We start from the raw sequence: 72,089 nt of genomic DNA on the forward strand, positions 1-72,089 counted from the left end.
TGGACTAAGCATAGAAGACTTAAAATAGCCATTGGAAAAAACCCAATGAGGTACTGCAGAGACTTACAAATAGGGGGAAAGATTGGAGATTTCAATTCTTACTTGTTAAAACAGAGGAAAAAAGTTTTAACCAGAACAATATTATGGAAGAATGAGACATATTTCTTGTGGAAAAAATCAAGTAGTTTAGAAGTTTATGTTTCTAGGTATATTGTTTGATAATAAACTAACTTGGAAAGGTCACACAAAAAGCATAAAAGTAGCATACAATTACTTAAAAGTGTTGCTGGAAACAAAGGAAATGCAGATAGAAGAGTATTGAAGATGACATATAGAGCATTGATAAGACCAGGGACAGACTGCAGAGGCCAAGTTTTTTATTTGGCTTCAAAAACAGCTACTGGAAACATGGAACTGCTATGGTCCTGAGCTTTACTATTGTCATGTGTGCAGTGATACCACCACCAGCGTGTGTGTGTGCTGCAAAAAGCTACTTGAGAAGCACCTGTACATCTAAGAAATAAAGTATTAGATCCAATCTTTTGCACAATGGGAAAAGGGAATCATGAGAACAGAACAGGGCCAATTTATGAGGATTTCTAGGAGCTTAGTAGACAAAATGATATGTCTTACCACATAGTTCCTCATGCTATCAGAATAAAAATATGGGCAAAGGAGTTATGAAAAAGAAAAATTGAGAAACCTAAAAAATGTTAATTATGACAAACTGAATAGCAGCCACACAGATATTTTCTCATTTTGTGGTTTTGGAATTGTTGAAAAAAAATGAGGGAAGGAGAAATAACCACACATACATAGATTGTTGTGGGAATAGCCTTTTGCATTCCTAGTCTTGCAATGCAGAAATCTTAAAGGTTATCGAATTATGTGACTTTTCTGATGGGCTGAGCTATTGGGGATAATAATGGTATTAACCTAGACAAGAGAGATGCAACTAGCAGCAGCTGTAATTTTATCCAATTCTTTGTCACTCATAAACACAATCAGAACAAGGATTTCCAGAAGCAGAAATGGGCATTAATGAAAAAATGTTTCTAACTACAGAAATAATGCAAACCAATATCTATGTAACAATAGCATGAATTTTGGAGCATATCAGATTACCTAGAAATTAGATGGCTGAAAAAGAGACAAAAATGTTCTAAAAATGAGGTAGTGAATTTTAATATATTCTAAAGTGGAGAAGAATTTAAAAGTGCAGGCACAAAAGAGCTTGCAAAGGAATGGAAAGAACTAAGCATGAAGGAAAAAAAGACAAGGATCCAAAAATTGAAGCTAATACTATACTCCACAGTCATGACAGGAAACAGTTAAGTAGTTGTTTTTAGCGTTAACAGGTCATTGTGCCTTCAATTGTAAGTTAACTTGTCCAAAAGTCATAAAGATGGGCTGTGTAATGTGTGCAAAACCAACAAAACTGCTGATCATGTTCTATGGTGTATAGGCAACATTTCATGTAAAGAAAGTTTTGTTGGGAAAAATTGAGTCGGCATGGAATTAAACATTTTTTTCCATAAAGGAACCAGTTAGAATATCGAGGAAATGGAGAAGCGCAAAAAAAATATTTCCATATTTCCTTAAAAATACTAAACGGAGTGAAAGGAAATTAAACCCCCAAGACAGTGGTATTCATAGCCTCATATGATAAGGCTGCTGTGCCAGAAAACAAAGACAAAGTAGGTTAGAGGATGAGAAGCCAGCTGCAGAAAGGCTGTATGCAAAAGGGGGAAAGGCTTCACTTAGGAAAACCCTATTTTGCACTATAGTGAAATATTATATTTATTTCTGTTTGGGGAGGAGAGCCTTTATTCCCAGCCTACCTAGGCTTATAATGGATTAGAGTGTGGAAGACAATTGATAGTCACCATCAGAAGATGCAGTACTCCAGTGGGAGTTAGAAAATTACTTTTGTTTAAAGAAACCTCTTGGACCAAACCTATAAATATTGTAAATAATCCAAGGTTAAGAATTAAATCTCCAGACTAGGACTGATTGCCTCCAGACTCTCACAATGCTAAAGAAAGAAGCTCTGAATGTTGATGTAATGAAAGAGGTTGCCCTCAGCCTCTCCTCAGCAGTCATGAGACTCAGCCTCCTAATCATTTTTGTTTCCCTCTGCTGGACTCTTTCCATCAATTTCCTCTTTCTGTCAATTTCTATGATAAGGAGCCTAAAACTGGATGCAATATTCCAGTGCTGAATAGAAGGGAATAATCACTTCCCCTAATATACGGGCAATGCTCCTACTAATGAAGCCCATTATGCCATTAGCCTTCTGGGCAACAAGGGCACACTGTTGACTTATATCCAGCTGCTCGCCAGGGTCCTTTTCTATAGAACTTCCACTTAGCCAGTTGGTCCCCAGCCAGTTGTAGTGCATGGGATTCTTCCATCCTAAGTACAGAACTGTGCAATTGTCTTTGTTAAACCTCATCAGATTTCTTTTGGCCCAATCTTCCTATTTGTTTAGGTCACTCTGTACCCTATCCCTACTCTCCAGAGTATCAGCCTCTCCCTCCATCTTAGTATCATCTGCAAGCTTGCTGATATTGCCTCCCATCATCAAGATCATTAATGAAAATGAAAACTGGCCCCAGAACCAACCCCTGTGGCACGCTGCCAACCTCTGTGATACCAGCTGCCAACTAGACACTGAGACATTAATTGTTCCCTTTGAATCCAACAATCTAGACAGCTTTGTATTCATCTGTAGTGAGGTGGTCTGGCCACCCACAGATCCAGAGGGTGAGGAGCATGTCTCTACACCCTGTTGAGCAGACCCACACCATTCTCACTCCACCCTCTGGAAACTAAGGGGTGGGGCCAGAAGTATAGAGGGCAGGGCTGAGGGCTCAGTTAAGGCCCAGACCACAGGCTGACCTGACCCAAGTGGATGCCGACAACTGGCCCAGACTGCTGTTTGACCCAGCCCTGGAGGATGCTGACAACTTGCTTGGATCTTCTAACGATGGCTGACCCAACACAGGAAGAGCAGCTTCTAGTGAGGAAGTCCAGAACCTCCCCCCTCCACACACACACACACACACACACACACTAGCTTAGCTGTGGGGATTCACGGGGACACTGGAAGAGGAATGTGTTAGTGGCCCAGGGATGGTAGACCCCTGTTAAGAGTCAATGCTGACAGAGAGTGAGTCAGCATGTTGTGGGCTGGATCCCTGCTGATTCTGTAGTAGACCACTCTGGCATTGTTAGGGCCCCTCGGCCAGGATGCAGTGAAGAAGGTGGATCTTAATCCCCTTCTCCCAACCAACCTGTGAGTGGCAGTGTCTCCCTCCCTCAGGCAGTCTGAGGAAGGCCTCAGCCAATTGACTTTATTTCTTGCCCCATTCTGAACCACAGCCTGGGATCTTCACTGCCTACAGCTTAGCCTGAGTGCAGGCTTGAGACCTAGACTCTGCGCTACGGCCTGGACTTATTGACTATTTATTGCTAAGCCTGAGTGCAGGCCTGAGCCTCTAAACTCTCTTTGCTGTCCTGCCGTGATCAGGGACTCGGACTCCATGACTCTGTTGATTGTGTAGCCCTGACCAGAGACCTATGCTCTCGTCTCCGGCTGCCCTACTGATTCCCCACTCCCGGCCACTGGTAGCAACTACACCACCTTACAGTCCATTATCCAGTCAATACTTTTTTTATTTGCTGACAAGAATACTGAGGAAGAGTGTATCAAAAGCTTTGCTAAAGTCAAGATATCCACTGCTTTCCCCATATCCACAGAGCCAATTATGTCATCATTGAAGACAATAAGGTTGGTCAGGCATGACTTCTCCTTGTTTAGTCCATTTTGACTGTTCCTGATCACCTTTCTCTCTTCCTATTGTTTCAAAACAGATTCCTTGACAACCTACTCCATGATTTTTCCAGGGACCGAGATGAGGCTGACCAATGTATTCAAGAATTCCCCAGATTCTCCTTCCCTTTATAAAGATCTATATTAAATTAATCTTTTTTTTCCAGTCGTCCAGGAACTCCCCTGATCAAAATGAGTTTTCAAATGTCTCTGCAATCACATCACCAAACTCTCTCATCATTATCAGATGTGTTAGATCTGGTCCCACAGACGTGCATGTCCAGCTATTCTAAATAGCCCTTAATCTGTTCTTTCACTACTAAGGGATGCTCACCTTCTCCCCATACTAACTGCCCAGCACAGCAGTCTGGGAGCTGACCTTGTTTGTGAAGACTAAGGCCAAAAAAAAAGTACGTCATCTTTTTCCATATGTGTCACTAGGTTACCTTCCCTATTCACTAAGGCTGTATCTAGACTACACCTCTCTGTCGACAGAGAGATGTAGACTAGGCACGTCAAACTTGCTAATGAAGCAGGGATTTAAATATCCCGCACTTTATTAGCATAAACATGGCCGCCGCTTTTTTCAAAAGATCCTGTAAACCTCATTTTTGAGGAATACAGAATCTTTCGAAAAAGGGTTTATTTTTTGACAGATCTGCGTCTAGACTGCCGGGGGAGGGGGGTGTCCAAAAAGCTCTGTTTCGAAAAAAGCAGTTGCCATGTTTATGCTAATGAAGCACGGGATATTTAAATCCCTGTTTCATTAGCAATTTTGATGTGCATAGTCTACATCTCTCTGTTGACAGAGAGGTGTAGGCTAGACATAGCCTTAGTGTATGTCTACACTACTGGACAAAGTCAAATTAAGATATACAACTTCTGCTACTTTAATCATATAGCTGATGTTGAAGTAGCTTAACTGGATTTTTGGCACTATCTACAGTGCAGGAAGTTGAAGGAGGAACACTCTTCCTTCAACTTCCCTTTCTCCTCATGAAAGCAGGGTTACCGGCATCAAACAGAGTGCCCCTCTCACTTCAAATTGGCTGCCTTAACTAGAATGCTAATTTGAGCTGGGGAGCAGCAGCTTTGATATTCCTCTGTAGTGTAGATGTACTCTAAGGCTCTCATGCGTTCCCTGTCTACCTTCCTGTTGCTAACTTTCCTCTAGAATCCCTTATTGTTATCCTTCACATCCCTCACTAGCTGCAACGAGTTATGCTTTGGCCTTCCTGATTACACCCCCGGCAGGCTCAAGCAATATTTTGATGCTTCTCCCAAGTCATCTATCCAAGTTTTCACTTCTTGTAAGCTTCCTATTTGTGTTTAAGCTCACCAAAGATTTTGCTGTTAAACCAAGACGATTGCTTGCCATATTTGCTATTCTTTCTGCCCATTGCGATGGTTTATTCCTGTGCTCTCAATAAGGCTTCTTTGAAATACTGTGAGTTCTCCTGGACTCCTTTCCCCATCATATTAGCCTCCTATAAGATCCTGCCCATCAGTTCTCTGAGGGAGTCAAAGTCTGCTTTTCTGAAGTCCTGGTCTGTATTCTACTGCTCATTTTTTGCTTTTGTATGTACACACACAGACATTCGCATACACCATGATTCAAAAGAATGATTGCATATGTTACTGGTATTCTGGACAACATTAGTGACACTTGAACAAATGAAGATGACTGCCACAGAAAAATAGGTTATCATGACATGGTAGGTAATGATGGTCTCTTGCTTTGCATGCCAGTTTAATGGCCTTGTTATTTCACAGATTGGAATAAAGGCGGTCTAGCATCACAGCAAATGGGATACACAGTAATATCACTAGCAACCTATGAAAGAAGAGAAGGGAATTTCTGAAGTGCTTCAGAAAATAATGCAAGTCCCTGCAACAGAAATGTATGCAGGAAGAATTCAATATTCTGTGGAATTTAGTCTCTTCTCCACCTACACACTGAGCAGCTATTAATATTAATGGGAGCCATTCATGCAAGTGGAGAAAAGAACAGAAATCTGTATATTAGGGACTCTGATGGAGGAAAGTCACCCTTCATATGAATATAAAATTGTTAGATCATATTGCACTCCATATTGAAAGAAAACATCTGAATGTGCAATGGTCATATGACTAGATTCCTGCAGAAATAAGTGCAAGAATAGTAAATGTGCACCAAGTTGGATTAGTAATTCCTAATTTGCTGCAACAGATTCAAGTAATGAACAGACATCAAATACATTTCCATTGCTGAAAAGATACATAATCAAGAATTTTTAAGTAAATTTTATCCCATCTTGTGGAATTCAGATACATAATTTGGTCATTGGCTAAAAACAAATGAAGAATGAAGACTGCCAGACCAAAAAAGCCAACTTGCCCAAAATGCAATTAAAAGGACTGTGTGATAACTTTTCTTTCCCCTCTCCCCACATTCACGAGGAGTATTATATCCATTTCATGCAGTTTTATAACAAAATTTAAATATAGGTAAGTGTATATTATTACTCACTGAATCCTAAATAAATTACCATTCTCATTTTCTGGGGAATTATTTAAAATCCAAATAAACTATCTGATGAGTGCTCATGCATTTGCCTATTAGGCAATTTGGATGTCTTCCCATTAATATGCAGTTAGAAATATTATTTAATACAGAAAGAGATTAACTATCACCATACAGGTCATGTCTAACCCGAGTCAGTCAGTGGAACAGCTTGTCTTTTTCAAAGCCAATCTACTTATAATTGATTTTCAGCATCAACATTTGTTGAAGAAAAAAAATTGCTTCTTTGAATGATCTCAGTGTCACATTTCACACATAACTTTGGGCAGTGTCCACCTACCACTGCTGCAGTTTTAATTAAAAGCTTTAAATTCCAGTACTTACAGTAAATGTTCTACCTACTGTTGTATTTGAGCTAAAGTCCAAAGGCAAGTTAGAAAATAATTATAACTGATTAAAATCTCAGTTCAAGTTACAAATAGTAGAGAGTACAAATTCCATGTTAAACCGTTATCAAATGCTATTCACACAGTATTTCTAAAAGGATACTGACTGACAATACAGTCCTCTAATGAAACATAAGTTAGAAATATTACATCAGAACACCCTCTCAATATTATTTCATGTCTGAAGGACATAAAATATAATGTTTATCAAACTTTCTAGTCCTCAAACTTACTGCAAGTTAATTTCAGAACCCTAAGGTTTTTTCACTTCAGCTGCGAAAGAATAAAACATTTTTGGGAAAGTATTTTAAGGCAGAACAAAAAGCAAACAATAGAAGATAGCCATTTCAATGCTTGATTTGGTGGCACGTTAGAAGTAGTCCTGGAGAAGATGTATTATTTGAAGAATGTAGGTGAGAAAACAGATGGAGTTTACTCTTGTTCTGCTACATAGTTTATGCTTTCAAACACATAGGGTATGTCTATACTACCACCCTAGTTCAAACTAGGGTGGTTAATGTAGGCAACCAAAGTTGCAAATGAAGCCCGGGATTTGAATTTCCCGGGCTTCATTTGCATATTGCCAGGCGCCGCCATTTTTAAATGTCCGCTAGTTTGGACTCCGTGCCCGCGGCTACACGCAGCAAGGACTAGATAGTTCGGATTAGGCTTCCTATTCGGAACTACCGGTACACCTCATTCCACGAGGAGTAACGGTAGTTCGGAATAGGAAGCCTAATCCGAACTACCTAGTCCGTGCTGCGTGTAGCCGCAGGCACGGAGTCCGAACTAGCGGACATTTAAAAATGGTGGCGCCCGGCAATATGCAAATGAAGCCCGGGAAATTCAAATCCCGGGCTTCATTTGCAACTTCGGTTGCCTACATTAACCACCCTAGTTCGAACTATGGTGGTAGTGTAGACATACCCATAGAAATGAATATTCTGCCCTAACGTGTTGTATAAAATGCCTAACCTGATTCAATAGGCATAATAGTAAACATTATAAGATATAGAATCAATCCACAGAAGCATATCTGAATCTCATGATTTCAGTGTGGGATGTTGAAATCTACACCCAGATCTCTTAGACCTCCATGGGCAGCAAAAGTCCAAATACCCACAAACACTTGTGGCATCTGAAATTTCTATCAGCATGTGAATTATATTTCCCAACACATAGGCTGTGTCTAGACTGGCAAGTTTTTCTGCAGAAGCGCCTGCTTTTGCAGAAAAGCTTGCCAGATGTCTACACTGGCCGCTTTGAATTTGCGCAAGAGCACTGAAGATCTAATGTAAGATTGTCAGTGTTCTTCCGCAAATACAATGACTCTCCCATTCGGGAAAAAGCCCTCTTGCACAAATGCTTTTGCACAAGAGAGCCAGTGTAGACAACTGAGAACCGTTTTGCGCAAAAAAGCCCCAATGTCGAAAATGGCGATTGGGGCTTTCTTGTACAAAACTGCGTCTAGATTGGCACGGATGCTTTTCCGCAAAAAGTGCTTTTGCACAAAAGTGTCCATGCCAATCTAAATACTCTTTTCCACAAATGCTCTTAACAGAAAAACTTTTCCGTTAAAAGCATTTGCAGAAAATCATGCCAGTCTAGACGCAGCCATATTGTATTTGGAAAGCAGATTGCAAACTGAAGCCAACATGATTCTGGTGGTCTCTTTAGATACACTGATAACAACAATTATTGTCCGTAGGAGGTATGCATGCATGTGGAGATTCCAGACCCACCTACAGATAACTCTTTTACTCTTAAAGATCTGAAATCATCTCCAAATGACGTAAATTACATTCTTATCATTACCTTCAGTGTCATTTGGATAACGCCTGTAATGCATTTCATCCAAGAAGCTGACAGTGCTACAACAATTTATTATTAGTTTATATGTGTATTATGTTCATTTAGTTATGAAGGCTCTGCATGTGTGGGAATGGAAGGCAGCATGGGAGACAAAAGTAAATGTCAGAATTCCTAAGCCATAGAAGCAGAAACCCACAGAAACATAATGTTAGCACTAAATTAGCAAGACAGAGAGAGACTAAAATTGTTCACTTTCACTGAACATGTTATCCAGCTTTACTATACAACAGGAACAATCAGCGAGGATTATTTTTAATTCTTTTGAGATAATTATTATTTTTCCCAAAGAATCTGTGAGTCATTTGTAAGGAGGCACTAGGAGAGAGGAGCAAGTTTTATTCTGTAAAATGCATTTCTATTAATGAATGTACAATCTGTGTTTCAAATCTAAAGAAAGTTAAAATACTAAACTTCAGGAATGCCAAACAAACTATGAAGATGTAGCAAATAATTAAATGTAACATGAATGACTATAGAAAGTATTTGGGGTATATATTGTCTATGAATGAGGCTTGAAAGGAAAAGGGAAATGTTTAAAAAAATTAAAATGGGATATGATGATTCCCATCGGTCCTTTTAGTGACATAGCAGAAGGAGTGCTGCAGTTCATATTCCTTTTGACCCCTCTTCCTCCTTTTGTAACACAGGTTAATGTGCCACAGGCTTATTTCACTAAAAATTATTTCAATTGTCCCCTAAAAAATAACATTTCTGGAACACAGGTAGCAATCTCACTCTGAGCATTAGTTTGTCTTTCAGGCAGTGTCTCTACCAGGGAATTAAAAACACCGGATACACAATAAATAACATTTTGAATAGGACTACTCACGTATTCAAAGTTAAGGGTGTGCTTAAAATGCTTTGCAACATCAGGGCCAGAGAACTCAGCAACTTCCAGGACTGGCCCCAGAGTTTCATGTTCCCTACACAGGAATTGCATGTTAATATAGTTGCTAATTTGCTAATCAACCAATCTCTTACATACATTGCATCTCTTAAATCAAGTCAGAGAGCTACATATAGAACCATAATAAAGAGTGAAACAATATTGGCACTCCCTAGCAAATCAAGAGTCAGGTCACAAAAAATCATGGCTTCAAACCTTATTTCATTTTTTAAAAAATGGGGTGGGATGTCTGCTTTTTCATCTTGTAGCATGCAATATTTTCATGCTTTCTCCATCTTGTAAAGAAAATATGAGCTGAGAGACTTGCATCACCACTACCCGGAGGCAGGATTTTAAGATAAAACACAAGATATGTAACCCGTGATACAAATATTGAAAGTTGGCAACTCCCCATTTCAACTGGTTATTGCATATTTTCAAAATGACCATGTGTTTTCCTCCTCCAAATCCCAGTTTTTTACACTCTGGCTCAGCTGTTTTTCTAAGCTCCACTGACTAAGCTGCCCATGTCAGCACATGCTGAATTGCAGGCTTTGTTGTAGCTTTCTCTCTCCTGCATCAAGGAGGTGGTTGTTCTCTTTCTGATCCTTCTCTAAAGTGCACAGCTTTTAATTCCATCTGTCCAGTCTGCAGCTTATAAAATAAGAATTCTTTCTAGTTTCTGCCAAATAACGTCTTTTTGGATTTCACTTCTTTATGCTGAATTCCCAGTTATAACTCTTTCATGCGCACAGGATGTGTTTGGTAGTTTAGATGGCAATTGAATACCTAGCATGAGACCAAGGAGTCAGATCTTAAGTATGTTTTTGAGGATAATTTATCTACATGATTTCTATTATGTGAATGGAAGTTAATTGGCTAAATCCCCACATAGCCATTGAAAATGTATAACTAGATGTCTTCCCCCTTCCCATGAAGACCTGCTTGCATCACTAATTGAATAGCCCAACATTCAAAACTCAAAATTGATTCTTTTTAAGTTTTGAAAAACATATTTAAAATGCAGTCAGACATTTTGAGGCTTTTATTACAAATGCAATATATTAGCAGCTCTTCAACATTTCCAGTTGTTGACAGAAATAAATGTATCCCAATAGCTTTAATATTATCTCAGATGGTCTAAGACAAAAAAAGGTGTCATGATATCTTCAGTAATCTCTCCTGTTTCCTCAGACTTATTGTAGGAAATACCCTGAAAATTGCAAATATTTAACCAGTATCTGGTGGTTCCCCTTGCTATCCTTGCCATTCTCAGCTTGAGACAGACTACTGATCCATCTCTCCAAACATCTTGTTTCCAATAATGGCCAGTATTGGGTGCTTCAAAAGATAAAAATCCATGCAGAAATTTGACAGCGGTTAGGCAGCTAATGAGTGAGATCACTGCCTGTCATGCTGACTAATACTCATTCATTGATTCCTTGTGCTATTAGGGGCAGAGACTGCCTTTTGTTCAGTATAATAGGGTCCCAGGCACTACTGCAACCCAATTAATAATCAATAATATAATTGTCATTTATGAGACAAACTTGATTCCCAGGGGAAGTTTCCTCCTAATCCCCAATAGCTAGAGGTTGACTTCTGCCCTGAAGCATAACAATTTAACAGCCCTGCCAATGTTCTTCTTTAGTAATTTCTATTATAATCTTGGATATTCTAGTTCTCCATATAAAGACTAATCCTTCTTTGAATCCTGCTTTGCACATTTCCACAAGGTAACAGAGACTATGAGCATCATAGTCTATGCTGTGTCTAAACGCATTTCCTTTTGTCATTTGTGATCTCCAGCAATAAACAGACTTGCTTTGCTTCTAAAGAATTTGAATCAAAACTACATGCCCAAAGGTGGGGGAAGCTACAGAGATACTTTGGAGGGTGGAACACTCTTGGGGATAAGGGTGTTCTAGGATGTATTAAGGCCACTACTTGCTATGAGAATTATTTATGTACAGGCAGTCCCCGGGTTACGTACAAGATAGGGACTGCAGGTTTGTTCTTAAGTTGAATTTGTATGTAAGTCGGAACTGGTACATATTGTAGGGGAAACTCTAGCCAAACATTTTTTTTAGTTTTGGATAGCATAGGGAAAGGTTAACTCCCCTCTAATGTTTGTTTTGCTGTCTGTTCCCCTGTTCAGAAGATTTCACATCTATTTCTGTCCCTGTGACAAACTCAGGACTAAAGGAGTAACTCATCAAATACCAAACAGCTCTGCACCATGCTTTGAGCTAATAGCTTTATTTCCACACACCACCCAGGGTTCTAGGAGGAGGGTCCTTTTTTTGCTAACACAATGAGGCCAGCACTTTGTTTTGGTGGAGTCTTTGTTTGCCCAGGGAGCCCAGCATGTATAGGGGGAGGAGGGGCGGAGAGGCTGCTTTTGTCTGCTGTTCGGCAGCCTGTTGCTCAGGGGAGGGGGCAGCCTGTTGCTGGCAGGGGGGGAGGGGGGAGGCGTGCAGGATGCTAGGCCGCGGGGGGGGGGCAGAGGGCATGGGGAGGCACTTTTCCTCTGCCGGCAGCTCTGCGGGATCCCTGTCCCTGTGGCCAGCTGCTGCAGGCAGAGGCCAGTTGGAGCCGGCCGAAGAGGAGGAGGAGGTGGATTCTAGGACCCAGGTGAGCGAGCCCCGGGGACGCTGCTGCGCTCCGGGAGCCTGGCATGTATAGAGGGGAGGAGGGGCAGAGAGGCTGCTTTTGTCTGTTCGGCAGCCTGTTGCTCAGGGGAGGGGGCAGCCTGTTGCTGGCAGGGGGGCAGCGGGCGTGGGGAGGCACTTTTCCTCTGCCCGGCAGCTCTGCGGGACCCCAGTCGGAGCCGGCCCGAGGAGAAGGAGGATCCTAGGACCCAGGTGAGCGAGCCCGGGAATGCTGCTGCGCATGTGCGGGAGTTGCCTCACCCCGTTCGTATCTAGGGATCCGACGTAAGTCGGATCCACGTAAGTCGGGGACTGCCTGTATAACTAAATAGTTAATGGATAAGGTGCTAGGCGATTATAGTCAAAATATATGGAGTTCCTGGGTTTTGTAGGATAAATAGAATGTAGTGTTCTCAGACTTTATATATACCTTCTTGTGTATAGTGCTTTACAGTGAACTCTAAACATGATGCCAGCGTGTTTATTGTTTATTGTGACGCTGAGTATGGCACTGAGTCACTTCAACAGTGGCTATGAGCAACATACTGCTTCCTGCTGTGACTCAAATACATGAGGAGGTCTATGAAACAAAAGAGATTTTTTTTCCTTGTCTTTATGCATAAACTATGATATGGCTGCAAGACAGAAACATACCAATAAAAAAAATTGGCAGCAGCCCATAAGAGCCTCTTATGTCACTTCACACATGGAATGACACCTACAGCAAAATTAACTTTGAAGCCAAGAGTTGCAAAAGAGGGGATAGAACAAGTTAAATAGTGGTGATTGGAAGACAAATACTTCTATCACAGAGATACAAATCTGCTCCCTGAACTCCAGATAGGACAGCGGGTTAGAGTAATAAGCCAGCAACAGAGACAAGAGACTTGCCCATCTGGCAAAATCCCTGGTCTGGGACAGCTCAGATCCCCAGGTTGCTGGACCAGGGAAGTTCTACCTGTAGAATCAAGGTCAGAAATAGTACAAGTATGAGGACAATTGTAATGTCTTAAGGACAACAAAAGAACAATTGTCCTCAAGGGATAATCTAAATGTCTACCCCCACATTAATGTGGATGCAAGAAAGACGTGATAACTGTGAAAGAAGTGGAGTTACTGAAAAAAAATTATTGCCAAAAAGGATGCCAGAAAATCTAACAGTGCAGAAATCTTGTGGGCTGAATGGCAAGAGAAGGAAGAGATTCAAAATAAAACAGCACTAAGTGAACAAGTTATGCAGTTGACTAGTACAGGCTGGACCTCCCTTGTCCAACACCCTTGGGATCTGACTAGGGGTACGTCTAGACTACATGCCTCATCCCAGGAGGCATACCTGGATGGTTGACAAATGCCTTTGATGTCGACACCCGCACGTCCAGACTACCGCGCTGAGCCGACAAACAGCTGATCGGCTCAGCGCGGCAGCCATATAAATTTAAATGAAGCGGCGATTATTTAAATCACTGCTTCATTTTCCTATGCCTGGTAGCCTAATCTACATGCCTCTGGCAACAGTCTAGATGTACCCTAGTTCTGAAGGAGGACGTTTGCCAGACCAGGGGAGGTCAGCCCCTCTGCTGACAGACTCTGGGTTCTCCGAGGGTCTGTCAGCAGATTTCCAGGCAGCCAGCCCCAGGATTGTTGGGACTCTGCTGCCCTAGGGTCCTGGACTCTAGCATTTTGGGTTTCTTGGGATCAGCTGTCCCAGGGCTGCCATATTCCATAGCCCTTGGGCCAGACCTGCCGGGACTCCACTGCCCTGAGCCAGGACTCTATGGTCCAGGGGTTCTCTGGATCATGGATGTTGCCAGACCAGAGAGGTTCAACCTGTGCTTTTAAAGACTATGTAATTAATTGAAATTGTTCAGTTTCTGTTACAGGAAGAGAACTATTATAAACATGTTTTATATATGTAAGTAGTTAATAGATAAAGTGCCAATAGATGGCACCCAGAATATTTTACATAGTTCCTGCTTTTTGTAAGACTAACAGATTCTGTTGTTGTGCACTGGAAATGGCTTGCACGCCATTCTTAACACTACTATCTATGTGTTCTTATTGTTTACTTACACCGTGAAGCACAGATTTTTTCTTCTGTTCAGAGAGTCTTGTCACATATATGCAGACACTATAAGATAAAGTGATAGCTTTCCTCGCTGTTTCTATTATAAGAACTTCAACATCAGCCCAAATTACCTGTCATCAGCTGTTCAAGTCTTCTTTCCATTACTGACAAAACAAATGAACAGCTGTTTGCTTCTTGAACCTGATACACTGAAAAGGAGACAAAGTAATAAAAAAGGCAGTAAACAGTAACCAAAATACATTTTATAAAGGTTCTATAGATAATGCCATGTGAGCTAAGGCCTACTTCACTCTCAACTAACTAAATAGAATAACTTCCTTTATAAAATATTGAATTGAAAAGTGTTCCTTTTTATAAAACTGCCATAACTTTCTGCAACTGCTGTTGAATAATCCAAGACAAAAAAGTGATTCTTTGTGTTTACAATTCTCTGATAAAGTATATTTCTGAGCACTGAAAAATGGCACACACAAGCAGGTACTATTAGAGACTTATTGCATTTAATCATTTAAAAGACATGAGTTTAAATAAATATAGAGTTGAGCCCAATTTTTTCACTGATGAGAGTATGCTTTTACTTTTGAAAAAAGATTTTAAATATTTTCTTTTGAAAAATTTCAATTTTTTTCAGAGAATAACAGCTTATTTTACAGTTAAATGAAACAAAAAGAGAATGTACGTGTGATGTCATTTCCAATCAAATATATTTTATTTTGGTTTAGTTTCCAAAACTGAAAAAATGTGGAAGATACTTTTTTACTGCTCATTTTATCATCTTCAAACACTATTTTTTCCAGTGGCAAGAGGGATTGCAATAGTGGATGAAAGGAGAGGGGAACAATGAAATGAAACATGGCTTCAAACTCTGAAACAAAACTTTGTGAATAGAAGCAAAACTAAATTGAAAGTTTTCATTTAATTTTTATTTTATTCCATTTTGTTGAAAAATTGAAAAATAATAATGGAAATAATAACATTTTCCTTTTTTTCACTTCTTTAACCATTGTTTGAACTGCCCTAATAATTTCTTCCAGCCATGTTCAGATCAAGTCTGATGAATGTACACAATATATTTATTCTTGTATGAAAAATATATTTATAGAGTCAAAGATTTTAAGGTCAGAGTAGACCATTATGAACAAATCACAAGCCACAGAATCCTGCTAGTAATTTCATCATGCCCACAACTTATAGTTTAGCTATACCCAAAGAAAAATATCTGTATCCTCCTACTAATTGCTTAAGCCATGTCAGATTTTAAATCTAAACTCTTATTTCAAAGTTGAAAATCAAGGGGCAGATTTTCATTAGGGAAGCAAGTGCCCTTCTCTCACGGAAAGTCAACATGAAATGAATTTTTTGGTCCAGAAGATAAGTGTCCATGTCAGAAACCCTACCAATTACATTGGCACTATTTAGGGTGACCAGATAGCAAGTGTGAAAAATTACAATGGGGTGTTCGAGTATTTAGTGTCTAAATAAGACAAAGTCCTGAATATTGAAACTGTTCCTATAAATCATGATATCTGGTCACACCTTACCAGAAAGGTCAATGATGAAGAAGGCATAGAACTTTAACAACCATATTATATATTATTTTTAAATTTTAACAAGAACAAGCCACCTAAGGAATATCAGTTATCCTTCATGCTTGCTCATATTCTTAGACAATTATTATTTATTATTTTACATAACCCAGATGTAAAGTGTGCTTGCAGTATCATGGTAAAAATATAAAGATTAGAGTAGATGGAATAGTACTACCAACATTTTAAAATATCTTTTCTTCAAAATTTGAAAATGTAAAATTTGGACTTTAAAAAATAATATTATTTTTGCTAAACTCTATAGTTGGCCGTTGAGGAAGAAGGGTGATTTTACAGAATGTTTGTCAAGTTCTTTTCCATTTGTTTTTAAATTTTGCAATTCCAGAGTTGTTACCAGTTCTAAACTGAAAAATATAGCCCTTGTCCAAAAGGAGTTGCAAAGCAATTTAGTCATGATAGTGTAACAATGAGACTATTAATGAAAAGGCGGAGACTTGCGAGCACAGAAGGTAGAATTTTCATAGGAACTTTATCCAGGCTATGGAACCTATGACTAGAGGAAGTAATGTCAACTAAACTAATCATGATTAAATCTAAATACAATATTTTTTTCTTTCACTTATAATTTTCCACAATATACTTAAAAGAAAAATATGACTGACGAGCTCCATGCACAACTCAGCCAAAGCTGGGGCAGCAAAACAGTTTGTGATAAAATATGAAGTCCTTGAATCTTTCTGCATCAATCAGGCCTCTCTGTCATTAGGACCTACCAAATAACGAGCGGAGGACAGGAAAAGAAAAACATAAGTTTACAGCAATATTAGAGTTGCTCTGAGGAGCCATCAGTCCATTGGCAGAATGGAGTGGGCCTTATTAATATTATATAAAGTTTAATAATAAAAATGCATCAGGAGGCTTTTAGACTCATCTCCTTTTCCCCCACGGGGCAGATAGCTCTTCGGGTTATGATATAAATGTAGGGAGTACATTTCACGATTCCTATCCTGATCATGTTACTAATATTAATGAAATACACCTCCACCAGAATCTTCAACAGAGTCGAATGCCCACATTTGGAGGTCAGATTTGCAGCACAGCACCTTGGATGATGCTTTCCATGGAAAATCTGGCTGTATCCCCGAGGGAGCAGAGGAGTCCTTGCATCTTTTGAAACTATGGCCACAATTTTTGGAGCTGAGTGCCTGGGTTCCAGCACTGAAGCTCTTTTGAAGAATTGGCCCTAACATGTTTGTTATTAAGGTGGTGTTTTTACTCTGACTGTACACAAGTCCTCACTTCAGATTGTACTGAAGGAGGTTGCCTGTAGTACTTGGGCTGTTTGGCAAGAGGTGCTTGTTTTCCAACTGAGTTAGTTTGGTTTAAAAAAAAATCAAAGATTTCCCTCATGGCTGCCACATGGAATGTACTAGACTGAGGGATAGGGATAAAAGCAAGGAGGCTAGTAGAGTTTGAGGCACTGTTTATTACCTTTGAACATTACCGAATAAAGGGAGGCTGAACTTTTCTGTCAGGAGAATGTGACAGTCTCACTCAACTGTACTGATTTGTAACGGTGTCTCTCCCCTTAATCTCATCCTTTTCTCCTTAATCTGTATACTTTATAAACCTTATCTTCTTTTGTGACTCTACCTTTTGAGCTAATCCCTGGTGGCCTATGGCTCTTTGCCTCTTTAGCTCTAGTCACTCTCAAAAAGATGCTCATCGTTTCTAGTGGTACTACAGAGATCAGTAATATATAATGTCCATCCAAAGAGCTTGTCAGCAGCCATTTAAAAGACCTATGTGATATACCTATTGGAGCACCCTTCTCATTAGTCAGAGGGCACATACAATTTCAAACTGAATTTTATTGATGGGAGAACATGGCTAAGAGTCCAATACAAGTGCAAATGGTGTCCCAGGCATCCAGCACCTCTGAAATCAAGGCACCCAGGAGACTATGGGCCAGATCATCAGACGAGCTCAGCTTTTGCTTAGGCATCTAAATAAAGTGGCCAGGTGTTCAAAATAGCAGAACATGTGCTGAGGTGCTGAGCGCTTTGGAAATCAGGAATTATGTGAGCAATAGGCATGCCAGTGAGATCTTTGAGAGAGACAGTGATGTTAGCAGCCTTCACAATTATATCACAAATCTAGCAATAGTTGTGAGAATCTCCATTATCTTTGAAAAAATAATTGCTAATTCCTAAAAAAAACTTGAAAATATGAACATTAATGATCCAAAAAGAACAGACAGACTAAACCAAATCAATATTTTTTTAAAAAAGAATTGTACAGTTGTTAAGCCAAATTTAAACATATTTTGTTGCTCGATGATTGATTTTTAAATGTTGGGGTTGGTGATACTGGTGTGACTAGTGTACCACCAAATGTGGTGCCATTTCAAAAATAATTACTCATATTTGTCTAAGGGCAACTAAATGATGACTAGCGTGATTGCATTGTGGCACAAATAATATGCATATACAGCTAGAACTGAGCAAAAAAATTCATCAAATTCATCAAATTCATCAATGCCAGTTCTTCATTGGTTAGGTGCCATCAACAACACCCAAGCTCTTTGATTTTGCTTTTAAAATGAAATGAGAACAAAATATTTTGTTCGACACCAAAAAAAATAAACCCTTTCCTGAGTGTTTTTATTCACCAAAAACTGAAAAAAAGATCTTCTTAACCCTTATCAAAGCAATTAAGAACAGCTCTGAGTTCAGCATCATTGCTAGGCTGGTTGGTTTGTATGATACTACAGATAGATTCTGCATCAGTAGAATAGTACTTTCTGATTGTCCTTCACAGTATTTTGATGTCTTTGTTATCATTTTAATCATCATTGTGGAAAGGCTCCAGAATTAAGATAATATGTGGCAATCAACTCACTTCCTTCAGATGCCCAATTTCAGAGACCTGCTGGAATACTCAGCGGCTGCGTCTAGACTGGCAAGTTTTTCTGCAAAAGCAGTTGCTTTTGCAGAAAAACTTGCCAGCTGTCTACACTGGCCGCTTGAATTTGCGCAAGAACACTGATGATCTAATGTAAGATTGTCAGTGTTCTTGCGCAAATACTATGCTGCTCCCATTCGGGAAAAAGCCCTCTTGCGCAAATGTATTTGTACAATAGGGCCAGTGTAGACAGCTATAAACTGTTTTGCGCAAAAAAGCCCCAATGGCGAAAATGGCTATCAGGGCTTTCTTGCGCAAAACCGCGTCTAGATTGGCACGGACGCTTTTCCACAAAAATTGCTTTTGCACAAAAGCGTCCATGCCAATCTAGACGCTCTTTTCTACAAATGCTTTTAACGGAAAAACTTTTCCATTAAAAGCATTTGTGAAAAATCATGACAGTCTAGATGTAGCCAGCGGGTTGTTGGGCCATTTCAGACATTGCAGTTGTTCTCCGTTTTGGTCTGTAAAGTTTCATGCTCTCATTAGCTATAATATTCATAGCATGCAGCATTGCATCAGATTGTTTTTGCAATGACCTCAAGTGGTCATCAGATTTTAATATAGCCTGATAGAACTGAGTGCATTCCCAGACTCTCTTCATTAATGCATTGTATTATAATAGTATTAAAGACCGATGAGTACAGAAGGCAGAGATTCAGAAAAAATGAATTTAACAGAGAAAAATAATAACCAGTTCTTTCTTACCAGACTAAGAATCTAATCCTTATGATAGCAGTTCATTTTTCTCCCACATCTTGATTTTTTATTATAATTTCTTTTTCCTCCTTATATTCAGTTTATATATGGGGCTCAAGAAAAAATTCTTGAGATCAATTACATGAAGGCAGCTAGTAAGACAGAAAATAGAGCAGAAACACAACGGGATGCACTTTTTCTAATACTTTAGACCATTCTTCCTTTAGTTATAAAAAAAGTTCTGCTTTTGTATATTCTGTGGAAGGTATCCATGGTGAATGGCACAACTTTGCCTAACATATTACAGGAATATGACTTCCCAGCATGAAAGACATCGAAGTTTGCTGTATTGGGCTGAAGTAGCACGTGTAAATATGTTGGGCAAAAATAACTTCTCATTTTTACATATCACAAAGACACTCAGTAAAATACAGAGCAGCTGCAGAAGCTACGGATAAAAGCTTTGTAGGAAAAAAAAAGGCATTTGCATGGTTTATTATGTTCTTGGACCAAAGCATCAGCAAGGTGCACGTACTTCTGCACATACAAGCAAGGCCATGAGAACTAACAAGCTTCCAAAAATTCATGATTTTTTTTTAAATCAGTGGAGAATAAGTCATTTCAATTGGGAATCTCCAATGTATTCAGTCAGAAAATAAATCCTATACAGGCAGTCCCCGGGTTACGTACAAGATAGGGACTGTAGGTTGGTTCTTAGGTTGAATCTGTATGAAAGTCGGAACTGGCGTCAGCCGCTGCTGAAACTGATCAGTTTCAACAGCGGCTGAATCTGGACGCCACTTCTGACTTACATACAGATTCAACTTAAGAAACCCAGGTGTCCCCAAGTCAGCTGCTGCTGAAACTGATCAGCGGCTGATTCCAGGAAGCCCGGGGCAGAGCAACTCTGCCTCGGGCTTCCTGTAGTCAGCCCCTGGTCAGTTTCAGCAGCGGCTGACTTGGGGACGCCTGGGGCAGAGCAGCTGGGGTGCTGCTGCGTTGCTCCAGTAGCGCCACTCCTCGGCGCTACTGGAGCAACCCAGCAGCACCCCAGCTACTCTGCCCCAGGCGTCCTGATTCAGCCACTGCTGAAACTGACCAGCAGCGGCTGAATCAGGACGCCTGGGGCAGAGCAGCTGGGGTGCTGCCAGGTTGGTACAGTAGCGCCGAGGAGCGGCGCTGCGGGACCAACCCGGCAGCACCCCAGCTGCTCTACCCCAGGCGTAGGCAAGAAAAGCCTGGTCTGCTGGGGAGGGTGGAGGGGGGGCACTAGCTGCACCCACCCCCCCAGCAGACCAGGGAGACGCGGGTGGCGGGACCGCCCGCGTCCTCCACGGCTTTGCTACGTCTCCCTGGTCTGCTGACCAGGGAGACGGGGAGCAAAGTCGCGGAGCACGCCCGCAGCGGGACAGCCCGGGCGTGCCCGGGCTGTCCCGCTGTGGGCGTGCTCCGCGGCTTTGCTCTGCGTCTCCCTGGTCTGCTGGGGGGGAGCTCCCCCCCCAGCAGACCAGGGAGACGTGGAGCAGATTTTCTCGCCCCGGAGGACGGGGGCGGCGGGACTGCAGCGCATCTGGGCGTCCTGCCGCTCCAGTCCTCTGGGGTGAGAAAAGCCCCGTTCATAACTGCGGATCCGACATAAGTCGGATCCGCGTAACTCGGGGACTGCCTGTACTAGTGAATACGAACCACAGTGTAACATGTGGAGCAGGTGGTGTTCCAAAAATTTTTAAATGTTTATTGTGTTTGCCATTTTTAAGGTCAAGTCATTTCAATTAGGCTTCTGTGCCATGTCTTATTCATTCTCACTCATGTTAATATTGGATATCTATTGCTTCCTTTTAGATATGAACTCCCCCTCCTCCGCCCCTGACACACACACAAACACTCAATCCTGAAGGAATCCAATGCCATATTTTTGAAAGGAAAACCACAAACAATATTGAGGCATTGCACAATATGGCTAATTCCACACACATATTGAATAATATATCATATTTTGTATTCATGCTCCCTTCATTGTGAACAAAAAGCTGTCAAACTGGACCTGTGTCCAGGACCTAGGAGACATTAGATAAAATGGTTTGCTTGAAATCTCTACAGCAACATATTGAAGCTTTAAAAAAAAAAGAGTCAGATAATCATTTTGCAAAGTTATGGGTTTGTATTACTCTGAACGTACACAGGACGTATTTGTGGTATTGCTCTATTTTTTATATTATTAAATTTATTTAGGAAAAATTCGTGCAGTCCATGCAATTGACACATGGGGTTGCTAACTTTCACACACTGTAAATAAGTACCCAAATTTCACAATAAGCCAAAAATCAAGTTAATCCCATTTCAAAACAAAGTCCAAACAAGCCAATCCTAAAAGAATCCCAACACTCTATATGACTGCAACATGCAGACTGGGTTCTGGGACTTTGGTGGGCCTGCTGAGTAACCCTAAACTCTCCCCTCTCTTGCCCCTTGCCCCTGCTTGCCCCAATTGCCCTATTTGCCCTTCACTTTCTGGAAACCAATAAAAAAAAGCAGCAACAAGCCAAAATAAAGTAACAAACAAGTCCAAAACTTGGTAACCCTCTCCATAACCGTGTTCAAGAAAATGGGAATCTTTCTGTGAATCAAAATGAGACAAGGATTGGCTCCACAGAGAATTACTATGCCAAATGAATGCTAGAAAGTTATGCTAGGGAACCAAAATCCATCTGCTGAAGGAAATCCACATTTCCGTAAATAATTGTGGGTGATAACAAAGTTACATAGGTCTGCTGTCAGATTGGCAGTGGTGTTCTCTGGGATAGTGTTTGTAATTGCTTGTAATCCATCTTCATGTGGGATGTTGGTGTATAGAGCTTCTACACCCATGGTAGCGAGGATGGTATTATCAGGGAGGTTATCGATGTTTTGTAGTTTTCTTAGGAAGTCAGTAGTATCTCGGAGATAGCTAGGAGTGTTGGTTGCGTGGGGTTTGAGAAAAGAGTTTACATAGCTGGATAAACCAGTAGTGACTGTGCCGATACCCGAGATGAGACGTCCGGGGTGTCCAGGTTTATGGATTTTGGGAAGCAGATAGAACAATCCTGGTCGGGGTTCAGAAGGTGTTTCTATGTGGATTTAGTCCCGAGAAGATGTAGGGAGGTCTTTAAGGAGACATTGCAGTTTCTTTTGGTATTCCAAGGTGGGATCAGAGGAGAGAGGTTTCTAAAATGTGATGTTGGAGAGATGTGCCCTGGGAGGCTCAGGTGATTCAAACCTGAGTCTCCCGAGGCATAGCTGTACAACAGGGCTAAAGCCAAAATAAGCTACACAACCAGAGTTATGTCAATTGTGTATCTTAAGTTAAAATAGCTTATTTCAGCTTTTGGTGCTGTCTACACAGCAGGAAGTCCAAGGTAGAGCACTCTTCCTCCAACTTCCCTTAAAATGAGGGTTACAGTAGTCAGAGTAAGAAGTCCTCAATCTCAACATAATTTTGACATTATGTCAAAATAAGTGCTTGTAGTGTAGATATGGACTATGTTATTCTGAAATAACACTGCTGTGTAGACATACCCCTACAATCTAGGCAAGTCCCCTACCTACTGAGAGAGATGAACAAGAACACACACATGTACTGCTTATCTTGAAAAACTTTTCCCTTGTCATCAAATTGTATCATATTTGAGAATAATTTCAGATCAACTGAAACTGTTTTTTTCAGGAAATAAAATAGGTCTCCAAAAAGGCAAACAAATGAATTACTTACTAATCACCAGATTGGAAAGGGAAAAAAAATTAATCAAATTCTCACATAAATGTTTGATCTCAGATCTATGAAAGACTCAGGATTTGGCCCATTACTATTAAATCAATATATAGTGCTATAAATACATTCAAGACTTTTCAAAATAGAGGATGCATGAGTAGCATTATTTAAACAGTAGAAGAAAGAACATACTCCAAAAACCAGGGTGGATAACAGATATAATAACAAATGACATTCAGTGTTGATTAGCACAAAGTAATGCACACTGGAAAATATAGTCCCCACTGTACATACAACATGGTGTCTAACTTAGTATGTCTTTCTTGAGGGGTAAAAGCTAAGAGTCTTCGTCGATTGTTCTCTGAAACATCCAAGGCAATGAGCATGGGTATTCAGAAAGGTTAACAGAATGTTAGGAACCATTAGGAAAGAAATAGATACCCTGAAAATATCACAGTGTCACTGTATATATCTATGGTTTGCCTACACACTGAATACATGCATGAAGTTCTGGTCAGTCCATCTCAACAAAAATACATTAGAATCGCAAGAAATACAGAGAATGGCGATAACAATTACTAGAGGCATGGAACAACTTTCATATGAGGAGACATTTAGAAAACATGGACTGTTCATCTTAGAAAAGAGTTGAATAAGGGGCAATATGGTAGAGATCTATAAAATAATGAATGATGTGGAGGAAGTGAATAAGGAAGTGTTATTTACTCCTTCAGGTAACAAAAGAACCAGGAGTCATCCAATGAAATGAATAATGCATCAAATAGAAATCAAACAAAAGGAAAAACTTCTTCACATAATTCACAAGTGGGACTTGTTGCTAGGCAATGTTGTGAAGACCAGAAAAGATTCTGAAAAGAATTAGGTAAGTTCATGGAGGATAGGTCTCTCAATGGCTATTAGCTAAGATGCTTAGGGACACAACTCCATACTTGCCATATTCCGATAGAGAAACAAATGAAAGGCATTGTGTGCAATTGTATGACATAAAGAAATTTGATGCTAGTTATTTTATAAAAAATGTTATCACATGGGATAATTTAGGATTCAATCAAACACGTTGTCCCAAATTGACTGACAAAATGAAAGATCTGCTTAAATCTGTTTGAAAATGGTGTCCTCAGCTTCTTAAAATGAGAACAAATTATCTATTATATATTTGAGAGCATTTTTGTGAGTCACTGTCTGTCCATCTCTCTGTCTGTGAGTCCGTTTGCTCAAGAACTCCTATCTGGCAAGAGCTAGGAACACCACATATAGTATGCAGCTTCCTCCTAACATTACTTAAAGAAGGGTAAAGGGCTGGTTGTGCTAGGACAATTGGATGTGTCTGGAATGTGATTGTTTCTCATAAAACAGAAAGAGAGGAGTCTGCTAGCAGGCACAGTTATACTGTGTAATGACATCAGGGGTACTGTAAGCAGCCAGATGGGGACTGGGACAGCTAGCATCCCATTGGGGCAGCATGGGGCAGAGGTGGAGAAAAAGACAATTATGTACTATATATGAGAGAGAGTTTCTCTGGGTGTTTGTCTGTCCCCCAGCCATGGGACACATGCTCAGCTGTGCCTGGCCCTTTTATAGAGATGACTTGTACAAGGAGCCTATCCCTACTTCCCAGGCTGCTGCTGCCCTATCTTTCCTTCTCCATAAAAACCAGCCCTAATTATAGCAACTGAGGATATGTCCCATAATTTTGACTTGTCATAAATGTAGACATGGGATGTGTCAGTAAGTATTCAAAAGACAAGTGTAAAATATTAATAAAGATGGTGGATTTTGTTTCCCCTATTTAACATGATCTTCACCCATTTCACTATTGAAAAGTGTAGGTATAACTCCCAAAACACCCCTTGAGCAATAATCTGGAGATGTGTGAAAAGTACTCTTAAAATAATATAAGACTATCGCTCAATATAACAGTACAAGTTGATCACATATATTGTTTTGTTAATTACCACCTTGTATGAAGTTATTACCAGCCCTCAGACAGAATTAAATTATTTCAAAAAAATAATAATGAATGCATATGTTGCTGCAGTGACACATAATGAGAAAATTGGGGGTCAACATAAACAGAGAAACTAGCAGCAGTCATGTATTCGGAATGATGATTTTCAGTTAGAAAATACAGGCATTTTGTGTCTTTCCTCCTACACAGAAACACAGATTTCCCTCTTTTGGTATTCACACCTCCTCCTCAACTGCTGAGAGTCAGCCTCATCTACTCTGACTGAATTGGTCTTGTTAACACTGGTCCTACATTTGATAAGTGACTCCCTTCTTTTGATATACTAGTATTCTGGGTCTTTCAGGATAGAAGAGAATGGGCAGTGTGTGTGTGGGGGGGGGGGGCGGTGCAGGAATCAGGGCTTGGCCTTGGATATGGGGGGCAGTGCAGGAGACTGGGTGAGGGGAGATGCCTGAGTGAGGGTTGGGGGTGAAGAGGGGTTCACGGTAGGGGGAAAAGGAGTTTGGAGCAGGGGGCTACTTACCCAGCATTCTGGCAGGCAAAATGGTGTTGACCCAGCCCTGTTGGCCACTTTCTTGGTGGTACAGCTGCTCCCAGTGGACACTCTCAGTATCACGTCCCCCCAAACAGCAGCCCCACCCTTTGCATGTTATGGAAAACGGTCCTTTTCTCAGGGCTCCCAGTTGTCTTGCCATCTTACTTTAAATTAAGAGAAGAGGAAGCTGCATACCAAATTTGATAGCCTAGCTCTTAGCTGTATCCCTGAATGGCATAAATATCACCAATCCAACAAACATAGCAGACAGTGCTATGATGGCAGGAGAGCTTCTCCCATCTTCATAGTTACTGTTTCTCATGGGGTGGATTTAGTATGCCAATGAGAGAGCTTTCTCCCAACATCATGGAGCATCTTCAGCAGCTGTACTGCATCAATGCAGCTGCACCCTTGCAGTGCTTCTAATGTAGACTCACCCTGAATCACTATCAGCTCCTCTTATTGTGGAAGAATTTCAGTGATTGTTCAGTCCACAGACACACACACAGGGGTAGTTTTACCTTTGTAAGCTTTCCTCAACAAAACCTGACACCCTATGAATCTAACAGGGTTAAATGAAACTTGGTCTCAAAAAACAGATGCCTCTCCAGAAACCGTTTTGCAGCTTCATTCTGATTTTATAACAAAACTTGTGTCAGCTGGCCATATGTCCGATCTCCTCTTCCCAACAAAAAGCTCTAAATGTCCTTATCTGCCAATAAGCTGATGCCAGCCAGCTTTGCACAGCTTTCCTTTTGATTGTTTCTCACCCCCATCACCAGCACTACCGTCCACTCAGTGCTGCCATTTTTTACATAGATTGTCTGAACTATTGGACATTCTCAGATATCACAGAGCATTCACAGGACTGGCTTCTTAGTCCAATGGAAATCTTTACTTAATCTGGACTCACAAAATATTAGTGCCTCTCACAACCAAACACATCCGGAAACTAGTTCAATCCATTTCTATTCAAAGGAGAGGAAAAGTGTCCTCAATGAGCAGATTATAGGCTTGGTTAATATTACACTTTATCATGTGCAAAGACATGCAAATATTTAAATTCATAAGTCTCCACAATACAGCTGCACAAGTTGCCAGAGAGATACATCAATTGGTGAGATGAGATAAGCAGAAACATATGAATAAGTATTGTGCAAACTCAGACTGGTGAGAGAAGAAAGAAGAAAGAGAGCAAAAGCAATACAAAGACACTTCTCAACATTATCAAGAAACTCACCCAACCCCCCTGTTTCTTATTACAATGGCATCAGGGGAGGAGATGACAAAGTGCTAATGGAATGAGGAGACATATCACAAACCTCGGAAAGCTAGGGCAGGGATATACATTATAGTCAGGTTATTGTGACAGTTTATATGAGACACCAAGGTATGTGCCAGACTTTATCAAGAGAACAGCAATCATTCAAATTGGCATAGATGGAGAACCTCTTCTTTCTCGCTCTCTTTTTTTTTCAGGCACCTATTACAAGCACACATTGTCTCACACACAAGTCACATTAAATAAAGGCAATAGTAAAGCTGAAGTTTACCTGATTGGTGGCTCTGAAATGTAAAATATGTTGGTAAGAGAGAAAGAGAGAGAGAGAAAGAGAGATACAGTTCATGATGCTATGCAAAAAGTAGACCTGAAGAGACCACAAACAATGTTATCCACTTTACAGATGAATAAAGTGTCACTATAGGCCTTGACCCATACACAATGCAATTGATTTTCTTTGGTATATTAATAAAATCAATGCATGCAAGTGATTCATAAGTCTATACTTAACAATACAAGCAAACAATACAGGAGGTGAGTAACATCTGTTGAAAGGGAGGTAGAGGATGTAATACCAATGAGGACAAATAAGCACCAGGAAACAGTGAAGATGAAGGAATAAGATTTGATTGTTTTAGGGTCTGGCTACATTGGGGAAATTTTCTAAGTAGTTTAAAAAGTATTTTGAGTTATACTTTAGATCAAGGCTTTAGGCATCTTGACTCAGGTTAAACAGAAAGAAGTTGATCAGGCTGCCTTAGAGCAGGGCCATGCTATGATGCTAATCATGTTTTCATTTTAAAACTGGCTAGAAAGTGTTGCTAGTGTAGATCGGGTCTTTAGAGCCACATGGTTAGGGGAGGCATGGAGGAATAGATCATGGCAGATTTTCCAATGTTTTTGCTTCCAGTTTTATAGAACACTAACAGACCATTTTGACCCATTTATTTTTCCGAGCATAAAAGGAATTCTTTAAAGACACCTGATTGAAAGGTAATACAAAAAAACTGGTGTGCTTGAGTACTGAGTACCAGAATCTGCACAAAATTATATAATTTCGGGGTGAATGAGTATATACTGAAATTCCATTTCAAAGACTTGACTGGGACCATTCAGCCTTACATTTTCTGATGCAAAAAACCCCTCAAAACTGCCAATTTAAAATTAATCATGGGTATGATATGCTTGTCACCAGATGTTAATAAAACCTTTCCAAACACAGACATGAAGTGGCCAGATTTTCAAATTTTCAGTGCATGAGTTTTAATTTAAGCATGTGGCTTTTATTTTCTCCGGTGAGTTGCAGTCTCTAAACATCTTGTTGCATTGGCATTGTTGTCATCATTGTGCATTCAGTCAGAGCCTTCTAGCAAGTTTAATTAGCCTGTAATATTTCCAGAACAGATGTAAGGATTCAAAAATCCTCAGCAAAGCATGGATTTTAGCTTTCTGAATATAAAGACTGAACTTCAAAACCCTTTATGGTGAGGGTCATAGCATGGTTATATGCTCAATAGCCTCCACAGAGCTCAAGAGCACAGATAACATGCAACATTAAGAAATCCTGCCAATGGAGAGCAAGATTCAACACTGCAGGATAGCTCAGTGTTCTATGAAGCACTCTTCCAGCAGGCAGCTGTCACTTCTGGTCACAGACGTGCCTTCAGTTGATGCTGAATGAAGCATCTCTAGCCAGATTGTGTGCTAGCACCTTTTGAAGTGCAGGTTTCCTCAAGCTGAAGTCCATGACAACAGGAGTACTCTATGAACCACAGATGTATTCTGGGTGCCTGTCAAATCCCACTGAAACACTCTTGCACTTCATTTTGTGGCTAAGTTTTAATTTTTAGGCTGCTGCCAACCTCAGGAAATCACCCTGGGCAATTGCTCATGTGTTAGTTAAGATGCCAGCCAAAATGAAAAAGGGTAGAATCTGAAAAGAGTCTTTAACATCACTGAAATGACGGTTTCAGAAACCTGTGTGTAAAAATTCAGAATTAAAGTAACGAATACTGAAAATCAGCCTGATTCCTCTCAGGTACATGAGTATTACACTGGTGTAGTTTTGTTTAGTTCAAGGAAGTTACTTCTAATTTATTCCACTGTAATTGGAAAGTCCTATTCCTGCTCAGGTTAAAAAGTAAAGAGAAAAATACTTCTTAAATATCAATGTAATCATATTATTTTTAGTGATTTTTACCTTCAAAGCCCCTCACGGACAAAGTTATCACATGGTATTCCTGGGAGGTAGTTAATTATGTATTATTTAGTAGTAGTATTTATTATTATTATTATTATTATTAGCTGGTTAGTAACATTGGTGGCACAGAAGCATGAAAATATTCCCAAGGCTGGGCAACTCCATATCAGAAGTGAAATCAGAATTCAGAAGCTTCTGGCTCGCAGAGCTTAGCATACTGGCCCACTCCACTGCAAACTATTTCTTTGTACCAGAAAAATCCCCACATGCTTAAACACATTAAATATGAAATCAGAAGCCATAAGATGACACACTAGAATGTGGGTTCTTGTGCCATGGATAAACACATTAGGTGCATTTTGAGAGCTGTCACAAAAAATCTACCATTATACAGAACAGGGAATCACAAACTTCTTCACAGGGTGTACCACTTCTCAGGAAGTGGCTTGGCTGTCCTCTCCCATCCCTGTGATTACCATAACAATTGTTTATATGAAAGGTACTATTATTGGAAACATTTTAAGGTGAGAGGGGGGTTGTTTATTTTAATATAACTTAGCAGCTAGGGGAAAGGAGACGTGCCATCAGCTATGTGACCTTCCAAGCTCCCTGCAGACCACCAGGACATGCTCTGTAGACTAGTAACAAATTATCCACAGACCTCACTGATAGAGAGTTCACATTATTTTCAGGAGATTCATGTGTGGAAAGACTATTTAGGTACCTGTTGCTTGCTATAATAAAAAATAGTCTTCTAGCAATATCTGTTCCTGGGGCAGATTTAGTTTACATACTGATAACTTTGGCATGTAAAATTGTTGTTAAATGTCTTTATTTCACTACATCCACCCTTTTTCAGGCTCTCTCTTTCAGTCCCTTCCCACCTTTTCACATGGATAAGCTTCTTGATAGGGTTTTCAAAATATGTACCATTCCGGCTAACTGAAAATGCACTGGAGTCCACAGGAGAAGAGCCATGAATATATTATGGTTGGGTACATAGGGCAAAGAATCTGCATGGCAGCAGAATAATGCACCAAATTGTTTTAATGGATTAACGTGGATACTCTTCTCAAATCAAATTGAAAGCATTTATGTATTTGATGGTGACTGCTGATATCTCAAGGCGGAGGTTGGGGGGGAGGCACTATTAGCTGTTCTTGACATGATATCATTTAACTTTCCAGGTCTCTGACCTTTCTCCAGTAGTAGACATAAAAGTGGAAATGTAATGTTGAAGGGGGAAAATCATGCAAATGATGACCTTTAAAGCTACCAACTGATTTTTTTTTATATAAAGAGAGAAATCTGATGATCCAATTATGCAATTCATTAGGAAAACAACGCTGAATTTTTGTGGTTAATGGGATTTTAAGTTATATTGACAATGGAAACCAATTATACTTTCAAAACTTTCTCTATCTGTGAATGTATTATTTTAATGAAATGGCATGCCAAACCTCAAGTAGCCAAATGAATGTTAATTATGGAACTAGTTGAAGAAGTAAGAGAACACTTCTTTTACTACCATGACCCCATAATTTTTTGAGCCTGACTAGCAGCATAAAATCATTCATTTGGTGCTTAAATTGTTTGACATTGTAACTGTAACAGCCTTCAATCCCTTTAACACTGCTGCTTTATAATAATACTGTGATTAAAATTTTAAGAGATACTGATGAGCCAGAACTCAAATCCAGGATGAAAACACATTCAAGTTTTGAGAGTATTTAGATGAGGAGTCAAATCTTGCAGGTCACAACCAGTTCTTTTTTTAATGTTAATTTTTGCTTTAATTGATTTTTCCAATATTGAGTTTATTTTGTTTTTCAAAAAGCTTCCCTAGATCTTACTTCAAAGGCAGATTTGTAAAACTAACCAACCTTGCCAGATAAGCTGGTTCAACCAGTGAATTTGGGCTGATGGGAAATTTTGCAAAGCCATTGAATAACCAAAGGGAGTTCTCAAAACTAATTAGAAGTGATGGACAGAGCAGTCACAAGGCTACTGGTGTTCTCACTCACTTCACTGTCTTTCACTTGCCATTCTACTTGTTTGGGAAATACTATTTACCCTGGGCTTTAAATTAGAGAAATGGCTACAAAATGTCTTAAAACAAACAACTGAGGACAAAGTTCTGAACCCCCCCCCCCCCTCCATAAAAGAAGAAAATAAAGCAACAACAATAGAGAGAGAAAACTATGGAAGCATGCAAAAAATCCAGAGTGGAGTTTACTCCAACTGGAACAATGTTTCTTGGATATAATGACTGGTTATTGAGAAGTACTATCAAGGGGAAGAATTTAAATTGCTACGGATAAACAACTTCAGGGAGCACAAAACATGTTCATTGGCAGACAGAACTCTGATTGTACATTAGTAGAATGTATCCAAAGACTGTTTGTGTTCTGATTAGGAAGTGCTATGTCTGGAGACCAAGAATAGTATAAAATAACGTACTGTATCTGGTATGTTTCATCAAATCTAAAAAACAACAAGTAGTCCTGTAGCACCTTAGAGATTAATGAAAATGTATTCTTGTTAGTCTTCAAAGTGCTACAGGATTACTTGGTTTTTTAAAGTTACAGATTAACATGGCTACCCTTCAGACTTTTAGATCATCAGAACTAGTTTTTGCAGCAGTTCCTGTTGCAAAGTCCAGTGAAGTCAATTGGAGTCTTAATTCACCAACCCTGTGATATATCAAAAGTTCACCCATTGTACTTATGTATGCATCTATGCCAAAAAGATTGTGAATTAATTTATTAATTAGCATTATTATTAAGGGGTGATAATCATGGATTATAAAGCTGCTGAACTGCCCCCACTGGTCAACTCTGCTCTTGGAGTGGTCTTATGGTGGTGAAATCCCCCTGATTGGTAGCAGGCAGTGTGAAGAGTTCTTAGAGGGGTCACATGACCCACTTCTGGGAGGTCAATGCGCCCTGGAACTCCCCGATTGGTCAAACGTACTCTTGGGGTGGTCTTAAGGGGGCAATAACCTGCCTGATTAGTAGCAGACAGTGTGAGGAGTTCTTAGAGGGGTCACATGACCCACTTCTGGACAGGCCAACCTGCCCCAGAACTGCCCCCATTTGTCAAATAGGCTCTCATGGCAGTCCTATGAGGGTGAAAACCTTCCTGATTGGTAGAGAGTGGTGGGAGGAGATCTTAGAAGGGTCACATGACACCTTTTACTTCTGGTCATCCCTCTTGACCTCGGATGTATTACCCACAAGGGTGGGCCTTCTGGTGACAGATGGGCGGGGCCTGAACAGTTGGGGGGCCTAAAGGGTCAGAGATGGGGCCAACGTTTGATTGATGGTAGGCCCCTTATACCACTCAAGTCTACACTAGACCTGGAAGGTCAGCTTAAGATATGTATGTAGCTGGAGTCGGCTTACCTTAAACCGAGCTTGGCGCCATCCCTTCTGCAGGATGTTGACAAGAGCAAATGCAACTCCTTGCGACTTGAGTAGAGATGCTGGTAAGAGCTGCCCTCTGCATTCAATTTATGGGTCTGTAGTAGACCCACTAAATCAAATACCAGAATATTGATCTCTGGATCCACAAGTGAAAAGACATGCCCCAAGTATGTGTGTGCACAGTGCCATATCATGTGTGGTGTCCTGATCTTGGTTGTGGCTTGAAGGTGATACTATTCTACTCCTCATCCTAATAATAATAATAATAATTAATAATAATAAAAAGGCAGCAGCAATGGAACTAACATCTAACAGTGGTGGAAAGATCCTCTATCAGTCAGGAAGTGAGAAAATAGGGGGAAATCAGTAGCAGATAAACCCATTCTTACTGGAAGTAAAAATAATTTGCTTTCTTTTGTATTCTTCCTCTGTGAGAATCTCTGAAAATGTTGAGGTACAATGCTCATGTATGCAGATTTGTTATACCTAGGGTAGAAGAGAACAGAGTCCATTTAATTAGCCCAAGTATATTTCAAATAGTTGTGCCAGAGCTAATTCAGTCTATTATTAGCCAAGTTAAGTCCTTCATTGTAGCAGGTTATACCTTCTTTTGTTGCCAGATATACTGTATCAGAGAATTATAGAACCTAGAAATTAAAAAAAAAGACCTATTAGAACATCTTACCCATTTCCCTGTCAATGCAAAGTATTCCCCACAGGATGATATAGCAGAAAGATGATCATTTATCTCTGAAATGGGAAGAGCACTTCCAATGCTCTCTTTGCCAGACATGCACTTCCTTACACCAGTAACAGAGCTGAGCTACTGGATAGGTCCCTCATCTGTTAGATATTTCTCCTCACTAATCTCCTCCCAAGACTGGCCATTACCATCTTGCTTGGACTACAGCTATGCTGTACATAAGAGAAAGCCAGGAGTGAATGTATGCAGAGCGGTCTACTTACTTGCTGAAATGGAAGCTTATATATATTCTGCTGTGTAATAAATAAATCAAACAAAACTCTGACTCTATAAAATGGACTATTATTTTTACACCAAAGAGCATTGGACATGGAATCCTTATCCTAGTTATGCCAATTTAAATTCATTGTGATTCTACTCAAACTGCGGTACTCCACATTTGCATTATTTTCAATGGGAAATAAAGCAAACCATATCAGCCAACCAGAAAAGTCAAGCTGAGCTCTTACTAGATATGTGCAGAAATGGACATGAGAGGAAGTAGTCTTTCCTCCAAGGATACAGAACTCCACCAACCCTTAGACATGACGATTTGTGACAAATCCTCCACTATTGCTTCTCTCTGCCAACTAATTCTCTTCCTTTGTTCCTTCCTTCACCGTGCCACATTTAATAAAGGATGGAGCTGGATTTGCCCAAAAGATCAGAAAGAAAATATTAATTTTACCAGCTGAAGGTACAGATTTGGATATTGTCCCTTGAGGAAGTTTATTATCTTGGTGCCCTACTGGGAGAGTGTGTGTCTAAACTACACCCTTCGGCCGACAGAGGGATGTAGATTAGACACATCACTATTGCAAATGAAGCGGGGATTTAAATATCCCGCACTTCATTTGAATAGAAATGGCCGCCGCTTTTTGCATCAGTCTGGACGGGGATCGGTCAACAAGGAAAGCCTTTTCCGATCGATTCTGTAAACCTCATTGCACGAGGTATAAGGGATCAGACACATCCTGAGAGGGCTGCTTCAGAACAGCAGTTTAAGGGGAAACTGATCTACATTGGCCCAGGATCTAGTTCTTGATTTTTATTCCTCCCGAAGGCCTCTCATGTTTCAATTTGTCATATGGTCTAAAGCCATAGAAGTATGTGTTTGCATATAAATGTATATGGGTATCTAATACTCACATACATATAGTCACTTACTATACTTGCTTTCAGATCAAGAAACACAAAAGAGGAACTTTTAATACCCTTGTAAATAAAAGAAATAAGACCCATGATTTAAACAAAAGAAAAAGAAATAATGTCTTTATCTAGTAAAAGATGTTTCTTTCTCAAAAAGAAAAGCAGCATGTTTGGTCCAGGAGCATACAACTGAAAGACACAAGAGCTGTAGAGCAAAGAGGTTTTGTTTTCAGGTTGTGAATTCCATACACCACAGCGCCATCTAGTCGGAAGAGCTAAAGTAGCACCTTGAATAATGTTTGCTGAAAATCAATGTTTAGTACTAAATGCTATGTTCATAAATAATTTGTAACCCTGGAAGAAGTTCAGCTTTTGGCTTATTGTCTGATTTTTATTCATATTTGTTTTCTACAGCATAACGTAGCTGAGCAATATTTAAGGTCCCATGGGAGCTGCTGCAGGAAGAAATAACCTAGGTATACTCTTTCCATAGCTTCTGATCTAAACTCTGAAACTTGAGGGAACATGAAACAATATATTCAGCAAAATCTCTGGGAATGTATATTTCTGGGTGTTTTGGTAGAAAATGGAGAACTTTAAATAATAAAAATAACTGCAAATAAGAAGGCTGTAAGAAAGAAAGAAAGATTGTTAGTATTAAGTGAGGTGTTTTATTTTATTAAGAAAAAAAGTTCCTATGCTGAATTATATTTTTATCCTGGTATTTCACAAACTGAGTATTCACAAAGGAATGTATTAGCAGCTCTACACAAAGTTTAATTCACCTATACCATCTTGAAGTTTATCTAAATTAAATATGTGGTGGGGTATATACAAGAATTAAAGTTCACAAAAGGAAAAAAAGACTTTCAAAATTCTAGAACACTTCATGCATTGATTTAGATGAATGTCAGTAAGGAGAAATTATCACAGGTCTCCCAATGGTAGCTTTTCTAAAGGGCACTGTTTGCTTTCTTCTTCTTCTCTCTTTTTAGGGCCCAGATCCTGCAAGTTTCTGAGTGCTTCCAGGGACTGTGAATTAACTTTACTGGGAACTGAGATCATTCAACACCAGTTAGAAGATCCACTGGCAGGAAACTAGCTTGTGTTATGGGGAGGGTAAAGTGACCATATGACTTCATTTTACTAAGACAGTCCCAGTTTTTCATGTGGCTGCCTTCTTAGTGTCCCAGGTCCACTTGATTATGTTTTCATTTAATCAAAACATTTTTAGAACTACAAAATGTTTGTTAGAAGAATATTGTTATATATCAAGCAGAATTTACTCTGAGTTTAGCAGAAACAAACAGTCCGGTCAAATGAGTGTTCAGTGTGATTAATAGTATTTGGAGTGAAGAGTTCAATGAGGCATATTGGCTGACAACAGCGATCAACCGGGAGACCTCTAAAGCTGAAATTCTGAGTCCCTACAGCTTGACACAAAGAGCCAGACTTTCTCACCAAGATCACTAACAGACTCACATGGACACAGATTGGGGGGTACAACATAAACTGACAATGGGTTACACAATCAAATATATTCTTTTGAATGATAATGACAAATATTGAGTGTTCCATGATAAATGTATTCAGACCAGTAAATTACTGGAAATTATCAGTCACACCAAGAAATGACAGTGTTGCTATTGTATCACACGTGGGAAATAGCAACACCAGCATATGTTTTTGCAAAGGGCACTTTGTGGGTTTTGTATCAGTATTTTGTGACTCTAAAACAGTCATCACAAATTGGATTTTTTTTTTCAAAAATATTGTCAAGCTTAATGAAAGGGCCACTAGATCATCAGAAACATGATGCACATGCTTCATGATTATGGTCAGAGACCAGTCTTTTGAAAAAAGCCTCCAACTTACAAAATGAAGTCTAAGCAGCACAATTAGAGTTTGATTCTGATAACACTTACACTAGCTTTACAAGAAAAAAATCCATTCAGCTTGATTTTTCACTCATCTATATTGAGGCAAGTTAGAAGTAACTCCACTGAAATCAGTAGAGTATAAAACCAATGCAAATAGATAATTGGGTCAAAAAAATGGAGAAAATGCTCCTGTTATGTATTTGACAAACTGTAATGAACAAAAATAGAGATGTAGCTGTGTTAGTTTGGTCTAGCTGAAACAAAAGACAGGATTTTGCAGCACTTTAAAGACTAGCACGATGGTTTAGTAGGTGATGAGCTTTCATGGGTCTGGCCCACAAAAGCTCATCACCTAATAAACCATCCTGTTAGTCTTTAAAGTGCTGCATAGTCCTGTCTTTTGTAATGAACAAAGATATAGATAAGGGCTCAGGATAAAATGTTTTTTTAAAGTGCAGGCCTCAGTACATCTGGTAAAAAAGCAAATATAAGATGCTCACACCTCAAGTTCTGCACCATGCAAAGGATAAGTTAATGGAAGAAAGATCTTTCTTTCCTGACATACTGAACATCATCCAAACAAAGAGAAGCAAATAATATTTTCCTAATGTAGATATCTCAGGGTAATGTGAAGAGACCACTATATTTTGCACACCAAATTGAAGCTCACCTGTTTCAACAATCTGTGCCACTGTGTCAGCTTTTTCACTGGCATAGAAAATATAATTGGATGGTGTAAGAGATCAAGAATGCTGTTTTTCAGTTGTAAATCCTATATTGTCCTCTCTCGGAGTTGTCCAAGTATTTGGAGAAAATTTATTTTCAGTGGAGTTTCCTTCCTGTTTTGAGATCCTAATCACATGAACCAAGGGATTAACAGGTTATTTCTTCTCTTTCATTATGTTATCTTTAATGAGTAGATTCAATTAATTAAAAAATAATGATTAAAGCTAACAACAAGCAACCAGTCACTATCTAATCATCATCTTCTCCCCCTTTGGAAATGGGAGAGAAGGCTGCATAGTTTTGTATTAAGTTGCAAAGCAGAATGATAGTCAAAATAACTCATGTAAATCTTTATGTATTATGTGCTACAGTACTGTGCCTTTGTTTCCATACAGAGAAAAAACCCGACTCTGATATAAATAATTCAATAAACCCGTTAAGTGGTGCTATCACTATCTCTATTTTTCAGGCTCTTCTTATTACTGATTGTAGAAAAAAATCAATTAAAAAGAAAGTATTAAAATAGGTGCACTCTAATTCTTTTTCCCCCTCTCCAAATGTTATCAATTTAAAATACTGCAGGCTACAAAGGCCTTATGCCGACATTCATCAGTCTGTGGTGTCCCATGGCACATAACCTCTCTGTCAAGTATCAGAATTACCAGTCACAAACACTTACATGATGTAAAGTCATTTCAAAGGGATCTATTTTTCATATTTTACATATGATTTACTCACTAATACTCTAGTCAGAAGGAATTTTAGTTAAGTCATCACTGTGACAGTTCGCCCCCCCTCCCCCACACACACACTTTATGAAAATTGGCTTATGAATATAAATATAAATAAGTCATAGATGCTTTGGACAAAATGCCTCATGTAACCTATCAATTTTAATGTTACAGTCTGCTGGATCTGTGTATCTTATTTTGGTGCATGTATCATTTGAGTATGTGAAGTTAGAAATATGAATCGTGAATCTGCTTATAGTTTCAAATGTACTAACGAGAGCCATTACTGGTGCCCTGGAAGCCTAATGACTGGGGGTATGTCTACACTACCCCGCTAGTTCGAACTAGCGGGGTAATGTATGCATACCGCACTTGCTAATGAAGCCCGGGATTTGAATTTCCCGGGCTTCATTAGCATAAGCGGGGAGCCGCCATTTTTAAATCCCCGCTGCTTCGAACCCCGTGTAGCGCGGCTACACGGGGCTCGAACTAGGTAGTTCGGACTAGGGTCCTATTCCGAACTACCGTTACTCCTCGTGAAACGAGGTAGTTCGGAATAGGCACCCTAGTCCGAACTACCTAGTTCGAGCCCCGTGTAGCCGCGCTACACGGGGTTCGAAGTAGCGGGGATTTAAAAATGGCGGCTCCCCGCTTATGCTAATGAAGCCCGGGAAATTCAAATCCCGGGCTTCATTAGCAAGTGCGGTATGCATACATTACCCTCCTAGTTCGAACTAGGAGGGTAGTGTAGACATACCCTGGGTGATCAACTCAAGGACCTGTAAACAGCCTTGTTTGTCCAGTAAGTTTGGAAGGTAATTGGTCTGGAGACTCAGAGGTGTAGCCCTGTTAGTCTGTAACTAAAAAAATTAAAGAATAACTATTGTCTTGTAGCACCTTTAGGGTACGTTTACACTAGCTCATTAGTTCGAGTTAGGTAGGGTAATGAGGGCAAGCGGAGTTGCAAATGAAGCCCGGGATTTAAATATCCCGGGCTTCATTTGCATGTTCCCGCGCGCTGCCATTTTTAAATCCCCCTTAGTCCGAAATCCGTGCCCGCAGCTACACGCGGCACGGAGTAGGTAGTTCGAATTAAAGATCCTAATTCGAACTACCATTACTCCTCGTGTAGCTGCAGGCATGGAGTTCAGACTAAGGGGGATTTAAACATGGCGGCACCCGGGAACATGCAAATGAAGCCCAGGATATTTAAATCCCGGGCTTCATTTGCAACTCCTCTTGCCCTCATTACCCTACCTTGCTCGAACTAACAAGCTAGTGTAGACGTACCCTTAGAGACTAACCAAAAAAATATACATAGGTAGTATCTATATATTTTCTGGTTAGTCTTAAGGTGCTATAGGACCATTGTTGTTTACATTTGTTGGTGATGGTAGTAGTGGTCAGGAGAGACATTTGGCCATACCACCTGGTGCTTGAATCCATTTTGAACCTGGTATTTTTTCATGGAGGGGAGAGGGGGCAGAGATGTAAAACAAGGGGTTCCTGCCCTGGGGTAAAAGTTATTTAAGCAATAGGAAATCATCCACTTTTGTCTTCAGTTGGCCTGGGAAACTGCCTGGTACACCCTAGGATACAAAGAACTTGAAAAAGGGCTAGAGACCTAAGTCAGGCACAAGAGTTTGTCTCTGACTTGAAAATTATGTGTGAAATAAAAACAGCTCTTTAAGGTTAGAAGCTGAATGCAATACATTTTCTATATATATTTTGAAATAAGTCAAATTTACTAAATTCCCATGTTAACACAATTGAACTAGTGTGTGAAGTCTTGAAATTAGTCCAAGGTTGTCTCCATTAATGTGGACATGCTACTTTGGACTTATAGCCCCAAGAAGCACTGAGGAGTAATTAGTTCAAATTACTCTATTTTGGAATTAACATTATTTCTGATGAAAAGCAGGAGTACAGATTTTATATTAAGAGACCCATTATTTCGAAATAACAGGCTTGGTAGTGTTGGATGCTCCACATATAAATTTGACCTTATGGGGCTTATTTTGAAATAAAGTCCTAGCATTGAACAGGGTTTAGTGAATTAGAACTAGCTATGCATTTTCTTTTCATTTTAATTTTGTAACTTACTTTGATCCGCCTGTTTCCTTTTGCAACCACTTAAATCCTACTCTCTGTACTTAACAAAAACGCTTTTGTTTACTATCCAGCCCATAGTAAATAATTGCTACCTGAGGAGAGCAATCACTATTCATATAAGTGGAGCTTAACTCGAAGTAAGCTATGAAAATTGGGTTACGTCAATTGAATAGCTTATTTTGAAATTGGGAGTGTCTACACAGCACTTATTTAGAAATAGAGCACTCTTTCTCCGACTTCCCTTACTTCTCATACAATGAAGGTTATAGGAGTTGGAGTAAGAAGTCCTTCAGCTTGAGAGTATTTTGACATTATTTCGAAGTAACTGCCTACTGTGTAAACGTGGACTAAATTATTTCGAAATAAAGCTAGTTATTTCAAAATAATGTTGCTGTGTAGACATACCAATACCTTTCACTAATAAAGGAAGCTTATCTGATAAGCTTTCCTTGTATAAAACTTTAACACAGAGAAATACAGATTTATTTGTAGGGTTTTTGTCTCATTTAGGGATTGGTTTCCTGGGTGTTGAGCTTTAGAACTGAATCTACCCAGAGCTGAAGTAGTTCAATTTCTGCATTGCTCTGCAGGGGTGTGGTAACCCCAATTCTATGCCTTGTCTAAGGGAAACCAGAATATCTGGACCAGCAGGACAGAGTGCTAGGGAACTCCACATGACAGTGAAATGATCGGCACACTGGGGAACAATCCCAAGGGGACTTCTGTGACTGCACCCTATCACAATCACCATTAACTGTCTTGGCTATTCATTCTGGGGGATAGAGTTAGAGACTTAGGGATAGATCTACATAGGGATTTAGGTGCCTAAAGTGGCAGTCTGGACACCTACGTCCAAATTTCAGATCCCCCAAATCACCACTCAGCAGTCAAAAATCCCAGCAGATACCTACATTCTCCTTGTGCCTGTATTAGTGCCAGTGAAATCCCGATGTTTCTACCAGCTGGTGTGCACATAACCCCCAAACTACTTGGTGCCCTCTCTCCAGCAGAATATTCAAATTAGGCATCACTCTGCCTCTCTCACCAACAGGACCCATGCAAAACTCAGCTGGGGACAAAGTGGTATTCCAAACCTAGAGTCCAGCTGTAAGAACATTCACTCAAGAGGCAGGAGATCCAGGTTCAAATGCCCACTCAGGCTGAGTCAAAGCAGGGTCAAGAACCCCACTTCTCCCATGAGGGCCCTAATCACTGGGCTACAGGCTATGCTGGAGTAGGTGCTCTCTGTCTCTCCTGTGAACACTGTTACACATTGTATAAAATATTTACATAGTCAAAGAGAGAGGAAGCAAGAGAATGACTATCTAGCTAAGTAGTTAAGTCAAGCTCCAATGACTTTTACCTCTTTCAGGGTATGTCTACACTGCTATCCTAGTTCGAACTAGGGTGGCTAATGTAGGCATTTGAACTTGCAAATGAAGCCCGGGATTTAAATACCTGGGCTTTATTTGCATGTTCCTGGGCGCCGCCATTTTTAAATGCCCCATAGTTCAAACTACCTGCCCGTGGCTACACGCAGCATGGACTAGATAGTTCAAATTAGGAGCTTTAATTCGAACTACCTAGTCCGTGCTGCGTGTAGCCACGGGCAAGTAGTTTGAACTACGGGGCATTTAAAAATGGTGGCGCCTGGGAACATGCAAATAAGCCCAGGATATTTAAATCCCGGGCTTCCTTTGCAAATTAGAATGCCTACATTAGCCACTCTAGTTCGAACTAGGATAGCAGTGTAGACATACCCTCAGAGTATAAACAGGAAGATCACCAACTCTTCATTTTTTTCCTTCTGATAAGAAAGAACTGACTTTTGCCTGGCCTGCAGTTAGTCATCTGATACCCTTTGAGGGGTTGGGTTTAGAACGCATCCCTATGCCTGACATTTCCTAATAACTAACTCAGGTGATCCCCATTCAGCTGGCTGCTGTTTGTGATCTAATTCTTAGTGCTTAACTTTCACCATGTATTTGCAGGAGACTCTCGGGCCTGTGGATTCAGAGGGTATGTCTACACTACAAAGTTAATTCGAACTAACAGACGTTAGTTCGAATTAACTTTAATAGGTGCTACACTAGCGCTCCGCTAGTTCGAATTTAAATCGAACTAGCGGAGCGCTTAGATCGAACTAGGAACACCTCATTTTACGAGGATTAAGCCTAGTTCGAACTAGCTACTTCAAATTAAGGGGTGTGTATCCCCTTAATTTGAACTAGTGGGAGGCTAGCCCTCCCCAGGTTTCCCTGGTGGCCACTCTGGCAAACACCAGGGAAACTCGTCTGCCCCCCTCCCGGCCCCGAACCCCTTAAAGGGTCACGGGCTGGTTACGGTGCCCGTGCCAGGTACAAGCCTGCCAGCACCCAGCTAGCAGACCCTGCACCTGGCATGGATCGAGCCACCCACCCGATGCCCCCCAGTCCTCCTCCTCTTCCCGGGACCAGGCCGGCGGCTCCCGGGAGCTTGCCCAGGAACGCAAGAGGTGGGTACCCGCCTGGGCTAGTGCAGACATCGTGGACCTTGTCCACGATCTCCGCACTAGGCACAGGAAAGTGGCCGTCTAGGGCAGGAAAGCTGCCAGCCTGGCCACCCAGGAGCAGGTGTGCAAGAGAATCAAGGGGGTCCACTGAGACCCCCGACCCTGAGCCCTGAGCTTACAATGGCAGTCCTGGGTCAGACCAAAGGTCCATCTAGCCCAGTAGCCTGTCTGCCGACAGCGGCCAAACCCTAGGGACCCTGGAAGGGATGGACCGAAGACAGTGACCAAGCCATTTGTCTCGTGCCATCCCTCTCCAGCCTTCCACAAACCTTGGGCAGGGACACCACTCCTACCCCCTAGCTAATACCACTCCATGGACCCAACCTCCATGACTTGATCTCATTTCTCTTTAAACTCTGTTCTAGTTCTAGCCTTCACAGCCTCCTGCAGCAAGGAGTTCCACAGGTTGACTCTGCTTTGTGAAGAACAACTTTCTGTTACTAGTTTGAAGCCTGCTACCCATTCCTTTCCTTTGGTGTCCTCTAGTCCTTCTTTATGGGAACTAATGAAGAACTTTTCTGTATGCACCCTCTCCACCCCACTCATGCTTTTATAGACCTCTATCCTGTCCCCCTTCCGTCTCCTCTTTTCTAAGGTGAAAAGTCCCAGTCTCTTTAGCCTCTCTTCATATGGAACCTGTTCCCAACCCCTGATCATTTTAGTTGCCCTCCCCTCTCCCAGCCTCTCTCTTCCCCTCTCCCACCTCCTTTTCCCAGTCTCCCCCAGTTTTGTTCAATAAAGACAGATTCCATTTTGGAAGTCACGTTATCTTTATTTTGTACATTAAGAAGAGGGGCTAGGGAAGGGTAAGTGGAAGGAGGTGAGGGAGGAATGGGGCACGAGCCCCCGATGGGGAGGACTGGGCTGGCTCTGCGGGCTTCTGGGGGTGGAAGCTCTCCTGCAGCCCCCCAATTACCCCATCTCCACAGATGGCAGCCTGCGGCAAGTGCAGCCGGGCTGATGGCCGAGTGGTGTGATGTGCCCAGTGTGGGTAGTCCGGGCAATCCAAGCCAGGACTGCTTTGCAAGCGGGGCACCCCTGACAACTGTCTGTCCGGGGTGAGGGTCGGGACCCTTTAAGCACAGCCCTCGGCTAGCCTGAGACAGCAGCTCCATGCTCTAAGTCCTCATCTGATGCCCTGCTGGCACTGCTTCCGGCCATCCTTAAGCCCAGTTCAGGCTCCACTTAATGTGGACATGCTAGTTCGAATTAGCAAAACGCTAATTCGAACTAGTTTTTTAGACTGGATCCGTTAGTTTGAATTAGCTTAGTTCGAATGAACTAATTCGAACTAAGTTAGTTCAAATTAACTAATTCGAACTAAGTTAGTTCGAATTAACATTGTAGTGTAGACATACCCTAAGAGAATGCAGGCATTGCAAAGCTGGGCCTAAGTCCCCTTTGAGGATCTATCCCTTAAAAGCAAATTCAAAGGTGACCCTATATATTAGAATACCTTATAGCAACACATTCCCCTTATAGTCATTAAGACTCACTTACACCTACATGCATCTACTGAAGCAAAGTGTAAAGCAGTCCTCACCAACCAGTGGATTGGGATATACTGGTAGATCTTGGAGCCTCTGACAGTTGATCCTGACTGGTTTGGCCAAGAGACTATCAAGTGCCAGCACTTCAGTTGCACCTCCTGCTCTTTGCCTTGGAGCTGTCTCCTCCAACTCCCGGAAGCCTCCTGCTTGCTGGACAGGGCAGGTGAGGGAAAAGAGGGGCACTGAAGTCAAGGTGCCCCCTCTCCCACCCTGTATCCTATCTCCACAGAGCAGAGAGGGGACACAACAGGGCTTGGGATGGAGTTTGCTGGCTGCTTTTGGGAGTGGTGCAAGGCCAGGGCAGGGGTGAGCCTGCCTTAGTCCCACTGCACCACCACCCAGGAGCCACCTGAGGTCAGAAGTGCCCAATTGGAGCCCACATCCTGAAATCCCACTCCAATCATGAAACCCCTCCTGAACCTGAGTTCCCTGCCCTCACCCCAAGTACACCTGCATCCAAATGCCCTCACAGAGCCTGCACCTAGAACCCCCTCCAGTACTCCCAACTACCTGCCCCAAGCTCAGCTCAGAGCCCCCCTTGCACTCCAAATCTCTTAATCCAAGACCAGAGCCTGCACCCCAACCCTCTGCCCCAGACTGGTGAAAGTTAGGGAGGATGGGACAGGGAGAAAGGACAGAGTGAGCAGAGATGGGGCCTTGGAGAAGGGGACACAAAGGAGGCAGGGTATTTGGGTTTGAGGTAGATTTTGGATTGTGCTTACATTCAAAAAGTGATCTCATGCTTAAAAAGGTTGGAGACCACTGGCATAAAGGAATCTAAATGGGTGTAACTTACATGTCAGGAGCCCGGAGTAAGTAAATGTAAATTAAAAATACTCCCCATTCTGTTTTAATTTGTACCATCTACAGCCTGTTGGCATGCAAGTATGCTAATATAGCCTTACTCATTGGCAGAATGGGTATAACTCGGTCAAGCAGAGGCATAAAAAAGAAGGGGAACTGAATGTAAAAGGATTCTAAATGTCCAAGAACATATCTTACACCACTATAAGCATCACCTCTGAATTTGGCCCATAGAATTTAAATTTCATTTCCACCCTTATGATAAAAAATTAATCTGTTACCTTCCAGAACAACTCTAAGCTTTGTAGAATAAAATATAGTGTAGCCATCCAGGCACCAACCTAATACAATCTAGTAAAAATAACTCAAACAAATGTCTTCTTGTCTCAGTCACTTTAGAGAAATCCAGAAACATAAATATGTTTTCCCTGAAAGGTAACAGTTTTCTTCCTTTTTATCTGAAATAAAATTCTATCCCCTTCTCCTTGGGAACAAAAGGTGGCAATGAGTCTGACAGTGTTCAGGGGATGTTCTTTCCGCATTAACCTTACCAACAGCTGCATCATAAAATACCAAGTATACCAAAACACATTCAATCATTACGGGAGGCACAATTTAAAATCTGAAATGGACAGAAATAAATCATGAGGAAGCATTAAGGCATCCCATTCCTTTTTAAAAACCCCAATGCACAAATTTGTGATCTAGAGTTATTTGAAGGGAATTCTAACAGACTGCAATAAAGTATTGTCTCTAATATAACATGAAATGCTTAAGAAATATCAGTCACTTGTTTCATTCATCCTTTTCTTGGCCACAACATCCTGCTGGCCTAGGCCTCAAGGAACTCACTGCAGATGGCTGAAAATCCATGGCTAATGAGGACCAGGAAGTGGTGGAAGAGAGAAGACCATAGTGACAAAAACTCATAGTGACAAAGGCTCAAAAACTAATAGTTAATAAATAAATAAACAAACAAACATCAGAAGCAGGAATCCTGCTAAACAACCAGTAGAAAGACTGGACAATCAAGATGATAAAGAAGCACTTAAGGATGATAAGGCCACTGCAGAGAAACTAAGTGAATCCTTTTCATCAGTCTTCACAGCTGAGGTTGTGAGAGAGATTCCCAAACTCAAACTATTCTCTTTAGGTGACAAATCTGAGGAACTGACTTATATTGAGGTGTCATTAGAGGAGGTTTTGGAACAAATAGGTAACTAAACTGAAATAAATCTCCAGGACCAGATGGTATTCACACAAGAGTTCCGAAGGCATTCAAATGCAAAATTGCAGAACTAGTAACTGTAGACTGAAACCTATCATTTAAATCAGCTTCTGTACCAAATCACTGAAAATAGCTAATGTGATGCCAATTTTTAAAAAGGGCTACACAAGTGATCCCAGCAATGATAGGCCAGATAGCCTGGCTTCACTACCAGGCAAACTGGGTGAAATGATAGTAAAGAAAAATATTGTGAGACATATAGATGAACATAATTTGTCTGGGAAAAGTCAACAAGGTTTTCTAAAGGGAAATCATGCCTTGCCAATTTATTTGAGGGGGAGGTGGGGTCAACAGGCATGTGGACAAAGAGATACAGTGGATACAGTGTAAGTGTACTTAGATTTGCAGAAAGCCTTTGACAAGGTCTCTCACCAAAGACTCTTAAGAAAAGTAAATTGTCATGGGATGAGAAGGAAGATGCTCTCAGTATTGGTAGCAGGTTAAAAGATAGGAAACAAAGAGTAGTTATAAATTGTCAATTTTCAGAATGGAAAGAAGTTACTAGTCATGTAGTCTGTATTCTGGGACCAGTACTATTCAACATATTCATAAATTTATCTGAAAAAGTGGCAAAAACAGTAAGTAGGCAAAATTTGCAGGTGATACAAAACTACACAAGATAATTAAGTCCCAGTCAGACTGCGAAGAGCTACAAAAGGCTCTCTCAAACCTGGGTGAATGGTCAACAAAATGGCAGATGAAATTTAATATTGATAAATGCAAAGTAATACACATTGGAAAATAATCTCAACAATACATATAAAATGATTGGATCTAAATTAGATGTTACCCCTCAAGAAAGATCTTGGAGTCATTATGGATTGTTTCCTGAAAACATCCACTCAATATGCAGCAGCAGTCAAACAAGCAAACAGAATATTGAGAATCATTAAGGAAGAGATAGATAATAAGACAGAAAATATCATATTGTCTCTATATAAATGCATGGAATGCTCAGATCTTGAATATTGCATTCAGATGCAATTGCCCCATCTCAAAAAATGTGTACTGGAATTGGAAAAGTTCAGAAAAGAGTAACTAAAATAATTAGGGATATGGAACAGCTGTCATACAAGAAGAGATTAATAGAACTGGGCCTTTTCATCTTTTCAGCTTGGGAAATAGTTGACTATGCAGGGATATGCTAGAGATCTATAAAGTCATGATTGGTATGGAGAAAGTAAATAAGGAAAAGCTGTTCACTTCTTCCCATAACACAAGAACTATAGGTCACCAAATGAAATTAATAAGCAGCAGGTTTAATCAAACAAAAGGGTCTATTTCTTCAAACACTGCACAGTCAGACTGTGGAATTCCTGGCCAGAGGATGTTGTGAAGGACAATACTATAATAGGGTTCAAAAAAGACCTCCATAAATTCACGGAAGATGGGTCCATCAATGGCTATTAACCAGGATGGTTAGGGATGATGTCACTAGCCTTTGTGCACCAGAAGTTGGGATTGGGCAACAGGAGATGAGTGACTTGATGACTGCCTGTTTTGTTCATTCCCACTGGGGCACCTGGCATCAGTCACTATGGGTATGTCTACATTACAAAGTTAATTCAAACTAACAGCCGTTAGTTCGAATTAACTTTCATAGCGTCGATACATACAAACCGCTAGTTCGAACTTAATTCGAACTAGCAGATCGCTTAATTCGAACTAGGTAAACCTCATTCCACGAGGACTAATGCCTCATTTGAATTAAGTAGTTCAAATTAAGGGCTGTGTAGCCACTTAATTCGAACTAGCTGGAGGCTAGCCCTTCCCAGGTTCCCCCTAGTGGCCACTCTGGGCCAAACCAGGAAAACTCCTCTCCTCTTCCCCAGTCCTGGGCCCTTAAAGGGGTAGATTCTGGCCAGATGGCACTTGCCACAGCCAGCCCTGCCATCAGTCTCTGCCCTGACCCAGTGGCTGAAGGATGAGGCAGGCAGGCAGTGCCAGCGAGCTGTCCCCCACCCAGTCCCCCAGCACCCAGGGGCCATCCAGGGGCTGTAGACAGCACGCACCCTCCTGGTCTAGTGCGGAGGTCATGGACCTAATTGAAGTTTGGGGGCAGGCCCCAAGCCTCCATGATCTCCGCACTAGGTGGAGGAACGCGGCCATATACAGCCACATAGTGGCCGCCATAGCCCGAAAGGGACACAGGTGCACGCAAGAGCAGATGCGCCTGAAAATAAAACAGCTGCGGCAGGCATACACCAGGGCCGTCAGGGGCGGCGCCGCAGCAGGGGCTGCCACCTGCCCCTACTTCCCGCCCTCGACCAACTCTTGGGGGGTGGGGTGGTGTGCGCCAGCCCAGGAGGCAGCAAGCTGGGACTGGAGAGCCCTGACCCAGGCGCACCAGAGGGGCCACCGCAAGGAGTTCCAGCACCAGAGTTGGGAGGGTTGTCCAGGGAGACCATATTGGGTAAATAGTTCAAATTAAGTAGTTTCGGGGGAGAGGCAGGGACGGAGACCAGGGATCACGCGCGTGGGCCATGCCTCCCACAGATCACGCAGACACCTGTGCATGTGTGAGCACGTGCCATGCCACCCTTGGGCAGGTGGCTCCAGCTGCGTGACACCCAGGGGCCGTGGCCCAATAGGCACATGCGGGTGTGAAGAGACCTGACATGCTCCCGACCCTGGGGCGGGACCCAGCAGGATGCTTTCCCTTCACACGTCCCTTCTACACGGAGGCAGGGGACATCTCCCCCACCACCCCCAGTCCCGGGGAGAGCCAGACATCCTGACCATGGCCTCTGTACAAGCACAACGGCTCTAACGGTGCAGGGCATGGTCACCCTCACATCGCGGTTCTCCCCAGGGAGAACTGACCACTTCTCTTCTTTCTCTACAGCTGCACCAGCTGCTCATGCAGGGCGCACCACGCTGCCCAGGACATGCTCCCGTACCCACGGCCTGCTCCGGACCACCACCATGGAGCAGGAGTACTGGGACCAGCATCTGGGGTCCTTGCGAGCCCTGCACCGCACAGGCCTAGATGTGGACAGATCTGCGGTTCCGCCAAGAGCTGCTGGCTGAGGACCGAGCCAGAAATGCAAACCTGCAGGCCCTGCTGCAGAGCCTGGTGCCCTGTGCTGGTCCTGCACTTGCTGCCCCCCCAACAATTGTCCCTCCTCCCACTCCTGCCCCCCTCCCACCTCTTCCTCCTCAGCCCCCACACCCTCCTCCTCAATGTCCACACCCCCCACCTCAACCTCCGCACCCTCAACCCCGTTCTCCCGGGGATGTCAAGGGTGCTGGGAGGCGGTTGGCCCAGCGAGACCCCCACCCCTGATCCCTGAGTTTCCCTTCCCCTTGCTTCCCCCTTGCAGCTCCCTCCTCCCAGTTTTCCCCCTCCCCTCTCCCACTCTCTCTCCTGCCTTCTCCCACCTCCTTTCCCCTGTCTCCCCACAGTTTTATTCCCCCTCCCCAGTTTTGTTAAATAAAGAGAGTTTGTATTTTTGAACACGTGTCCTTTATTTTTTTACATCAGGAAGGGGGGCTAGGGAGGGGTAAGTGGAAGGAGATGAGGGAGGAATGGGGCACAAGCCCCTGATGGGGAGGACTGGGGTGACTCTGCAGGTTCCTTGGGGTGGAAGCTCTCCTACAGGGCCTCCTGGATCCTGACAGTCCCCCGATTGACCCCCCCCCAGACGGCAGCCTGCGGCAAGTGCAGCTGGGCTGATGGCCGAGTGCTGTGATGTGCTGCGTGTGGGCACTCAGGGCACTCCACAACAGGACTGCTTTGCTGTCCCTCATCGAGGTAGACAAGCAAGTGGGGAACCCTGACAACTGTGTGTCCGGGGTGGGGGTTGGGTCCCTTTAAGCACAGCCCTCGGCTAGCCTGAGGGAGCAGCTCCACACTCTAAGCCCTAACCTGATGCCCTGCCGGCACTGCTTCCGGCCAGCCTTAACCTCGGTTCAGGGTCCACTCAATGTGGACATGCTAGTTCGAATTAGCAAAACACTAATTCAAATTAGTTTTTAAGTCCAGATGCACTAATTGGAATTAGCTTAGTTCGAATTAGTGCTGTAGTGTAGACATACCCTATCAGAAGACAGGATACTGAGCTAGATGGAGCTTTAGTCTGACCCAGGATGGCTATTCTTTTTGTTTGATGTTTTCCCAGAAAATTACTGCTGCTGGTCCCAGAATAATGGCCTACCTCAGAGCTCAGTGCTAAGGTGCTAACTCTAATATTGTTTAACCTCATACATAGCATCCCCAATACCACTGCCAGTTGTTTAATTTATAAAGACAACACCTGTATGACAGCGCAGCACCAGGATTTCACTCATCAAGAAGTCCTGAATGCTGACACCAAAGACATGGCCCAATATTGCCAAAAATAGAGATGTAAAGCTAATACCAAAACCCAGAGTTTCCAGCTGCTTCCATGTATCCAGTATAGGGCTGCCGACAGATCTGTTGAATCCATGGGCAAAATGTAAAGGGCCAGCTTGGGGCGCTCAGAAAGAGCAAAACCTAGGTTGGAAGGGGCAGGGATTGAGGCTAGCCTCCCCCAGCTAGACCTTCAATGCTGCCTGCACTGCACAGTGGTCTGGTGGCGATTTCAAGGCTATGGGGTACCAGCCACTGCTGCTGCCACAGTAGCAGCTGCCAAGAGCTTCAGGTGCTTTTAAATTGCCAGGCCTTGCTGCAGCTGCCCCTTTCGCTCCCCCTCTTGGCAGCCCTTATTTCCCACACAAAGACCCACAAATAGCTCTCTCTGCTTCTGAATGGACACAGGCTGGATCACAATGCAAAACTTGTAGATCTAAGTGTTACAATGGCCCCTGCCATGACTTTCAAGGAACACCTCACCAAGCCAAGACATGAAACAATCTAATCACCAAACTAGATGGTTCTAGCTTTGGAGCCAATGCACAGCCCTGAAGGAAGTCTGGACATGTCGTATGCTATTCTGTAGTAAGATATTGCTCCTTAGTGTAGCTCAGTTTTTTGTCCAAAGGACTAGTAGCCACTCATCTGAATGAAACCATGAGTACATTAAACAGGTACTAAGAACTACTAACCTGGCTTGGCTGTTTGTCCTGTCCAACATTCCCCTTCTGACATCAGGCAGCAGGTTACCTTGCAGAATCCACACCATAAAGTACAAGACATACCGCATTTACCCTTGTTTACAGATGTGCTTAATCCACTCTCTCGGGGTATGTCTACACTACAGCGCTAATTCGAACTAACTTAGTTCGAATTAGTTAATTCGAACTAAGCTAATTTGAACTAACGCATCCAGACTAAAAAACTAGTTCGACTTAGCATTTTGCTAATTCGAACTTGCATGTCCACATTAAGTGGACCCTGAACCGGGGTTAAGGATGGCCGGAAGCAGGTAGGCCTTGCACCTGGCACCTGGCACGGGCACCGTAGCCAGCCCGTACCCTTTTAAGGGCTCCGGGGCCGGGAGGGGGGCATACAAGTTTCCCTGGTGTTGGCCAGAGTGGCCACCAGGGAAAGCTGGGGAGGGCTAGCCTCCCACTAGTTCGAATTAAGGGGCTACACAGCCCTTAATTCGAACTAGTAAGGTCGAACTAGGCTTAGTCCTCGTAGAATGAGGTTTACCTAGTTCGAACTAAGCGCTCCGCTAGTGCGAATTAAGTGCGAACTAGCGGAGCGCTAGTGTAGCGCCTATGAAAGTTAATTCGAACTAACATCTGTTAGTTCGAATTAACTTTGTAGTGTAGACATACCCATAGTTGTTAGTGGCTTATCTGATCATGCCATATCTGAAGCCACAAAGCTTTTCCCAGAAATGTCATGGAAGATCAAAACTTGGAGGCTGGACTTTTTGCTGTGTCACAAAATAGGAATTGCCTACGTGTGAAGTTTATGCTTGCTGCCTGCAAGTGATACTGAGATCTCTTAAGGCAGTGGCTCTCAACCTTTCCAGACTACTGTACCCCTTTCCGGAGTCTGATTTGTCTTGAGTACCCCAAGTTTCAACTCAACTTAAAAATGAATGCTTATAAAATCAGACTTTAAATACAAATGTGTCACAGCATACTATTTCTGACAAATAGCTTACTTTCTCATTTTTGCCATACAATTATAAAATAAATCAATTCGAATATAAATATTGAACTTACAAGTCAGTGTATAGTATATAGACCAGTATAAACAAAACGCTAATTCGAACTAGTTTTTAAGTCTAGCTGCGCCAATTCGAATTAGCTTAGTTCGAATTAACTAATTCGAACTAAGTTAGTTCGAATTAGCGCTGTAGTGTAGACATACCTATGAGTGCAGCTTTCATGACTCCCTCTTTGGCCAGATAGAAGCCGCTGACTGCCTACTTGTAGGCTGCACTCATTGCAAAGGGCTGCCTAGTTCCCTTATGCACATGCATAATAACCATTCAATAGCTGAGGGCAGGGTAAGACATTTTGACTAACAAGTTTGATGTGATTGTTTATGAAGATGCATTAAAACATTATTGCCTTATATTCCCCTTCAAGTTCATCCAAAAAAGTTAACTGACTATAAAGAAAGGAGACTACAGTAACACAGACCCGTATGACCCCAGGCACATCACCCTAGACTGATTTAAAGGAGTTAAAGTTCTTAATACATAATTCTTTTTCTGTGAGCTACAACATCCAATATAGCTATGTCTACATCTGCATATTATGCCTTATCTCATGGATAGAAAGGAAAATAGAAGTCTTATGCATTGATTCTTTGCAATGGCACTCCCCTGCACTCAGACAAGGCTCAGAGAAAGATCAAAAGTGTGATTGAGGGGAAATTTACAACCCCCCCAAATTTTGAACTACAAAATGCATTTGAGATCCCTGATTCCATGCCCAGAAAAGCCAGTCTGAATCCTTCCTTTGAACTTAATGGACACTGGACAAAGTCCTTGGACGTTACAAATGTGGTGGGAATCTCCATTTCTTCTAGGAGGACACACAAGAGATTGTCTCAGAAAATACATTAGAAAGTCTCATGTCCATTCAGTTCCCTACTAACAGGGAAGAATTCATTTCTGAGATCAAAGTGCTGGGCAATGTAATACAGGCTGAACCTCTGTGTTCCGGGACCGTCTGGTCCAGCAACATCCGCGGTCCAGCAGGATGATGGATATTGCTGGACTAGAGAATCCCAGCACACAGGTTGCTTGCAGCTGGGAGCAGAGCCAGCCAATTAGGCCAGTGGAACCCACCGGGCTGGCAGGAATGCAGAGCCCATGGTGTGGGGGGCAGCAGATCCTGCAGCCAGCAGGGCCAGGGGAGAGGAGGAGGTTGCAGAGCTCACAGCTAGTGGGGCCTCAAGCACTGGCGGGGCTGGTGGGGCTTCAAGCACCCACAGGACTGCCACCAGAGCTCCCAGGGCTGGTGGGCTTGCCCAAGTTCACAAGGCCATGTAGCTCGCAGGGCTGTTGCAGCCAGGGGGCCAAGGCAGCAGTGGCAGTTAGCTAGGGAAAGGAGCCCAGCAAAGAAGACCCCCCCCCCCCCCCGCCCGCAACCTTTCCCTGATCCGGAAAACTTATCCGGGACCAGTCAGGTCCCAAGATGGACAAACCAGAGGGGCCAACCTGTACATACCAAAAACTATTTTTCCTCTGTGCTTTGGTGCTATTGTAACGTGGTCTTATGTAATTTACCATTCATAGCACATTATATTTACACAGCTAACTCAGATTTCCTTATTTTCCATATGACGAAATTAGTCTCCTCTTCAAAAATATGAAATTATGTAAAAACAAACAGACAAAACTGCATTCTTTAAAATGCTGTAGATGAAGCAATCTTGAATGAATGAAATGAAAGACAGGGGTAGATAGGAAGTTTAGGATGGTCTCAGTGTAGAAAACATAACCATGTATAGGATAGAACGTTTTATAAAAGGATGTAATCCAGGTCGGTTATTTGGTGAAATAAAGCCATTTTCTGCTTGAGTTCAGTTAGAATTGGAGATGGTTTTTCAATCTCAGCCTCAACAGTGTTTAAGAAAGTGGGGAGGGGATGGCAGATAACTCATTGAATAAAAAGTTTCCAATTTCATACCAGTTCTTAAGTTGGTAGTATATTGGAAAGGCAATGTGCAACTGACATCCTCAGACATAAGAAACTTAATGATGGGTGAAAATGAAAAACATCAGGATGCCTCTGAGAATTAGAATCCTTTAAACAAGTTATGAGTGAAAAAGCTGTGGATAAGCCGCATTGTAAACCAATTAGAAATGAATGAAAAATCTCATTTAAATGGACATCATCTTTCATTAATATTAGAAAAACAATTCTTTCTGTGCTTTATTGGAGGTGATAAATTCTTTGCGACACCAGAACAGGGCAGCTGTTCCATACTACAAGTAATTCTCTATTTTGCTCAGCAAACAGTCAAAAATGACTAACCTACAATTTGGAATTGTAGTTCCTGGTAGTAAATTATTAACAGTTGCACATTGGTTTTCTTACTCTTACCAATAGTGGATGGGTTAAAAAACATATCCTTGATGTTATCTTAATCAACAGTTCAAAGTTCTGGCCATTTATCTTAAGCATTTTGTTGGGCCTTACAATCTAGATGTATTCCATGTAGCAATCCATACACAGTCTACACTCAGGACAATAAATTAGGGGACTAGATTTTGGTTTCATCCAGTGAATCGAGATGAATTATTAGAACTATAGATTCATCAGGATGTGTGATCCTTATCTGTATTCCATAAAGGGTATGTGTTTGCATCATGCACCTGAGCACAACATTCCTCAAAACAGTGTCCATTTACCCACACATGTGCTGTGCTCTCCTTGTGTTCATAACTGAGGGAGAAGAGGTGATGGTATTGGCTGATGCTTCCCTAGTTCCCCTTCTTACTACATTCCCACAGGATCCAAAGCAGAGGGAAGGAGGGAGAGCAATGGAATGCAGATAGAGGTTAGGTCCATAAAAGGCTATTAGCCAGGGGTTAAGGAATGGTGCCCCTGGCCTCTGTTTGTCAAAGGCTGGAGGGGGATGGCAGGAGACAATTTGCTTGATCATTGTCTTCGGTCCACCCCCTCTGGGGCACCTGGCACTGTCCACTGTTGGAAGAGAGGATACTGGGCTAGATGGACCTTTGGTCTGACCCAGTCTGACCATTCTTTGTTCTTATGTTCTAGAGAGCACACATCCTGAAGAACCTCCAGTTACAGTAGGTAATTTCAGTTTCTTCTTCGAGCGACAGTCCCTCTGTGTATTCCACACCTCTGTGACTAGCAATCACTGGGGGCCTCCCAGGTTTCTGTGAGAGCAGGAGATGCAATTCTCCGACTCTCGACATAGTCTCAGGATGAGGAGCATTTCCCCCAAATAGCAGGGGGCAATTATCTTATTCTAACTCTATAGTAATATATAGCTACTACATAAGGTTAAAAAACTATTTACAAGGGCTACGTCTACACTGGCCCCAAATTCCGGAAAAGGCATGCAAAGCAGGTAAGTCAGAATAGGGAAATCCGCGGGGGATTTAAATATCCCCCGCAGATTTAAATAAACATGTCCGCCGCTTTTTTCCCGGCTTGGAGAAAAGCCAGAAAAAAGCGTCTAGACTGGCACGATCCTCCGGAATAAAGCCCTTTTCCGGAGGATCTCTTATTCCTACCTGAAATGAACTAGAAAGCTGAAGCAACAAGTTTTTAGTGTGAGAAAATTTAATACCTTACAGTGAGCAATGTATACCGTTATCCATTGTGAAATGTGCATATTGCCAGTTCTCAGTCTTTACCCAGCGCTTCCTTAAAAAAATATTAAAAAATGGATTCTGCTTTTGATAGAAAATACCAAAGCAAGCTCTTACCTGTACACTACATCTGTGGTAATTATACAAAAATTGCTTTTCCTGTCCACATTATAAACGAACTTTAGCACTGAAAGGAAATCTTCAAATGGAATGCCACAATGTATTACGTTAATTCCAAGTATGAGGCTCTTCACTACTGTATTTGCTAATATAACATTTTCTTGTTTTCTGTGGTGAACATCTAACCTAGTGCTAGGAGCTCGTTCCTGGAATGATTACAAAGGCCTCCTGATCCTTGAAGAAGCTCCATGAGAGAAAACAGACAAAAATATGAATTTAAACAAATTGAAAATAGGTGAGTCAATATAAAACTACACATTTCCACGCTCTGAAAGTGAGCTACTCTTTTCAAACTCTGATACTTCGTAAAGCTGCAATATAAACAGCTGGTTCTCCACACAACCCCTTCTATACCAAAGATCAGCAGAGTTGAAACAATTTGTATAGTGCGGGTGTTGGAAAGCCATTGAACCAAACTGGAACCCCTGTATATGATGTAAACCACTTCAAGCCAAGGGGAACACAAGCATCCCCAGCATCCCTAGGTTCACTACTTATGGCAAGGTTGAGTGTAAATTTGCCTGGCACATCCCAAATTGATATGGTGAGCACTAGGGATGTAAATACCCATTAAAACAGTTAACCAGTTAAATTATTCAAATTATATCATTTAGCCAATTAACTGTTGGAGGGTTGGGGCTGAGGTCCTGCAGTGGGGGCTGCTCCAGGCAGGAGCCTCCATGGCGTAGGTCCTTCCAACTTGCCCACCATGGGCAAGGATTCCTCCAGCCCGGTTTTCTGTGGAAGAGGCTGCTCTGGCCATGCCCAGCCCTCTGGTTTTCTAGTTATTGGGTAAGCATGCCAGTAAGGCTGATGTTTTCCAGGTAACTGGTTAACCTTTTACATCCCTAGTAAGCAAATCTCAAATCTCATTGCTTTATAAAGCAGGTCTTGGAAAGAAATCTCTTCTGTCCTTATATGTTCTTACTGTAATATCTGAGTGACTCCCAAATTTGTAATATATTAATCCTCACAACATCTGAGAAGTAGGGAAATACCATTTTACTCCATTATACAGGTGGTAAACTGAGGTAGAGAGAGAATAAGTAATTTATTCTCGGAAAGAAATGATGGGAGGAATTATTGCAAATACATTTTCTAGACATTTGGATTCAAAGTTCCCTTATGGAAATAAACAGGTTCGTTTTTCTGGTGGCTTAAGGAACTGCAGCCTATGGGGAGGAGATGGCAAAGGCTTTTTATGTTTGCATTGTGTCTCTTTAGTTCCGGACTGCTCCAGGGGGCCAGGAGAAGTCCCCAGTGTAACATCAAGCCATCAAGAGCTATTCCAATTTATGGCACTGTTCTCTCCATCTTCCCTTCTTCTGCTCCACATATGGGGCTATTCTGTATCAACTGAGATACTCATAGCTGTGTATGTTACAGCGATGCATTTCCCACTCCCATGATGACATTCATCCTATGCTAAGAGTTGCAAGGAGACCTGCGTAGAGCAGTCTATGGATGTATATATGAATTTATGGATGAAAATTCCCCAGCCAGCCAAGAAGATTTTATAACCATTCTATAACACAACAGCGGTATCCAGGGGTTTGAGAAGGAGAGCAAATCATTCCCTTTCCTCTTTAGGCATTCAGTGGCAAAGCTCCAACATAGTGCAGTTAATATATGCTAGTATATAGGAGGTGAATAATTGTGTGTTTCTCATTTTCTGGATGCCTGACTTTTGAGCTTGGGGTCTGATTTGCACAAGGGCTGAGCATTCACAGTGGCAACTCAAGTCCATGAGAGCATTGTTTTGATCCCTAGTGTTTCAAACTGGCCACCCAACATTAGCGAAGATTTTAACCTTAACTTCTGTGTCTCAGGTACCTACCTGTCAAATGGGGATAATATCACCCTGTCACTTCACAGGGGCATTGTGAAAAATAAGTTCATTAGTGTTTGTGAAATGCTTACATACTATACTGGTCAGCACCCTGGAAAAGCCCATGAGGAAATGGATCACTCTGTCTACAGAGCAGGGTTTGTATAGTGTGGAGAGAACGAGGGCTACACACTGAACAAGAATAAAAACAAATATTGCATAATGGCTCATGAAGTGAACACTATACATTCTGGCTACGTATAGACTGGCCACAAATTCCGGAAAAGGGATGCAAATCAGGTAAGTCAGCATAGGGAAATCCGCGGGGGATTTAAATATCCCCCGCGGATTTAAATAAACATGTCCGCCGCTTTTTTTCCGGCTTGGGGAAAAGCCGGAAAAAAAGCGTCTAGACTGGCGCGATCCTCCGGAATAAAGCCCTTTTCTGGAGGATCTCTTATTTGAAAGTAGGAATAAGAGATCCTCTGGAAAAGGGCTTTATTCTGGAGGATTGCGCCAGTCTAGACACTTTTTTTCCGGCTTTTCCCCAAGCCGGAAAAAAAGCGGCGGACATGTTTATTTAAATCCACGGGGATATTTAAATTCCCCGCGGATTTCCCTATGCTGACTTACCTGATTTGCATCCCTTTTCCGGAATTTGTGGCCAGTCTAGATGTAGCCCACGTGCACTATATGTGGCAGGTATATGGAAAAATAACACGTAGTCATGTAATTAAAGATTGTAGCATATTCCATACACATAAAAGGGCTGGATTAAAATAGTAAAGGCAACCTTAATTCTGGCATTTCTTAACTTTTGCATGCATGACATTGCAAATTTAATATTCTTTAAACATTTTTTTCTTCATCTCTTATATATATTTTATAGATCACAGGGAGGTTCAAGGTTCAAAAAGACTCAAATTGCAGTAAATTACTGATGTGGCCTTGGGAACAATGTAGCACACTGTTGATATTACTGAAATCTAATAAAAAAATAAGAAAGCTACCCATCTCATCCTTAATAATTCTCTGTGTTCAATGCCACTGGGAAAGACCAAGCCAAAAAATAAAAAGCCCTTTAAAAAATACCCAGATGCAAGGCAAAGAAAGGAACTTTTTCGAGATACTGGATCAAGAAAAAAAAACTCCTACGATTAAAAAGGTAATGGCTTTTAGGCAGTGAGATAGGGCTTGGACTTCAAAGCACAGTGAAGGTTCCTGAAGGAGCAAAACACAGAACCCTTAGAGTGGAAAGACAATGGTTCTGATTATACAGAAAAAGACTTAGGGGAACATTTTAAAAAGCGTGTAACTGCTTTAAGCACCTAAATTTCAGTGACTTCCAAAATTTGAAAAATGTGTCAAGGGTAATAACACAGGGAAAGCAACAACCTCGCAGACCTAAGGCAGATGTCTGGTGTGTGGTAAGTGAAATAAACCTAGTGTTGTATCACACATCTGCATTTAGCACTTAGGAAGTTCTACAGTAGAAGGGTGTTTGCGATATATACAGGGCTGCGGGGCTTTAGGGCATCTTCATACCTTTCTGCCAATGCATACCATTCCTAGAGACAACTCAATCAGCTATGGGAGATAACCAGGGGCAGATGACCATTTTGCGGGGCCAGGGCAGCACAATTTCACGGGGCCCGCCTTTGCACGGTCCATGCCCCGCTCACCCTGCCCTATACTTGCCCCTGGAGATAACCCATGACTAGGGGATCTCCAGGGGAGACAGACATGCTAAAGCAGCTCCTACAGTACCCTCCTCCCTATGACTGGTGCAGGGGTTTTTCAGGGAGGGGAAAATGGTGTTCCTATAGCCACGCAATCACTGACTGCTCTAACAGGTGTTTAAGTCATAGGCAGCCGGTTTTATTTTGAGAGTTGCTCTTTGTAAGCTGGTCATCCCTGGAAGGGGCGCTTCCCCTTTGGGGTCAGTGGGTGGCCACTCCAACCCACTATGCCCAGTTAAGTCTCTGGAGGGAATTAGTAGCGGCCAAATCACTAGTCTGGAGTCCCACGCCCTTACCTCAGGGTGGGGCAGCAAAAATAAACAACAATAAAGTGGCCTGGGTTGGAGGCAGGCCAGTAAAGGGCATTCAGGGGCCCAACCTTAGTTCAGGGCAGGCAGCCAAGTCTACAGTTCAAAAGCCCCTGCCTGAGCTCAAGGCAGGGTGGCCGGCAAAACAGTCTTGGAAAGCCTCAGCCCTGGTTCAGGGCGGGGCAGTAAGTGACAGTTTGTAAGCCCACAGTCTAGGAAGGCCAAGTCCTAGTTCACGGTGGGGCGGCAAGCACTCAGTCTGTAAACCCCGCCTTAGTTCAGGGTGGGGCAGCAGGCCAACAGTATAAAAGCCCAGCCCTCATTCAGGATGGGTGGCAAGCAAAGCAGTTTATAAGCCCAGCCCTTGGTCAAGGTGGGTGGCAGGCAAAGCAGTTTATAAGCCCAGCCCTCAGTCAGGGGACAGTTTATAACAATTCCACAATTGAGGTCTCCTTGCTCAGGAGGGGTGCAGGTAGCTCACCTGCAGTGGCAGAGAGGGGGAGAATGACAGGAGAGGTGCAGGCCCACCCACTCCATTGCACCCCAGCCCAGGGCCCTAGAAGCAGCAGTACAGACTGCTGCTGGGTCAGCGGGAGGCTCCAGCCTGAAACATGCTGACCTGGGTGTTTAAGTGTCTGTGATTTTCCCTGGGCCACTTCCCTTCTGCCCCTCAGCATGTACATGGATGTCCAGCAGATTTCTCTGGGAGTCAACGGGTCCAGATCCAGCAGCCAGTCCTCAGCGGCCTGCCAGGGCTCCAGGAAACCAGGCATGGTCAGGAGTCTCTCCCAGTCATTGGTCAGCAGGAGCCCCAGTGGGCTAAGCCAGTTCTCCACCTCTTCAGGATCTAGTTCTGCTCCTGGATATGCAGGGGAGGCTTCTGGCTCCTTAAGTGGCCAGCCCCTTACTGCTCTTACTGACAGGCTCTTTATCTCTCTGACCTTGCCCCCTGGCTTCTGGCCAGGTGAATCATTAGGGCTAGGTGCAGCCCACCAAGGCTCTGGGAGGGGTGCCTCCCCTTTGGAGTCAGTGGATGGCCACTCCAACTCATTACACTCTTGTAATAAGGGATGAAAGCAGAGTGACCCCAGGATTGGAAGGGTGCATCTACACTACATCATAACTCGAAATAAGATACGCAATTTGATAGGCCACAGATGATGGATTGGTAAATATGACATCGATTGGTGGGACAGCGTGTGTCTGTGTATATAAGCATATACTAACTGCTTTGCCCCTGTATTCTCAATAAATATGGTGTATTTGCCTTTTCCCCCTATAAAGATCACGTGTGATTCTTATAAGCATAACAAATCATGATCTTAAAAAAAATTCTCCTGATCTCCAGTTCTGCTGCACTAAGCAATGCAGAGTGCACTTACCATATGGAAGACTAATTAAAGCAAAATTCTATTTTTTTATCTTGCATTTACTGGATCCATAGAGCACCATTGATTGAGCATTCATTAAAAATAAAATTAATTATACACCGCTATTTCTCACTTCATCAGATTATTGTATCTGTAAAATATGATACCTGGTTAAAGGCAGGTCACCTCATAATTAAGAACATTCTTTTCAAACTAATGGATAGAGGTCTCAGTAATTCATAATAACACCATTCATGAGAACAATAACACATGTTCACAGGGCATGATGTATAATTTGAAAAAATTACTGCATTGGAATAGCATCCATTTACATTCACCTAGTCCAACCCCTTGCCAAAAATATCCATTATTCTCCTTTTTCAGTCCAAATATTATAAGCTAATATTTTCTTCTTGATGCAGAAAGATTAAGCTTCTAATTTGCCATCCTTTGAGGGGGGATTGTGCTCCCTACATATTTCCCAAACTCATTAATTACATTTATTTACAGTGAACGGTACAACAGTATTTAAAAAGTAATAACATGTTCCTGTTCACATTCTTTTATCATTGAAAATATCAGCTTAATCAGCATTGTTAATTACGTTCTTGAAATGAAAGATGTTTGCCAATCATTCACATGTCAAAAAGGGCACCCAGGGGTCATCTGAACTCAGAATCAGTTCCTGAGAAACAAGCCCTAATTTGTAGAAGGTCCTGATTGCTACTGCCTTGTTGAAACGCAGAAAATGTTTATTTACAGTATAACCTTGACAAAGCGACTACTTTCAGCAAGAAAAAAATTGAGAAGTAGTAACTGGCAATCAGACTTTAGCATGGAAACAAGTCTCAGCCTTTGGAATCCATGGGCCCAAACCAGTAGTCCTTCTTCAAGCAGTCTGCCAAATGAATGTCTTTAAATTAGGGCTTGATCCTGCCAGGAACTGAGCACTCCTGAGGACTGAGCCTTTAGTAATTAATGTCCTGATCCAGGTCTTTATGAAGTCAATGGTAGTATTTTCATTGATTTCAGTGGAACTGGATCAAGTTCTCTGTATGCTCAATTTTTTTTTCACCCCAAATAAAGACTTCAGGGTTTACCTTCAGATTAATTGTTATCTCTGGAGGGGCAGATTCTGAACATTGCTGAATTCTCTCAGGTCTTTTTGAAATCCATGGGATTCACAGGGACAGTAAGCAGCAGGACCAGCCTTGTATCTATCTATATTCTGACTTTTGCAGTAGCTGCACAATTATTCTAGGAGACTGGATTATGACAGTCTTGTACAGGCTCATATACTTAATGACATTTCTAGCTTATCTGCACAATTGCCTCAGTATATAGGACACATGATTCCAAAATATACTTGCCAGTGTGAACAGCAAATGTCTTAAAAATTAAAAATCTCCAATTAAATACATGAAACAAAGCTTTTAAGGGGGGGAAAAAGAGCCTAGGATGCAATTAGTATCCTTTAAAAGTCTGAGGTAAAATGAGAATATAGAATGAGGTAGGATGTTCTGCCCCAAAGCAGCTCACATGCTTTTACTATTTTATGCCTCTCATATTAGCAGATCAGCTGAATGAGAAAACAGAGTATCTGTGGCCAAATCACAAAATAAAACTCCAGCAGAATTTCTGACAGATTGCAATATAATCCATCTTTTGGTTGGTTGCTTAGTTTGCATTTTATTTGCCAGATTCTTACACAGATTTTTTTTAAACCCAACCATTTATTATTTACTCCTATAAAATATTAAACGTTGTCTGTTTAAATAAAGCAATGACATCATGCAGAAAAAATTAAAAAATAATGCATTTGCAGTAACCCAGAGGTTACATTTAATGAAACAATGCCCATAAATGAAATTTCATCATGAGTGCTAATGATGTTCATTTCAGCTGAAAGCACTTTGTATTTATTAGTTTTAACAGTGTTCATCCTCTGCCTCTGTAATCAGAATTACAATATCCACTCAGATGAGAAAAGTAATTGAATCATCAAGACATTCTCTCTTAGGGCTGGGTGATTCTATGGAAACACAATTGGTGTCTGACTTCAGCCCTAAGCCATAACAACATACGAACAGTCAAATGGATCAAACCAGAGGTCCATATAGCCAGTATCCTGTTTTCTGGTAGTGGCCATTGCCAGGTGCCCCAGAGGGAATGAACAGAACAGATAATCATCTACACAGCAAGCTTGCTATTTCTAAATAATTTCAAAATAACAGGCTTCTTATTCAGACTTCTGTAACACTCATTTCATGAGGAGTAAAGCAATCATAGAAACATAGAACATTAGAACGGGAAGGGACCTCTAGAGGTCATCAAGTCTAGTCCCCTGCCTTCATGGCAGGATCAAGCACTGTCTAGATCAGGGCTACTCAACTTGGAAGCCCCGGGGGTCACAATGATACTCACGGCACGTGCCGAGGTCCACAACTTAAGTGTGGTTGCATATACATGCAAATATATATGCAAATATATGCAAATAGCTTCTTTCACACTGACGGGCATGAATACAAAAGTTAAGGCAAGACTACACATCACACAGGCTCAATTAAAGTCAGTTCTGCTGATATTAATAAAATGCAATATTTACCCAATTTCCACCCATATGACAGCACTTTTAATGAGGAAGGACAGTCCAGGAATTTAACTACTAAAACAAAAATCAACAGAAGACCATAATACTGACTACTTTTTTGTTGAGCCCCACATAAACCCAAAACACTCTGTGGGCTGCAAACAGATGGGCTGTGGTTCGCATGTGGCCCATGGGCCGCATGTGGAATATCCCTGGTCTAGATCATCTGTGACAGATGTCTATCTAACCTTCTCTTAAATATCTTCAGTGATGAAGATTCCACAACCCCCTTAATGCAATTTATTCCAGTGTTTAACCACCCTGACAGGCAGGAAGTTTTTCCTGATGTCCAACCTAAACCTCACTTACTGCAATTTAAGCCCATTGCTTTGTGTCTGATCCTCAGAGGCCAAGGAGAACAATTTTTCTCCCTCCTCCTTATAACATTCTTTTAAATACTTGAAGAGTGTTCTTCTTTCAACTTCCTGCAGTGCTGTCAATGCTAAAAGTCGAGTTAAGATACTTAGACTTCTGCTATGCAATTAACGTAGCTAAAGTTGCATATCTAAATTCGACTTTATCCCACAGTGTAGATGTACCCCAAATGATCCGTCCTTTGTTGCCTATTCCCAGTCCTGACAGAGTCCAGGGACACTGTCCCTAATAACCTTTGATGGACCTATCTGTCATGAAATCAATAAATATGTTCTCTCCTCAGTTTTTAGAGGGCAACAGTCTTCCAAAAAAAAGGAAGACATATACTATTAAGGTCACACACACTTTGTGCACTCTAGCAAGACAGTAGTCTCATGGTGATGGGGGCACAAGGCAGAAGAGTGTTACCCTGAATACCTGCAGACTATATTTACACTCTCATACTCAGGTATTAACATGTGACGGAATGTCCATGGGAGGACCACTGCTTCTGGATCAGGAGAACCAGCACAGAGTGGTGGAATCATATTAGTGTGGGAATTTGACAACAACAGTCAGGAGTTAGATACAGAACTTCAGAATAAAGAATGTGGCTCTGTGGGAAGCTGATCCCAACTATACAGTGGCTGAAAATTTGGTTCCACAGCCCAATACTGGGGCAGCAGTAGGTGGTTATTGCCCCCTTGAAGCTGGCAATGCCAGACTGCTATCAGTCAATCACAAACTACTTTGAGGTGGGGAAGCCCACTGGCAGACTCATGGTGGTGCAGATTTATAGTGTGGTTCCCATCTTCAAAGCTCTGGAAATGACAACTAAGTTTCAAAAATAGGGTGTCTGAACTGTGCAAGGATCATTGTTGGCACGTACGTCCCCATGCTTTGTTCAATGGAAGAAACAAGTGCATACATCAGTCAGAAAGGTTACTGTTCATTTGTTCTTCAAGGTTGAATAGGTCACACACACAAACACTGAGCACAGGAAAATTTCATGGTGCCAAGGCATCCAGGAGATTGGGACTATATCATGTTTCCGAGAAACGACATAGTTCTGTGTCACTTCACCCCATACTCTTCATAATTATATGATTATGACATGACTGTCACCATTATGATGCATCTGGTGCAAGATACATCTCAGGCAGTGTCATTGGAAAAGTTATGATTTGCTGAATAGGATTGTCCCATTTGTATGCATGTATCACTTTTGCATCTGAAGTTCTGAAGAATGACTGTGTATCTGTATTTTACCTGTGCTCACTCTAAAAAACACCCACAATAATGAAGCTACATGGTGCTAATGGCTCATCAATAAAAACAATGCAGCATGGAGGAGCTTAGCCTTCCTGTAAACATTTGAGCCAGCCTGTAAATAATGACCGCTACTGTAACACCTACAGACCCTGATCATCTGTAGGTGGACCCAAAACTGGAACCTTGGAGCTTAGTGCATTAGCCTCAACTGCATGAGCTAAAAGTCAGTTGGCTCACAGCTAAGGTTGTAAAGCAGACTCATTATTCCCTCTGGAAGTGGCCTCATTTCCACTAGATGGGACAGTGCACTACACCAAAGAGATGTATGGGTTACACTATGATTCAGCCGGCCATATGAAGCCAAACTCTATTTTGGTACTTGTATTATTCCACACGTGGATTTGGGAACTGACCTTGGAATGAAGGATTCCCAGCATATACAGAAACTACAGAACATGGGGACTGACATCGTCTTTTTGCATCATTGCATCACTGCCCACAGAAGAATTCCTGGAAACACCCGAGGAATAAAGACTTGAATCAAGGTAAGAGCTCGTACCTGGTGAAAGGAATTTCCAGTCTGTATATGGAAACTCATTGGACTGCTTGCACTGTCTGGGTGGGAGATTACTAACTGAATTTTTCTGAAGTATTTTAGGCTTAGTTTGTGATTTTCGTTATTTACTAGGTAATTTGCTTTGATATGTTTGCTATAACTTATAATCACTTAAAAGCTCTCTTTCCATGGTTAATAAACTTGTTTTATGTTTTATCTAAATCGGAGTGCTTTTAAGTGAAGTGTCTGGGGAAAATCTCAGCTCTATGAGCTAAGGCTGTTGCATATCATACCCACATTGAGGGAGCCATGACATTTATTAATAAACTTACCTTCTTTTGATCCCTGTGCAACATAAAATGGTATAATTCTGGGTTTATACCCCAGTTCTGCATGCAAGCCTGGGAAATTGTATGACTAAGTGGCTTAGGTAAAGCACTCCCGTAACTAAAATGGGTGATTAGCACCACCTGCTGTTGGGTAGGGTCATAACAGTGCTTGCAGATGCTGGCTATATCTTCAGCAAACCAATGTGAGCAGGGCCAGCTCAGCTGGATGGTTAAACTGGCCCAAAAGTTCCCAGACTGTACTCCAGCTGGCTGTGTCTACATTGGCAAGATTTTACACAAAAGCGGCTGCTTTTGCACAAAATCTTGCCGCCTGTCTACACTGGCCACGAGTATTTGCGCGAGAACACTGACGTTGTAATGTACAAAAACAGTGCTTCTTGTGAAAATACTCTGACGCTCCTGCTTTCAAGTAGGAATAAGAGATCCTCCAGAAAAGGGCTTTATTCCGGAGGATCGCGCCAGTCTAGACGCTTTTTTCCGGCTTTTCCCCAAGCCAGAAAAAAAGCGGCGGACATGTTTATTTAAATCCCGCGGGGGATATTTAAATCCCCAGTGGATTTCCCTATTCCAAAGTTGGAAATTAGCATAGCTATTTCGTAATAGGGGCCAGTCTAGACGTAGCCCTTGTGATTAGTCTCCTATCCTGGCTAATGAAAGCATATGCAACAACGACTCTAGGATCATCTCCATCCCAACATCTGTGGGTGTGTCTAAACAGCAAAGTTATTTCGGAATAATGGCTGTTATTCCAAAATAACTATGGGAGTGTCTACACAGCAATCCCAACGTCTGTAAACCTCATTCTACGAAGAATAACGTCTATTCCAAAATAGCTATTTTGAAATAAGGCATGTGTAAATGTTCCACTTCTGCTATTTCGAAATAGCCCCTCACTAGGGCCATTCTAAGTTATTCCTCCTGGGGCTCTAAATTGAGATAACACATCTACATTAGAGAAGCCTGCCTCAGACTAATTTTGAGGCTTCTCTGCAGTGTAGACATGCTGTTTTGGAATAACTATTTCAGAACAGTTTATTCCGAAATAACTGTGCAGTGTCGACGTAGCCTGAGTTCCAAGCTTCAAACATTTTAGTGGCATTCCTGTTCAAAAACCAAAAATGCAGCTATATATATATTCAAACACAGGAAAAGTGTTCTTCCATAATTCAAAAATAGCCATCAGGTTTGCAAAATATAAGTTTCCAAAATATATATTTTTTCAGGTGAAGATAAGGCTTGGAGCATGTCTAGCTAATAGATGAATGTATTACAAAGATAGCAGTGTGTGAAGAGACAAGTTTATTATGGAAGTTCTTTTGCAAACTACCATATATATCAAGTATGCAGAAACAATTTTTATAGTAAGGGTACTGAGAGCCTTTGAACCAAACTGTAAACCTTGTATATATAATAGAAACCACATCGAGCCAGGCAGTGGAATAACACCCATAGTACAAATACCCCTGGGCTATGTCTAGACTGGCATGATTTTCCGCAAATGCTTTTAACGGAAAAGTTTTCCGTTAAAAGCATTTGCGGAAAAGAGTGTCTAGATTGGCATGGACGCTTTTCTGCAAAAGCATTTTTTGCGGAAAAGTGTCCGTGCCAATCTAGACGCGCTTTTCCGCAAAAAAGCCCCAATAGCTATTTTTCCCGATCGGGGCTTTTTTGCGCAAAATAAATCTGAGCTGTCTACACTGTCCCTTTTGTGCAAAAGCTTTGCGCAAAAGGACTTTTGCCCGAACGGGAGCAGCATAGTATTTCTGCAAGAAGCACTGATTTCAGACAGTAGGAAGTCAGTGTTCTTGCAGAAATTCAAGTGGCCAGTGTAGACAGCTGGCAAGTTTTTCCACAAAAGCAGCTGCTTTTGCGGAAAAACTTGCCAGTCTAGACACAGCCCTGAGGTATAGGACCAATGGATGCCAAAATATAGAGAGTAAAAGACTGGTCTTACACCAGACCTTTCCCTGTCAGTCTGACATCAGAAAAACAAACCACTGATCTGACATTCAATTTATAGTTCCAGTCTGTTAAGCTTCATTTCTCATATTACAATACAATAAACTGTTATAAGGATCTGATTAATTCTGTGTTCAATGGATACCAGACATGTTCTTCCAAGGCTGAGAATCATTTTAAAAGCAATTGTATCAAGACACCTATTTTAGATTTCAGCACAGAGAAAAAATGAAACAAAATGGTGGTAATTTGAGTTCTGGATTGTTTGTGAACCACTGATAGTATTCAGCAAATCAGTCACTATTAAGAATTCACTAATCAAGCTTTATAGTATTTCTCCTGAATCACAGAGTATTGTTACTATTTTCTGACTGGATAACCTAACCCTTCTAAACTACTTTCACTTCAGCTCAAATTTAACATGTTTCATGACTAAGCTATCTTGGTTTGTGAACATTTGTATGACTTTGGTTGTACACTGTTAGCTAGCAGAGAACAAAGAAAGAAGAGAATCATATTGAACTAAAATCTATTTGGATAATTGTTCAGCAGCAGATTTTTTATTCTGTTCATTCAGCTATGCTGGTTCACAGAGAAGAATGTATGGTAACAAAAATATTCAAATTGTTCTATATTTGTTATGAACACTCCACCAAATTTTGTTCACAACATACTGGGCTGCTCTGTATAATTTCTCAAAGAATATGCAAAACTAGTGCTGGATCTGAGTAAAACCCTATTAGACTTCAGTGACAGATTCCCAGAGTCACAAAATAAATGTCACTTCCCCTCAGCCTCATTTTCCTCATCTTTAGAACAAGGATAATAGCCAGGGAAGTCCAGAGGCATAGGTAGTTGTATGAAAGATTTCAAGATTAACTTTTTATAAATTCATTGTAAAATGTCACCTACCTTGGTTCAAAGCAACACAACTATTGGGTTTGTACTTCGGTGATCTTCCATCCTAAGAGATATCCCCAGCTACAGTAATAGCTTCCATTTTCAGCATAGCCAACCTTTTTAAAATTGAAAACATTTGAAATCTATTTCAAATTCAAAACAAGAGGAAATTTTTTTAAGCAAAACAATGGAGCGTAGTTTGTGTTGGGATTAAATTTTCAAAAATTCATTTTGTAATATGAGTGGGTTTTGAAATCACACTTTTTAATAACTGCAGTTACTGCCACTAATTTACAGGATTTGAAATGATTGTGTGGTGTCATTGTTTTAAAAATAGCAGGCCAAATAAGAGAACACATTTTTCTCTTTAAATGGAACTAAGCTATAAAAGGCACAGCAAGAGACATGATGGAGATGTGATGAAGGTAAAAGTTATAGTAAATAAAACTGGAAAAATTGTTGATGCTAGCTTCACATTGTCTGATTTCCATATACACATGGGAAGCGGGATTTTGTCTTTACTTCTGAGCTACATTATTCAGGTTCTTATATGCAATACTAGGATCCTAGCACATTCATAGTCCATTCTGGTCAATTTCACATTCATAGGATTCTAAAAATTGGAAATGCCATGATTTCAGCTTTTTAAATCTGAAATTTCACAATGTTGCAATTGTAGAGGTCCTGATCCAAACAGGAGTTGTGGGAGGTCACAAGCTTATTGTAGAGGCTTGTAGTACTGCTACCCTTACTCCTGTGCTGCCACTGGTGGTGGTAGAGTCTTCAGAGCTAGGTAGCAGGAGAACAGTGGCTGCAGGTAGAAGTCCAGCTCTGAAGGCAGAATTGCCATCAGCATCAGCAGCATAAAAGTATGGGTGGCATAGTATGGTATTGCCACCCCTGCTGCTGCTGGTGGGGTGGGCTCTGACATGAGAGCTAAGCATCCAGCCAACAGCTGCCACTGTCCTGCTGCCCAGCTCTGAAGTCAGCCCAGAAGTAAAGGATTACCACAATAGCACAATCTCCCTAAAATAACTTTGTGATCCCCCTTGCAACTCCCATTTGGATCAGAACCCCCAATTTGAGAAATGTTATCCCTGTTAAAAGCTGTGTAGTATAGGGGTAAAGAATACACAAGACTAGATTTCATAGCAGAGAAACCAGATTTCATGGTCTGTGGTGTGTTTTGCATGGTTGTGAATTTGGTCATGCCCTACCTATTACCTTAGTATCTAGTCAGACTTGTAAACTGTCAAGATGTCCCCGCTCAGCAGAACTTCCATAGATCGCCAGGCCAAATATATCAATGTAGATTTGTTCTTTGTCATCGATAAAATTAGGCATGTTATAGAAACTGGCATTTCAGGTTTCCTGGTGTAGACAAAATGGCTCCACTTTTAGTACACTGCATATTTATTGCACACAGAGAGGTGTACATGCATAGCATACACAGTAAGCCAAAGCAATGCTTCATGCTTTCATTTCATAATCAGGCTTAGTTCTTAAAAAGTCTTATTCTAATCCCCACTGAGCAAGTATAAAGAGGGCATTTCATCACAGATACCTTATTCTCACAAAGAATAGGTTCATCTAAAGTGCAATATGAATAAAATATGGGGAACATATTTTTGAAAGGTTGTTGTACTGTGTCACCAGTTAATTTTGGCATAAAATGACTTAAAGCATCTGTAGTCTGAGCAAGAAAAATGAAATATTTTGACAGGCTCAGAACCTCGATCCTTTGATTTTTTTTCATTTTAAAAAATTCCAGTTTAATTCCATCCTCCCTTTTTAAAACATGTTCTCCATCATTAACTCCCAGCATTGAACCCCTTGCCCTAATGCTGCTTACCTAAGTCCTAAGACGGTTTTATGACCTTTATCAGACGAACCGCTCCTTCACAAATATCTGAAAGATACATGTTAACGTCTCCAAAATGTCACGTCACTGGGAATACTGACTCAAGACTCTAATTAGGCTGCCTTGGAGCCACCGGAACATATTATTAACAGTTTGTGAGAATTTAGAGTGCAACTGTGTACAACGTACTACAATATAAACATGACTTGATACTCAGGCAACTGACTCTTCCTAACCTACCTCTCAGCTGCCTACAGAAACATTTATTGCACCGTAAAGCTGACACTTTGTACTTTTTCTGCTATTCATTGTTTTCATCTAATGCAGTGGTTCCCAAACTTTTTGGCATCACATTCCTTTTTTGATTTTTGAGAAACCCTCACCCCTCCCCCAAAAATAGCAGCAAAAAAAATTGCCCTTTTAAGAGCAGTGCAGGCATTGCCCTTTCAAGGCAGCCATTTTTAAGTCTGGCCCCGTCAGCTCAAGCTGCGCATATACCAGCAGTTTCCCAAGCAGCCGGCCAGACCGGGCTCTTTCTTGGGGGGAGATCAATAGAGGGGGCTGTGTCGCCTCATGCCCCCCCTGGAATTTCTTCAAGCCCCCCAGTTTGGGAACCAATGATCTAATGAATAAACTGATACTGCATTGATCCTGATTTGGGAATTTAGGCTCTGAGGGTATGTCTACACTACCACCCTAGTTCGAACTAGGGTGGTTAATGTAGGCAACCGGAGTTGCAAATGAAGCCCGGGATTTGAATTTCCCGGGCTTCATTTGCATATTGCTGGGCGCCGCCATTTTTAAATGTCCGCTAGTTCGGACTCTGTGCCCGCAGCTACACGCGGCACCAACTAGGTAGTTCGGATTAGGCTTCCTATTC

At 41.6% G+C, this 72,089-nt stretch overlaps 1 long non-coding RNA gene across 1 annotated transcript; it reads left to right on the top strand.

Annotated features, from left to right (window-relative positions):
- Positions 1-11,614: 11,614 nt before the first annotated feature.
- LOC102462212 (uncharacterized) lies at positions 11,615-36,785 on the top strand. Its single transcript, XR_012902231.1, has 3 exons — positions 11,615-12,406; positions 34,975-35,036; positions 35,556-36,785. It is a non-coding gene; the product is annotated as an uncharacterized LOC102462212 (long non-coding RNA).
- Positions 36,786-72,089: the final 35,304 nt, after the last annotated feature.

The sequence above is a fragment of the Pelodiscus sinensis genome, chromosome 3 (assembly GCF_049634645.1).
Source record: "Pelodiscus sinensis isolate JC-2024 chromosome 3, ASM4963464v1, whole genome shotgun sequence".
NCBI classification, from domain to species: domain Eukaryota; kingdom Metazoa; phylum Chordata; order Testudines; family Trionychidae; genus Pelodiscus; species Pelodiscus sinensis.